Source organism: Taudactylus pleione, unplaced genomic scaffold, assembly GCF_031769625.1.
Source record: "Taudactylus pleione unplaced genomic scaffold, aTauple2 ptg000041l, whole genome shotgun sequence".
Classification (NCBI taxonomy): Eukaryota; Metazoa; Chordata; class Amphibia; order Anura; family Myobatrachidae; genus Taudactylus; species Taudactylus pleione.
The window spans coordinates 52,232,891-52,304,979 of NW_028284443.1; the positions used below are offsets into that span (position 1 = coordinate 52,232,891).

General features: G+C 40.3%; 1 pseudogene; it reads left to right on the top strand.

Annotated features, from left to right (window-relative positions):
- Positions 1–7,627: 7,627 nt before the first annotated feature.
- On the top strand, positions 7,628–29,106 carry LOC148538169 (heterogeneous nuclear ribonucleoprotein A1-like; annotated as a pseudogene).
- The last annotated feature ends 42,983 nt before the right edge of the window (positions 29,107–72,089 follow it).

Sequence of the window (72,089 nt, forward strand, 5' to 3'; positions counted from 1 at the left end):
GAGCTGGTACTAGTGGACTTTGGCTGAGTAACTATGCATGTGAAGCTGGTATATACTGAATGGGCATTTGATGCATAGAGTGACAACAAAGGAATCAAATGCCTTAAAGACCTTCTGATTTATTCAAACCCTGTATTCCGCTCTGTATTATTTCTGAACTTATATCACTTGCTTTATTCGAATTTACTCAATGGTAATAGCTAAACTCATGGTGATTATAGATTAATCTAACCTCAAATAATTTGTACATAGTATTACAAAGAAAAATGTATTTTGAGGCTTCTTCTCCAGGCTTTATATAATAACCTATTATCATTTGCTGCCCTCTATATTGCAACCTGAAAACAGCCTTTTATCTTCACCCATCTGGAGATGGCGTTTACCCTATTGGGGCCAAGCTCCACAATGTGCTGGTAAAAAGCCTGGACCACTTGCTTGTGTTTGCCACCCAGGCTAAAATTTGCCAGCCAGCCCCTGGTCCCTGGGTTAAAGTTCTGCCCAGCGTACACCAACAGGAGGTCCAACCGGGACCTCAACTCTCTAGTATGTCTTTTGGGATCCAATGTTTCCACTCTGTGAGGCCCAGAACAGGCTCTCTGGGTCAAAGTTCTGCCCAGCATACACCAATGGGAGGTTTCATCCCAATTGTTGCAGGAGTGTCTGAACGCATAACAAGCAAAAGACCAATTCATTTTATATATAAGATTTGTTGTACACTATGTTTGGCACCACATGTCTTTTTTTATAACCATTTTAGATTTTACAATGGATGATGCCTTACTGTATGCATATGTATTAATTTATTTATCACATGTTTATATAAAGTATATCTACTCAGCCATAAGTGGAGATGCAACTTATATGGGTACGACTGTCCACAGTTGCATACGTTTTTTTCCGAAGCATACACAGTGAGAAATGATGAAAGATATGCTTTGCAAATGGGAAGATAATAGTGCTTTCAATCAAAAATGTATTTGCAAGATACAACAGATGGGCTTCCCAAGACATTAATTTACAACATTACATAATAATTACAGCATGGTTCTATTGAGACAATAAAATATATCAATAGGAAGCACAAATGAGAGGATACTCGCTATTATCCCGGTATCCAATTAGCAGGATGAAAAAAACGTTTTTTTTTGCAGATTTTTTGTCTTTTTCAATGTTTTTTTTGTGGTATCCATTTAAACCCCATTTTTTATGTCCAAAAATTTTCTGTTTTTCTCATGAAAACACATAGGATCCTTGAAAAGTCACAGACCTATGTATTTTCACTGCCATGGTCAGAGAAAAATGGCTCCTTATCACTGATTTGGTTTCACCTGTCTGAGGCAGGCGAAACAAAAGTTGCCAGCATCAGGGCTAATTGGATAGCCCTGGGCAAGGTAATTAGCCGTAGTAATTTACGGCGGCTAATTGGATACCAGTCTTATGCTGGCAACACACATAGCGATATTTTACCCAATTAGGCCGATTCCGACACATTGGAGCAACAGATCGTGTAAAATATGGCCAATTTGAGAGTAAATCGTGAGTCACCACTCGCGATCACGATGCGATGCGCGTCCCCGCTGGTCGCACATCGCATCGTCAGATCTGCTGTGCAGTGGGGAAGATCTGACAATCTGGGACACAAAGCACTGGGAAAAAAAAAAGTTAAGATGCAAGATAGATCTTAAGTCAGATTTGATGCTTTTTACTACAAATCGTGTGTAGGACTGCCGGGGAGCTGCTGGGGGAGAGTTCAGGGGAAATCGCACACATCGTGGGATCGTGTGAAGATCGCTATGTGTGTGGGCACCTTTAGTCTGCTAGGCCTGTGGTCAGTTTGGCCAGGCATGTGAAAGCTCTAATGTTGGAATTCTGATTATTTCAATGTTGGGCTAAATGACCACATATGCAAAGTTCTCCCATATTAGTCTGCTTAGTCCATGACCACACGCTCCTTATAATTAGGTCAGTAGGTGATCTCACTACCCCCATCCCTCATGAAATCAGGCCAATCAGATAAAAACATACCTCTAGTGAAACATTAATTTGACTTAGCTGAACAGCATATGGGTTTAGGGCATTAGAAAAAAAAATTAGGGTTAATCGACTTTATAATAAAGAGCAACAACTATCAGGAAGAGCAAACATGATTTTCTAAAAAAATAAAATAAAAAATTTTTTTATGAAAGTTTTTTTTTATGTTTTAAAATAAGCTAATATTTTTGTTTTTTACTAATGTACTGTTAAGTGTAAGGATCTTCTGTATCCCTAGGTGATCTTAACATTGTACTTAGGTTTAGTGTGGAAACATATTTTGCTCATTTTATTCTAAGAGCCTGCTGCCGATTATACCACTATTTCTGTTCCACATAGAAATATGCAAATTGTGTAATGAACTCCTATGACTCCTAATCACACACTTCCATTAATTCACTCCCTACAGAGGCAGACAATATTGATAGGAAAAGAGATGGTGGAAAAACCAAGCCATAAAGAATCAAAAACATTAGTGACTGAATGGCTAAATATTTTCATAACACCCCGACTCTTATGCCTGTGAAATAAGATACAGTACTCAGGACTCAAACTAGCAAGGTGTCTCATGGGAGCATTTCACACTGCACATTTCCAAACAAACCCTAAATGTTTGGAACAAAACAATTGAATACAATATTTACATAATACAACACACAGGTGCAGTATAAGCTCTCAAGGGCAAAATCCAGGTACTCATGTACTATAATTTTTGTAAGCTCGTCTTAACTCATATTTTTATTTGTTTTGTTATATTTTTTAATGTATGATCTATGTGACTCTTTTAGCAATTGAAGAATAATACAAATCTAATTACAATAAATTTAAACTATTGGAAATATTTTTGCAACTGACAAATTGCACTGTCAACATTGAGTGAACAATATTTATCGATTTCAGTTACCTGTCAAATGCTCACTGTTGTAGAAGAACAAAATGATGATGGACCCGCAGAAAAAAGATCTTGACATGTATCTTCAGAGACAATTCTCTTTGTATTGGGCAACTGAAGATAATAGCAAACATCCTTATTAACAGATTGCAGCATATTTATTTGTGGATGAGCAATTTGATATATCTCTTTTGCAAGCAACAGCCTATTTATTTGGCTTTGTAAATTAATTCTCCGTGATTCTATGCAAAGTTGTCAGATGAAATCCATTGATTTTTCAGTTGGAGAGATCCCACATTTATGAAGTAATAATGAACTGGGCTGAAAGGATTAGATATGATTATGTCAAGGCTTTAGATTGAATCTATATCCAAATTCAATAGGGGATTAGTCACTTAGACTGTATCAGGGGGAAAAACAGCTTGGAAAGGGCACCAGTGCATGGCCTAATCTAGTGAAGATTTGCATATGGTTGGTACTTTGCAGAACTGTTATTGTTATTGAGTCACAAATAAGATTGAAACTTCTCACATGTCAAAAAACAAAACTATTTGACATGCAGAATGCAGATCTCTATTGTCTGTATCTAAAATATGTCATAGCCGACAGCAGGGAAAAAAATATGTTTTCTCCAAATTATTTTTCGAAAGACAGTCTCTCGAGCCAGTCATTTGAATCATAAGGACTTCTGGGATAAGATTTTCATTCAGCAATCTCCATTCTTACTTGGATTAAGAGGATTAAAAACCATTAAATGACTATTCTCCACCTCCCTCAAGCAGACTTGCCTTTTTTTGGCCATGGCTTACTTTTACTTTAGCCAGACTTGAGAGTAACAAAGTACCACACAAAAGCCTCCCTTAGCATGACAAAAAAGGTATAAAAAACCCCACACTGAGCTGCCAGTGTTGTAGACAATGAAGTCCAGCCAGGCTACTTGTCTCATTTTCATCAAGACAAATATTAAGGAACTTGACTGTGGCTTTTTTGAAAAACTTCAACACGCGGCAGAGTGTTTTTCTTTCTGTCTTTACCCGAAGCGCAAGGTGTCATATTAATTATTTAAATCTTCACACGATTTCAGCTGTATCTTTCGTAGCTGTGCTTAGTGCCAGAAGGTCTCCTGTCTGCATTAGCTTTTGTTAATTAGAGCTGAAACAGGCCTTTGATCTCAATGAATATAACAACCAAACAATGTTAAAGAGCAAAACTTCCTTCATTACTCAACATTCTCCCCCAATCACTTAACTGGTTTTATAAAAATTTTGACTTGTAGTTTAGGGCTTAATTCTCCATGGATAAGCAAACATGGCACAATTGCAAAAAGCAGTAATACTGTAGCTACAACTGGTTTGCAAATCCAACTTACTGTACTTATGGTTTTCCACTAGCCGCAATAACAGACTAATGGCAATATGTATTACCTAATTCCTTGCTGTAGCAGTAAAGTGACACTTCCTGTGTAACCAGATCAGAATTTGAGCTATATTATGCATGCTAATATGCATGTAAGTAACCACAACAAGTGTGTTTTTGCATTGTACTGATCTTTACTAGTAGATTAAAGCACAGCACATATTTAGCAGCAAAATTAGGACAATTTATAAATCATTTCCTCTGTCGTCTTCTGCTACAATAGAATGCAGACAATGTGACAAGATACTGTACAATGTATGTCTTGGCGGTGACTTTGACTAATTTTCATGAATCAAACTGGCAACATCAAACAAAATTCTTGAGTGTCTTTAGCAGTCCAGGATAATAGTCAATAAAAATAATATCACTGAATGTGTAACCAATGATCTATATCTGACCAGCCTCTCTTGAGGCTAACCTTTAAGTATGCATGAACACTAAAGTTCATCATTGCTGTCGTTGTGCATTAGAGGGATATGACATGAAAACATTATTTATTACTGAAACAATCTGAGAGACATACAAGAGTAAATTGACTAAAGTGAGAGTTGTTTTAAGTGGAGATGTTGTCCCTAGCAACCGATCAGATTCTAGCTATTATCTTCTAGAAGGTGCTAGTTAAATGTTAAGTAGAATCTGATTAGTTGCTGTGGGCAACTTCTCCACTTCTAAAAACTCTCACTTTAGTAAATATACCCCACAGTACATAAACCAGTTTAACTTAAAAAAAAAAAAGTTTCTGCAATGCACAACTGCCAAGCAAGTTCTTATCATTTTGTTCAGTTCAGGTATAAAAAATAAACAAAAACTTCTAATTGATATGTTTATATATCATTTTTATTTTAATATTTTAATGACTATAGTAGGTCTTTATTTTTTGTAGAATTCTTAAAGTTGAGTGGAACAGGGGTACTCCCATACCTGAGAGACGCCATTTATAAAAGTTAATGCTTGACATCACACTGCAGTTTATTTTGAGAGCAGCCATGCACATCTTGTTAAGGATAGGATTGGGCAAAATACTTTCTTCTAACACATTCAACCCAACCTTTTAAATAATTGCTACTTTTGTGTTTTAATATATTAGTTACCTATGTTTCTTATGTCTTTCATATGTCATCATTTTACAGTACATATAGTATAATAATATAAATGACACTTAAAGGGTGCATTCCGTTTCATCAAAAATAATGACCAGTGACCAATTATTATCCATTTTGCAGCTATGGAAAAAGCATGCCACCTGGGAAGAGACAATGTTCTACAAACACATGCTAAACCAGGAATAAAGTTTTGTGTATATATATATATATATATATATATATATATATATATGGTAAACCAGGAACTTATTCTGACCATTCACATTCATTGGAAGATCTCATCCTGCAAAAGGAAATCACATTTTGTTGTGCACAGAATCAGGTATCTTACAACAGCAACATTAGAATCACAATGTAAAGCATTGATTTGTCTGCGTACATACAGTTCCTCACCTCGCCAAAATAAGGTAATATTTTCTTCATCTACAGTAGAAACCATACTGACACAGTTGACATGTGTGCAAATAAATCAGTTTGCAGCAGTGCTAGAATGGGTGCTTATCCAGTGATTCCTCTCAATTTTCTGAATTTTATTCAGAGATGCTTAAGTCAAGGACAAAGTGGGCTGTCCTCACTCACTTGGGGCCTGATTCAGAGATGTACACAGACCTGATGAATTACATATACACTACCGTTCAAAAGTTTGGGGTCACTTAGAAATTTCCTTTTCCTTATTTTTGAAAGAAAAGCACTGTTTTTTTCAATGAAGATAACATTAAATTAATCAGAAATACACTCTATATTTTGTTAATGTGGTAAATGACTATACTAGCTGCTGCAAATGTCTGGTTTTTAAAGGAATATCTACATAGGTGTATAGAGGCCCATTTCCAACAACCATCACTCCAGTGTTCTAATGGTACATTGTGTTTGCTAAGCACGTTAGTAGACTAATGGATGATTAGAAAACCCTTGAAAACCCTTGAGCAATTATGTTAGTACAGCTGAAAACAGGTTTGTTCGTTAGAGAAGCTATAAAACTGGCCTTCCTTTGAGCCAGTTGAGTATCTGGAGCATCACATTTGTGGGTTCGAATATATTTTCCAAATGGCCAGAAAAAGAGAACTTTCATGTGAAACTCAACAGTCTAGTCTTGTTCTAAGAAATGAAGGCCATTCCATGCAAGGAATTGCCAAGAAACTAAACATTTCCTACAGCGGTGTGTACTACTCCCTTCAGAGAACAGCGCAAACAGGCTCTAACCAGAGTAGAAAGAGAAGTGGGAGGCCCCATTGCACAATTGTGCAAGAAGACAAATCTGAGACTAGCCAATAAAAGGAAAATATTAACATGGGCAAAAGAACACAGACATTGGACAGAGGAAGATTGGAAAAAAATGTTATGGACAGATGAATCAAAGTTTGAGGTGTTTGGATCACACAGAAGAACATTTGTGAGATGCAGAACAAGTGAAAAGATGCTGGAAGAGTACCTTCACCATGCTTGACAGATGGCGTTCGGCAAAGTGATGGTCTGGGGCTGCTTTGGTGCTGGTAAAGTTGGAGATTTGTACAAGTTAAAAGGGATTTTGAATAAGGAAGGCTATCACTCCATTTTGCAATGCCATGCCATACCCTGTGGACAGCGCTTGATTGGAGCCAATTTCCTCCTCCAACAGGACAATGACCCAAAGCACACATCCAAATTATGCAAGAACTATTTAGGGAAGAAGCAGGCAGCTGGTATTCAGTCTGTAATGGAGTGGCCAGCGCAGTCACCAGATCTCAAACCCATTGAGCTGTTGTGGGAGCAGCTTGACCGTATGGTAAGCAAGAAGTGCCCATCAAGCCAATCCAACTTGTGGGAGGTGCTTCAGGAAGTGTGGGGTGACATTTCTTCAGATTACCTCAACAAATTAACAGCTAGAATGCCAAAGGTCTTCAATGCTGTAATTGCTGCAAAAGGAGCATTCTTTGACAAAAGCAAAGTTTGAAGGAGACAATTATTATTTCAAATAAAAATCATTATTTCTAACCTTGCCAATGTCTTGACTATATGTTCCATTCATTTTGCAACTCATTTGATAAATAAAAGTCAGTTTTCAGTTAAAACACGAAATTGTCTGGGTGACCCCAAACTTTGAACGGTAGTGTATCTCCGATGGTGTGAGATTTGTGCATTCACAGATGCCACACTCCAGTGTCCCCAAGCTCCAGCTTGATTGACATGCTGTGGCCATTTGGGAATGGGGAATGGGCGGCGAAGGCCAGGGACCCAGAAAACAGATGCCAAGGCCAGTGGCTGCATACTTGGATGCAGCTTCACTAGCCCCAGCAGTGTGAAATACATGGCCATGTCCAATGATCACGTAGTTGATAAGATGGCCACATCTCCGGATGCAGCATCGGATCAGAGAAGCCGTCAGTAAGTATCTTATTACTGAAGTCGCCTCCTGCGGCTTTTGCATATTGTGCTACGGCATCCATCTCTGAATCAGGCCCTTAGTCAATAAAAGTCAGTAATTAAAGACATTACAGTTTTAGTTCAAAATGGTGCATGAAAATAAATAGGCTTTACTTATTGATAAGATGTATTTTCCCTTTAGCTATCTGTTTTAAATTGCGTTGAAGGACATTCTTTGTTTCGTAAACTCTATATTGTAAGGATTTCCCCAAAATTTCTGATTTTTCTTAACTCACTCACTAACATAATACTATGTTTACATTTGTGGATGGCATTCTTTTTTAAGCTTCAATAATTATTTTCACAGAGCTTCTTCAAGCCAAATTTTAAGAATATAGCTGTTTTATTTATTTTTGTTTTGTCTACTTGTTAGGTATTTAAAAAAATTAAATGAGCAACTAATTTGGCATTAGTGTATAATAAGACATTTAATATTAAAATAAATAATCACATTTAATTAACTAAACTGCAATTGAAATTTCAAACATATTTAATATAACCAGTTACACATGTATGTTGTGTTGTTTTGCTTTTTATACATAAAAAGAATCAGCATATCATCGACTACAGAGACAATGAAAATCAGAAAATATAAGGTACCAGATAGTTTCTGTTCCTCTTAGATAATAATATTAATTAATGATTAATAAAAAAAAGAACTATAAAGCCTTAATTCAGAGGTAGAATAGGATTTTGTATGTCATCCTAACACATAAATTCATTTACAAAAACACTACATACAATAATACATAAAGGTGGAAAGGCTGGTTTCTCTACTGGTTAGATTATTGGAAAATGTTGTAGAAAAATATTTAAAAATCTGTCAATCAAATTCAAAATAATTTTTTGTACTATCCACAAACAATCTCACATTGTGTACAGTAGTAAATGTTTATCATTATAGTGCAAGTGCATTTCTGATGTAACAATGTAAAATGTAATAACTTGTACAGTACAGTATGTTGGTGTATAAATGATAGAATACAGAAGTCAGTGGGTGAGGATCAAATAGACAGTTTGAGTAGAGTGAAACTTATAAATTGGCAGATACTTTCAAACTAAGATAATTCTTTAACACTTAAAATTATAGACTCTGTGGTATATTTACTAAACTGCAGGTCTTTAGAAGTGGAGATTTTGTACATAGCAACCAATCAGAATCTAGCTATTATCTTCTAGAAGATGCTAAATAAATAAAAAATCTGATTGGTTGCTATGGGCAACATCTTCACTTCTAAATACTTGCACTTTTCAGGTCATTTGAATATTTGAATATATTCACAATAGTTTTTTTTTACACATTAGTAAAACATTAGACCACATTTTAAAGCACTTATTATATTTTTCATGCTTCTATGCTATATTAAGTATCAATTAATTAATCAGAAGTAAATTATAAAGACAGTTTGTATGATATACTTATGTCAGTGAGGAAGCAGGTAACTTGATATATTCTATGAGCTCTAGTTACAGTCATCACAGAGCTCTCTGTTCTTCTAACAGTGAATTAAACATTAATTACACTAAGAGAAAATCATTACATAAATGTCAGATAACCTTTTTGAGCAATCAAAGTGATGTCAGATTCTAACCAGAGACAAACCAAACAGCTGCTCAAAGTATTAGTAACTTTCCACCCACATACAGTATATAATATTTTGTATCACGATAACAAAAAAAACAACAGTCATTGAGACATGCTTATTATACAATTGTCTTTTATCTTGGATATTTCAGTATAAATACATAACATAACACTGTCACTGTTCCTGGGTCACCGGATGTGGCCACATTTTGTCACCAGCATGTTATGCTAGCTCAGGTGGGGTGCAGAGTCATATGTTGACATTTTAGTGTCAACATGTTAAATGTCAACATTCTGAACGTGACAACATTGTAATTATGTCGACCCAAATGCATGTCTGCATTTTGAATGTCAAACTAATGACTGTCGACATTCTGACTGTTAACGTTCTGTACCTGTTGACATTCATGTGTCAAAATTTTGACTGTCGACCTTTTAAATATCGTCAAGTCAACTGAATACCATATCTTTGATGGACTTCAGTATCTGAGATAATATCAAGCCTTGGTTTGCTGGGTTTGGTAAACACATTCCTACCATTATCTCCTGGTGTCCATGCCTGACAACATAGGCAAACGCAGGGGGGGGTTTCCACCTGCCTGGAAACCCCCCTCCCCAGCACATACCATGACCACAGTAGAAATAGTAATTGAATAGAATTTTACTAGGGCAACATGTACTTCTCAGTATCACAAATGAAATAATTAGCGCCACCTGTGGATCTTTTAACATTTATCAGCCAGTAATAAATAACCTGTGCACCAACTAGAAGATCTGCAAAAACATGCACTGCTATGCTGCCCATCCATTTAACAATGCGGGGGGACGATGGCACGATTACGATGCCATCATCTCCCGCGGTGTTAACTGCATACACTGAACGTTCAGACGTTCAGTGTATGCAGATTAGGGATGAGCGGGTTCGGTTCCCTGAGAACCGAACCCACCCGAACTTCGGTATCCGGGGCGATCCGAGCCCAAGCTCGGATCTCCCTGTCTGCCCCGGATCCCTCTCCCGAGGCAAAACCTCGAGATCTGCTGTCGGATCTCGAGGTTTTGCCTTGAGCGGCCATTTTAAAAAAATGCCTTTGCCTTTAATGGGCAAAGTTCTGATTGGCTGACAGAGCCGTCTGTCACGGCTCTCAGCCAATCAGCATTATGGTGCTCATTTGCATGTATCACGGACTCGTGAGATCCGTGCTACATGCATCTGTGTGACTGACAGTGACACAGAGCACAGATGGGTCAGTGAGACCCGTCTGTGCTGCTGTGTATTTCAATGACACAGATGCACGCACGGACCAGGAGATCCGTGCTACTTGCATCTGTGTCATTGACACAGAGCACTGATGGGTCCATGAGACCCGTCTGTGCTGCTGTGGTAAAAAAAAAAAAAAAAACCTGTGTAAAAAAATGGCATGCCCCCCCCAAAAAAAGAGCAACCAGCCCCGGGCATTAGTGACCCAGTGCTGGGTGTGCTTAAATACAGGGGACAAATGACATAGGGGTCCCCTGTACTTAAGCACAACCAGCACCGGGCTAGTCAGAACCAGCGCTGGTTGCCAAAATACGGGGGACAAACGACGTAGGGGTCCCCCGTATTCTGCGCAACCAGCTCTGGGCTCTGATCCGGTCCTGGTTCTGGAAATACAGGGGAAAAAAATTAGTAGGGTTCCCCTGTATGTTCCAGAACCAGCACTGGACTTTTTCTAGCGGGGGGCTTATGCCACAGCCAGGGGAGCCCTTTCACCGGGCCCCCCAGCCGCAGCATCAGCCCTGACCGCTAGTCAGCCCAGGCCGGGGATCCCTGGAGAGCTGGGGACCCCCCAAATAAAGGGGTCACCCTCTCCAGGGCACCCCAGGCCCAGGCTGATAGCCCGGGGCTATCCCCGCCATCCCTGGTGGCGGTGGGTGGCGGGTTGATTGTGTGGTGTGGTGTAAATAAAGAATATCAAACATTGTCTTTACAAGTAGAACTGCAAGTCCCAGCTAGCCTGCCCCGCATGCTGGTACTTGGAGAACCACAAGTACCAGCATGCAGGGCATTAAGGGCCCACTAGTACCTGTAGTTCACCTGTAAAAAAATAAGAAAAAAAAACACAGGACACACACACCGTGACAGTATAAGTTTATTAAACATACATACACACACACATGTACACATACTCACCTATGTAACCTGTAGCATCGGTCCACTTGTCCGGTAAAGTATCCATAGGGGACCTGTGAAAAAAAACATACTCACCATCTCCTATGCGAGGTTCTGTCCTCTTCATTCCAAAGTAGGCATCCCCGGACTTGGCAAAAAAAAAAAACGAAAACGCGATCCACGAACTTAGTACCGTTCTATAGAACGGTACTTCCCGAATGAGAGCTTAGCGGCGGGGTATCACCATGGAAACCCCGCTGCTAAGTGTTCATTGGCTGACAGAGGTCATCTCCCATCTCTCAGCCAATGAACGGCTCCCTCCATTGTAGTCAATGGTGGGAGCAGCAAGGTTATTAAAGTTTACCCTGCGGCTCCCACCATTGACTACAATGGAGGGAGCCGTTCATTGGCTGAGAGACGGGAGATGACCTCTCTCAGCCAATGAACGCTTAGCAGCAGGGTTTCCATGGTGATACCCCGCCGCTAAGCTCTCATTCGGGAAGTACCGTTCTATAGAACGGTACTAAGTTCGTGGATCGCGTTTTCGTTTTTTTTTTTTGCCAAGTCCGGGGATGCCTACTTTGGAACGAAGAGGACAGAACCTCGCATAGGAGATGGTGAGTATGTTTTTTTTCACAGGTCCCCTATGGATACTTTACCGGACAAGTGGACCGATGCTACAGGTTACATAGGTGAGTATGTGTACATGTGTGTGTGTGTGTATGTATGTTTAATAAACTTATACTGTCACGGTGTGTGTCCTGTGTTTTTTTAAGAAAATTTTTTACAGGTGAACTACAGGTACTAGTGGGCCCTTAATGCCCTGCATGCTGGTACTTGTGGTTCTCCAAGTACCAGCATGTGGGGCAGGCTAGCTGGGACTTGCAGTTCTACTTGTAAAGACAATGTTTGATATTCTTTATTTACACCACACCACACAATCAACCCGCCACCCACCGCCACCAGGGGTGGCGGGGATAGCCCCGGGTTATCAGCCTGGGCCTGGGGTGCCCTGGAGAGGGTGACCCCTTTATTGGGGGGGTCCCCAGCTCTCCAGGGATCCCCGGCCTGGGCTGACTAGCGGTCAGGGCTGATGCTGCGGCTGGGGGGCCCGGTGAAAGGGCTCCCCTGGCTGTGGCATCAGCCCCCCGCTAGAAAAAGTCCAGTGCTGGTTCTGGAACATACAGGGGAACCCTACTAATTTTTTTCCCCTGTATTTCCAGAACCAGGACCGGATCAGAGCCCAGAGCTGGTTGCGCAGAATACGGGGGACCCCTATGTCGTTTGTCCCCCATATTTTGGCAACCAGCGCTGGTTCTGACTAGCCCGGTGCTGGTTGTGCTTAAGTACAGGGGACCCCTACGTCGTTTGTCCCCTGTATTTAAGCACACCCAGCACTGGGTTACTAATGCCCGGGGCTGGTTGCTCTTTTTTGGGGGGGTGCACGCCATTTTTTTCTTTTTTACACAGGTTTTTTTTTTTTTTTTTACCACAGCAGCACAGACTGGTCTCACGGACCTGTCATTGCTCTGTGCCAATCACACAGATGCATGTAGCACGGATCTCCCGGGTTCGTGCTACATGCAAATGGGCACCATAATGCTGATTGGCTTCCTGTCTGCCACTGCAGTGCCACTCCTAGATGGGCCACGTGTTTGTGCCGCCCACTTGTGTCGTTTTGCATAGTCATCCAGCTACCTCGGTGCAACCTTTTGGCCTAAAAACAATATTGAGAGGTGTGAGGTGTTCAGAATAGAGTGGAAATGAGTGGAAATTAATGTTATTGGGGTTATTAATAGCATAGGAACAAAAAAAGGCCCATTTTAAGTGATTTTAGAGTTTTTTTTTATTTTTTAAGAAAAAATCCAGATCCAAAACACAAAACCCAGAACCCAAAACATGGAAGGGTGGTTTTGGCAAAACCAATCCAGATCCAAAACACGAAGAAAGATCCAGATCCAAAACCAAAACACAAAACACGAAAAGTGGCCGGTGCACACCCCTAATGCAGATCAATCATCCCTGAACATGGCAACCTGACGGCAGTCGTCAGGTTGACAGTCATGTTCGGGCGATGATTGATGTTAAAAACGACCAGCAGGTGCACGCATCGCTGGTCGTTTTTAACCTTTTACTGCCCAATTTGTGAGCGATTACCAAGCGATGGAGCGATAACGACCGTCGTTATCACTCCATCACTAGGTATAATCGCCTAGTGGATGGGCAGCATTAGAGATGCACTGCTATAGAGCCCAATATCTTCATATATGTCCAGGGCAGTGCTAGGTTCTTCTGCTGCTCCTCCAGGCTACCGGACCTCTTCCAATGCTCTAGAATGGTGCTCATATCTCAAATAAAAACATTCAGCTCGGGCAGGATGGCTTACTGCCGCATCAAATGACTTACTGTGATCCTGTGTATGCTAGAATTATGACACACAATACACATTGTATGACGCATATTAAAGCTGGCTAAGTGCTAATTAGACCCTCTTCATGGACTGGCCACACTCGCTCTAAAATCAACCATTTGGAAACCCCCCTCTAGAAATCCTGCATTTGCCACTGGACAGTGATGCTGCTTTTTACTGCACAATGTAAGTGTCGCCAGTTTATTCAACTACAGTATTTGTGACATGTGAGGCAGCTCATTTTGGCCTTTGCCACTGGTCTGGCTTATTTGCTTGGCAGGACTAGATCAATCAATTAAAGTTGTCCTCAACTCCTCAACTACTGTAACATCAGTATTTTGTAGCTATGACCACTTTGGATTAGTGAGTTAGTAATTAATACCATGCATTTTGTTATTTTTTCCACTTACTAATTATAATTTTAGATGTTGGTAAGTCTTTTTATTACAGTTTTATTTCTTTAAAATGTAAAAACAATTTTGCGTAGCAGGCTGAGATAGTTAAATGAGTTTCAAGTGGCAGAGACTAGTGTTATATAATTCTGCAGAATTTTATTTTGATCGTATTCATGCACAAATTTTTCCATTGGGCAGATCTGCACGAATTTTAACTTTTATAGGTGAAAAGTATTTGCTCTGATAAGCTCCAAACTGGTAACGGCAACTTGCTTTGATCAATTTTCAAAAGGTGTTTTTTTTTTGCAGAGTGAAATTGTATTTCTACTAAAAAGCAATGTACACCCTTAAAAGATGTGCATAGCCCACCCCTTTGTCTAAATGTATAATCTGGCACTGTAAATAAATATTTTGTTGCAATACTAAAAGTAGTCCGCAATTAGCCTGGAACATGTTCACCCTACCCAACTCCATCCACTAATGGTGCAAATCCATGCAATTTGTTTAAAAAAAACATGCACATTAATGTAAATTGAGCTATTTGAGGGTTAGGCATAGATCTAGCAGTTATGCAATGTTGATTTATTTCCACAACTTTGGGGGATAACTGACTAAGCAATTTCATCAGCAGCAGTGAACTAAAGGCCCCCATACACTGGCCAACAGATTGCTAGATCCTGCAATGAGATCAAAAATGCCAATCCACCGGATGGTAATGCCTACTGGCGGCCATCAATGTTCCGCGATCCGTCGAAGGATCAGTGAAATTATACATGTTAAATTTCACCAATTTGCAAATCACAATCATAATTTGGATGACACCAATCCTCCAACCCAGCATCGCAGGAATGCAGAATCGCGGCAATCTGTCGCTGGTGTGTGGGGACCAATACACAACATTGACATGTTTCAATGAAGACTTTTGGCCAAATATAATAGGGTTAGAGTTTAGAAAATGTGAGAGTTTAGCAGTAAAGTCTCACACTGGTCGAGTTTTATATTCAAAATGGGAAAACATCTGGATGAGAGTGTTTTAGTCTAAAAACATGCGAGTTTGCATGTTCTAGGACTCTATTACATTGGCCGAGTTTAAAAGGTGTGGGAGTTTACTGCTAAACATGCTACATTTTCTAAACTCTCACCCTATTACATTTGGCCCCTTGTGTACATCAGATAGAAGTACTATAGGGCAATTCAGGTATGCTTCCACCAATTTCTCTCCATAAGTTACAAAGTTGGGGGCACTGACGTATTCATTTTGAATTGCAAGTATCCTAAGATATGTGAAACCCAATATAAACACATTTATATATGTACATATTTAGATCCAAATGATTTCTCCTATAAATTACCTCCTTAATCTAGAAGTAGTATCCTAAGCGTATGTTTATTGAATTGGGCGATCACCAATTTTTATTATAAACAACAGTAAAATGAAGCATATAAGAAACATATGTGCATATGTGCATATGTGCAGTATCATATAGAAAACTTGATCAGTCTTCTGATTGTTGTAATCATGCTTCACTGTCACAGTGGTTATCACTGCTGCTTCACGTTGCATGGATTATGAGTTCAATCCACAACAAGGGCCCTATTCCTATGTTGAGTTTGTATAGTCTTTCCATGTTTGTATGTGCTTCCTCCAGGGGCTCCAGTATCCTCCCATGATCCAAAAACATACAGTACTGTTAGGTTAATTGGCTTTAAAAAATATTTTTTGGAGGGTTGCTAGCTCCAAAGGATGTGAATGACAAATATACTCTGTACAGAGCTGCCTAATATGGAGATGCTATATAAATAAATCCTAATAATAATGATTGGTTTAAAATAAAGCTAGCCTTACTCTTGGGTTTAGTTTGTTTTGTCAATATTCATCATGTCAACATTCGTAATGACAACATGCAACATGTTTAGCATGGTAACATTCAACATGTCGACATTCATCATGTTGACACTGATGCCATGTCGACATGTATGGAATGTTGGAAAAAAGTGGGTCCTGCTGGTGTGGTGCTGACTTACCTACATTCCATCTCAGTGGTGCAGTGGTGTCCTCTGATCCAGCTTATGGGGAATTCTAGTGTAGTCATCTGATACAGTGGGTCCGGTGGAGAATACTCGAATCCCTATCCCTAACCCTTCTCTTGCAGCTTAACCCACCTCAAACAGCCTAACCCTAAAGGGGCATACACACTAGACGATGTGCTGAAAGATATTGGTGAATACACTGAAGAATATCGTTAACGATCAGACGTTCATCCTGCCACATCCCTGAACAGGCACTTTCTGACCATATTGTCAGATTGGCCTGCATGTTTGCACGACAGCAAACATCGTTAACCACCAGCGGGAACGTGCATTGTTGGCCATTTGGGGCATACACCCTGGACGATATGAACAATATATCATTGAAAGATATCGTTATTGTTCAAATCGTTCACTTTTATCGTATAGTGCGTATACCCAAAAACATCCTCCTGCAGCCTAATTTCACATATCGACATTGTGAACATGTTGACATTCCAATAATGTTGAAATAACTGACAGCATTATGGTGAATGTTGACGTTGTGACTGCCTCCTCTTACTCTCAGTGTTATGAGCCATATTTTAGGAGGCTCCTATTTCTGTACATTTTTTGTATGTTTGTATGTTGTATGTTTTACATACAAAAATGTTGAGAGCTATGCTGTTTGTTTTTTTTGTGTTATCAATTTCTAACTTTTATATCGGTTACCCATTTAAATAGCATATGTTGTGCCCTGCTTATAATTTATATATATAGACACAAGTATAAGTGTCATTCATTTTTGGTTTTTCGTTGAATTGCTATAAATTTGAGGCATTGGATTAAAGTATAAATAATTATATTTACTTATATTTTAAGATACCTACAGTATATGTCACTTTATAACTTGCCTGCAGCGATTTCTGGCACTATTTATAAGCCTATTAATCTATACTGCCAAGTCTCCTTTCCATATTTTGATAACATTTTACATCTTTTTGCTGTTTTATTATTGGTGTACTGTATATGAAAAACCAGCTTGTTATTCCCCAACTATATTCACTTTGATATTCCAGTCTCATTATTGCCAACCAGCAACACACACCTTACTCAGTGATTACACAGTAGTAAGTACATTTACTAAAGGAGCTCCCTGTGGAGCCTAGTTATTAAACAATGTTATTGGGCCCATTAATTATCTTTCCTTATTGGTACATGTCACGGCAAAAAGGAATGATTTTTCAGACCCATTTATCAAAGATCTTTGCTGTGACAATAATTTTGATGAGGCTGTCTCAGCTAAGAATTTTCTGAAAGCATTAGCCAATGGGGAAAACTCAGAAAAAGACACTTTCCAGAGGCTTATCAATTTGGTCATTGAGGGGCAGATTGAGAATATAAAGTGGCCCTGGAAAAAATCCTGAAAGTGGCCCCATGTCCGCGCGCCTGGAAAAGTGGGTGTGGCTGCATGTGAACTGCTATGCCCACAAGCCACTCCCCTTGTTTTCATCATGCTGGGGGCATGCCCACCGCTTCGATAGCTAATGGATATGCCCCCAGCCCCTCTCTCCAGCAAGCATGTGAATAAGTATTTTCTTACTTATATGATTTCTCTGCAACAAGGAACTTCTGAAGGAATTGCTTCTCCCTGTACAGGCAGCGACTTGAGCTGGTATTTACTATTCATGCAGATCACATGATCCGGAAGCCATCTGTTAGCATAGGAATAAAGCCAATGTCATCAACATGCAACAGAGGTTCTCGCCAACACCATCCCCCTGTATCTCGCCAGCACCATCCCCGTGTCACTCTCCAATACTGCCCACCTAATACATTCCACTGACCAGCTCCTCTTTGCCCCCAGGGCCATCTCCTTTTTGCCCCAACACCATCTCCTCTGTGCCCCCAGTGTCAACCCCCTATGTGCATCCAATGCCATCTCTTCTCTGTGCCATCAAGTGCCACCTCCTCCTGATCAGTGTGACAGGGTGTAAGTGGACCATGGTCAGTGTGACAGTATGGAAGAGGCCTCTGGTCAGTGTGACAGTATGTGAGTGGCCCCTGGTTAGTGTGAGTGCCTTTTCAGTGTGAGAGTGGCCCTTGGTCAGTGTGAGTTTCCTGGCCAATGCTGGTAGAGCCAGTGTGATGCTCTGAGCTCTAACAGCCATGACCTCTACTCTAAACCCCTCTCCTGCCCTGGCTGGCCATGCACATTACCTTGTGGACCTGGTGCTGAGGGTAAGGGCCGCTGTCTGTCCTGTGTACTGCTGAATCTGTGAAGCTGGAGGGGATGAAGATGCAGCGGCTGCAGCTGCAAGGGGAGCACCGGATCCATGCTGCAGGCTACGCTGGTGGCAGGGCAAGGGGAGCTTCAGACAAGTGGATCCTGAATACTCCTGGATGCTGCGCTGACCATGGGATGAATGGACAGGCTGTGGGTGCTCCTGAAGGGACTGACAGACAGGCAGGGGATGGTCCGACTGTGACAGACACAGCGCGGCATCTACCAGCAATAGTTGTGGGCACAGGATCACGAAGAGGTGGGCTGGGTTGATCCCAGCCACTATCAACAAATCAATGTCAGTTTCGGCTGGCTCCCAATTAGTTCTGGCCAGGTCACGTATTAAAAAAAAAACGGAAAAAAATTGATAATTCATTTCATCGGCCCTAAAATGGACCGGCCCACTGGGAAAAATCCTGCTGAGGTCTACAGCCAATCCACCCCTGTGACCATATTGCATTGAATTAAGAAAATATAATTTTTTAAATTATCTATATGAGTCTGACAGTACTTTCTTTTCTTCATGATGGGCTGACAAATGAATGAGTAGTCTTTTTACTGTACCCTGAGACAAATCGGGAGGTGGTTTGGTTTCTTCTTCTAAGGTGAACTTCAATATGGGGGGGTCTTCCAGACCCCCACTTTTACAGCAACTGATCCATGATCTCCTCTACTGTCTGTCCCACAGCATTGGGACATCCAAATGGGCACTGCAAAGAGTTGATGAACACAATTGAAGAGCCCACCACCAAATAAGGCAAGTGTTTACCGCTCGCCACGTTTTTTCCATTCGTTTACCTTGAATTTATGTTCTTGTTGGCGGCAAGTGGTAATGAGCATGGCAATGCTGTTTTTTCTTAGTTTTCTTATATCAGCAGCGCTGACGAAAGAAACTGGCTCCATGTGGGGGGGGACACTGGATGCTGCTATTGTGGGAGTGATGGAGCTAGGAGTGGCCACCGGGCACCGGCTGCCTCCCACTATGACCTGGGGGAAGCCACCGGCTGCTGCTGTGGGAGGAAGCGGATGCCGCCATGTGCTGTGCATTGAAAGAAATGCCGGCTTCTGCTGTTGCGGGAGGTAAGTGTAGTTTGCTGTGCACTGGGGAAGAGGAGGAGCCACCGGCTTCTACTGCTGCAGAGGGAGGGAGTAAGGGGTGCCATCGGCAGCCTCCTGTGACCTGGGGTTGAGGTTGCTGCTGCTACTGAGGGAGGAAGGAAGAGGGAGCAGCGAGGCACCAGCTGCCTTCTGCTGTGACCTTGGGGGATGCCGGCTGCTGCTGCTATGATGATGAAGGAGGGAGGTCTTCCAGCTTATGCAGGAGGGTGGAAGGGGGTGGGGGAGGCACCGGCTGCTGCTGTTATGATAAAGAAGGGGAGAGGTCTGCCAGCTGATACAGGAGGGTGGAAGGGGAGGGGGCTGTCTGCTGCCACTGCTATGACAGAGAAGAAAGAGGGAGGTCTGCAGCTGATGGAAGGGGGCTCCATCTGCTGTGCACTGAGGGGGAAGGGAGGGCTCTGGCTGCTGCTGGTGGTAGGAAGGGGCACACATAAAATACACCACTGTAGGGAGGGGGCAGAGACTAGGAGGCGGAGAGTGGGAGGGAAGGGGTGGAAAAGTAGCTGCAGCAGTCAATTGTGGGCAAGGACCTGGATGCTGCAGCTTGCAGCCATGGCCATAGCGCTCATCAGCGCTAGATAACAGCATCTCCAGGATGGCAAAATCAAACTAAGGCAATGAGCAGTAAGTTCAAGATACCGCTTATTATTACATACAGGTCCGCACTGATTTTGAATGGGTGTATGAAAAAGAAAAAAGGAATCTGAAAACCAGCTCTATTTACATTAATAAATACCAGATTCCTCTGTAACAGTTGTACACAACCATTTACTCTCAAAGTAAGGAAATTAGACTGGAGATGTAGGGAGGAGTGGTGAGGTTGACAACTATTAGGTCTGAATGTATGGGAGGAGAGACTCCATAGGATAGGGCAGCTACAGCGGAGTGTAAGCAGGAGATAACCAGGTTTACGTGATAGCAAAAAGGTTGAGGGAGTTAGAGGTGAAGATGTCTCATAGATGAAGTTAGAATGGTGACATGAGTGTTGGGTTTAATATGAGGGACTTCAACAGGGAAAGGGAAGGAGTGATAGGGCTAGTTATAATGAAGCAGTAGCATGTAGTGCAGCATTAACTCTGAGTGATGCTATATAAAATCTGTATACACATATAGCAAACTGCATATAAAGCAGACAATACTAGCTAAGCAGCCACACCAGCTGTGCAGCCATTACACACTGAATAAGTATTATAACAGACACATAATCAATTACATGAATCAGACCCTGCAAACCTCCCACAACACTGGTTAGTAAAAAATCTCCCCCCCAAAAAAATATATAAATAAATATTATATACACATATATAATTGCACTTTCTTATTGCAGTTCAGATTCTATATCTGGTACATGCAAAGTATTAGGTAATTGCCATGTATTATTTAAAAAAAAAAAAAAAATATATATATATATATATATATATAAATAAATATATATATATATATATATATATATATATATATACAGTCAGGTCCATAAATATTGGGACATTGAGAGAATTTTTATATTTTGGCCTCTATTCACCACCACAATGGCTTTGAAATGAAACAAACAAGATGTGCTTTACCTGCAGACTTTCAGATTTAATTTGAGGGTAATTACATCCAAATCAGGTGAACAGTGTAGGAATTACAACGGTTTCTATATGTGCCTCCCACTTTTTAAGGGGCCAAAAGTAATGGGACAAACTAAACAATCCTAAATCTAACTATCACTTTTTAATACTTTGTTGCAGATCCTTTGCAGGCAATTACAGCCTGAAGTCTGGAACGCATAGACATCACCAGACGCTGGGTTTCATCACTGGTGATGCTCTGCCAGGCCTCTACTGCAAATGTCTTCAGTTCCTACTTGTTCTTGGGGAATTTTCCCTTCAGTTTTGTCTTCATCGAGTGAAATGCATGCTCAATCAAATTCAGGTCAGGGGATTGACTTGGCCATTGTATAACATTCCACTTTTTAGCCTTAAAAAACTCTTTGGTTGCTTTTGCAGTATGTTTCGGGTCATTGTCCATCTGCACTGTGAAGCGCCGTCCAATGAGTTCTGAAGCATTTGACTGAATATGAGCATATAATATTGCCCGAAACACTTCAGAATTCATTCTGCTGCTTTTGTCAGCAGTCACATCATCAATAAATACAAGGGAACCAGTTCCATTGGCAGCCATACATGCCCACGCCGTGACACTACCACCACCATGCACCATGGATCATGAGCAGTTCCTTTCCTTCTCTTCCCATCACTCTGGTACAAGTTGATCTTTGTCTCATCTGTCCATAGGATGTTGTTCCAGAACTGTAATGGCTTTTTTAGATGTTGTTTGGCAAACTCTAATCTGGTCTTCAATGGTTTGCATCTTGTGGTGAACCCTCTATATTCACTCTTGTGAAGTCTTCTCTTGATTGTTGACACATATACATCTACCTGCTGGAGAGTGTTCTTGATTTGGCCAACAGTTGTGAAGGGGTTTTTCTTCACCAGGGAAATAATTCTTCTGTCATCCACCACTGTTGTTTTCCATGGTTTTCCGGGTCTTTTTGGTGTTGCTGAGCTCTCCGGTGCGTTCTTTCTTTTTAAGAATGTTTCAAACAGTTGATTTGGCCACACCTAATGTTTTTGCTATCTCTCTGATGGGTTTGTTTTGATTTTTCAGCCTAATGATGGCTTGCTTCACTGATAGTGACAGCTCTTTGGATCTCATATTGAGAGTTGACAGCAACTGATTCCAAATGCAAATGTCACACCTAGAATCAACTCCAGACCTTTTACCTGCTTAATTGATAATGAAATAATGAGGGAATAGCCCACACCTGTCCATGAAATAGCTTTTGAGTTGATAGTCCCATTACTTTTGGCCCCTTGAAAAGTGGGAGGCACATATAGAAACCGTTGTAATTCCCACACCGTTCACCTGATTTGGATGTAATTACCCTCAAATTAAATCTGAAAGTCTGCAGTTAAAGCACAGCTTGTTTGTTTCATTTCAAAGCCATTGTGGTGGTGAATAGAGGCCAAAATCTGAAAATTCTGTCAATGTCCCATTATTTATGGACCTGACTGTATATACACACATATATAATTGCACTTTCTTATTGCAGTTCAGATTCTATATCTGGTGCATGCAAAGTATTAGGTAATTGCCATGTATTATTTAAAATAGTACTTTCTTATTTCAGTTAAAGCTCTGAGGGGAGATGTATCAAACCTACTAAAGAGGACAGATAGAGAAGTTACCCATAGCAACCAATTAGCTTCTAACTTCATTTATTGCGGTTTATAAAATTATAGCTAGAAGCACATTTGTTGCTATGGGTAACTTCTGCATCTGTGCTTTTTAAAAGGTTTTATATATCCCCCCTATATTTGGTGCAGATATGGTGTTAGATAATTACCTTTGGATGAAAGAAAAGATGAAAAGATCGGTTACTTCTCATTTCAGCCATTTTGCATATCCTTCTGCAAAATTGTGAGTTAGGCTGTATTAAATCTTACATGCAAGTACCCCTTTTCTGCGTACCCGCAGTGCAATTTTACACCAGATACCAACTAGTGTAGTCAGAGCCTTAACTAGGGGTCTGCAAGTAGTGCCGCCACTCAAAGCACAGGGCCCTGTTGGCTGCACAGGTGCCCAGAATGGCACCCTGCAACAAGAATCCAGATATGGACACCACAGCCTATTCAGTCCCAGGAGCATCCAGAGGATACTCCAGGCACTACTCCTCTTCTAGTCCCTGGCAGTCCTGCCCCCCTTGGCATAACATTATGACATCTTGTGCTCGGGAACATGGCCATTACAGGGTGCCGTTACAACCAGTTATGGCGCTGAGCGTAGTACACACTCTAGATCAGGCCCGTGCTTTTTACATGTACTTAGAGGTGGCAGAGCTTTTTGTACGACTTATAATGAGATGGATATCAGGCATAGTTTATGCATGAAAGTACATTTATAGGGTTTAAAAGCTCAAAATATATTAAAATGTAATATAGATGTTCACATATATGATAGTGACAACTAATAAAACAATCCTGATGTACCTTACTCAGACAATTATTTAAGACATGACTGAGACTCAAACAAGTCCATCCCTGTATCCCTGTACAAGAAGCATATGTGGACTATAGTTTTGGTGTCAATTTAACATTTTGGAGATACAAATAATGCAAATGGACTGCCAGGAGGTACATAGGTAAAAAATAGATTGAGAACCACTGTTCTAGTGCAAGTTAGACAATTACATCACATTTCTCCAATTAGTTGCTAAATAACTGAATTTTTAGCCAAGTGCAGATAATTCTTCCTCCACTTATTTAGCTAACACAAAATATATTTTGTTTTATTTCCAAAATTTTATATTATTTCCTACTATCCATCAGTAACTCAAGTAGTGTATTGTGCCAGTAGAATACATATACTGTAGGGTTATTACACATATTAGGTCATAAGGCAAATAGTGGATTGTAAAGAATTTCAGTATTACTAGTTGATTTGCAATTTGCAGCTGATATTCTTCCTTTTAGTGTACATACTGTATCAAGATTAAAGAAAAGATACAAATTTAATGGTGGCAGAATCATGTGAGGGCAAGGCATCTAGCTTAACTTTTCACAGGAAAATAATGAGATTTTAGCAGTAATGAATCAAGTTCAAATCATGGTAAATCCTAGTTTCAATGGAAAAAAAATCCATCATTTCTTAAAGCTTTGTTCAAGACCCTGAATAAGGCCAGATTTGTGACACATCCAACTATTATCTTATCTGTATGTATATTAGGAGCATTTGACTACACACATATATATACGTTGGTCATTTCTAAATCCTACAGCGGTTCATGGTCCCTGAGGCCAGATTCTCTAAATAACTAGAGATTAGTATTAAATAAAACTTTCTTGACAAATGATGTCTCATTGCTGACAGTATTCACTGATTTTCTGTTTGTCAGTAGATTTACACAATTTGCTCTGCTGAAGCCTAAAAATAGGGAAACCGTAGTTTAGTAAGACAAGCACTATACTATATTGTGAAACATACTAAAGCTAGGAAAAGGGCACAAATATAAAAAAAAGTTACATATATTTACGGAAAAACACTATTACTGTATATAGAATATTGGAAAAAAGAATATAGGAATAACCAGCAATGTTATTAGGTTGCTGGTGCATGCACATAATAGGTGATGAGGGAGCTAGGGGTGCCATGCACTCTGGGAGAAAGCAGGAAGAGAACGCTCTGTTCCCAGCTTTTCTCCAGCATGAGTAAACATTACGCCATCTTAATTTGTGCGCCCTTAGGTTGCGGAGGTGCCTTGAGCCTTTTATAAGTTATGGGGCTGAGACTTCTACTATGAACAAAGCAAAACATTGGAGAGCTGACTATTTCTCAGTTTTTATATTTAGTAAGAATGTATTTCTCCTGTATCTATAAATAGAGTCCAAGGTGTTTAATGTTGGAAAATAGTAATAAATGCAAATAAGTAAAAAGGAATAAAAAATCAAGGGAAGAATATGAATGAGAAGGAATAGAAAAAGGAATTCTGTAAATAGGAAAGGGAAGGAAAAGACCATGTCACCAGGGGCATAACTATGGGTGTTGGTGCCCAGGGCAAATTGAAAAAACAGCACCCCCACCCAATTTATGTGACCTGGGCCTATTGCCCAGGGTCACTAACAGGAGCATGGGCCTAATGCCCACCTATCAGTGCCTGATTACTTTCATGGGCCTAGTGCCCAACAACCTGGTGGTCTAAGGATGGGTTAATGAGTGCCTAACTGTCTGGTGGGAGAAACCGAAGTGGGGAGCTTCACTAGCTCTTTTACTTTCCCACCACTGCAGCTCTCTCTGGCCCTCAGCCACATTCTTCTGCTTCTGGCCCATCCTGGCCTACAATGAAAGCACCAGTGCTGTTTTCTCTTGAGCCCGGAATCTTCTTGCCTCTTCTCGCGGAAGCTGGGGCTTTTTAGGTGGCATAATTCTCCTTCACCCACTGCCGCCAAACTTGCTATTCCATCCAGCAGCATTTGAGTGGGGCCAGGCATGATGTGGAGAGCCACGATTGGCTGGTCATGGGCGCTTTCTATTGGCTGCCGGTCCACCACTTCTATTCAATGATCATTAGTCCACGAGCTGCACCCAGCTCGCGGCCAGTGCCAAATGTCACCCACTGCTGCAACTTGACCAGCACTGGGAACAGACACACTGTCCCTGCGCTGCCCACTGATGTGTCCTGCTGGGGACATATCTCAACATGCTGCAGGACTTCCGGTGCTTGGATCACACACTTGATCCCAGTGCTGGCTGCTACAGTATGGAGCACATCTCCAAACAGTACATTGCCCTGGCCTGTGGCGCACCCCTCTGCTCAGCCTGCCATGGCACCCAGGGCATGTGCCCTGCTTGCCCCACCCTTGTTATGCCACTGCATGTCAATGCTAATTTGTCCCACAGTTGTTACAAATTGAATGCTAGTGGATTAGGGCTCTTATTAGTCTGTTTTCTAAGAGCTCTAGATGTGCACACATCCCTGTGTTTTGGTTTTGGTTCCAAATCATTCTTTTGGTTTTGACAAAACCACCCTCAAGTATTTTGTTCCGGTTTTGGATTTCTTTAAAATTGATAAAAAACAGCTAAAATCATGTAACTTGGACCTGTTTTTGTATATATAGTATTACTAACATTAATAACATTAATTTTCAGTAATTTCCAGTCAATTTTGATCTATCTATTTTATCCAGCAGATAGTTCTGGTGACAGGGACAATAATGCAGTGAACTAAATTTCCTGCCATGTCACTGAGACTTGTATGGGAATTTCCAAGGCTAATATCATGCAGAAATGTATTGATGAAAATCCTCATATATAGTTCAGTATGACGCCTCCAAGAAAGGAAGTCGTATATTCATAAATAATGTGACAGTCAAACATTAATCTTTTTATATTAATTGGTCAATGTGTACTACAAAAATCTGCCATTACAATTCTATCAACAGCAGCCTAGATTAGTAATACCCAGCAGCATTGATCCACGGAATCATGTGTTTAAAAAAAACAACACTGATGCAATGCCAGGACCGGTACTCAGATAAAAAAGGTGCTGGTACTGAACTAATGTGAAAAGTTGATACAAGATTTAAGGGGCTTCCATCCTCTGAATAAGTGTTTAGTTGCTTATTTTATTTATATCTGAATAGATTTCACTGGCTTCTTTCTATTTCGGAAAATGCGGCATTTACAAGAATTAAATATTCAGAAAAAAAAGCTACTGCTAAGTACCACTACAAAAAGCACTCCCTATTACTTTGTAATATTTTTACATTTAACATACAGTAATAAAAATCCAGTTTAGATACACAGATCAGATATCATCCTAAATTCTAAAAGATTTATTCTAAAAATATTTCATGTAAATTACTGGCAATACCTGAGTGGCAAAATTTGAGATTTAAGTAATAATTTATAAAAATATCAGAAATTTATTGTGTAATTTCATCTAAGCAAGAAATGGTAGCTGACAAAAGAGAATGCAGTTTCATTATTTGACTACTACACAGTATAGCATGTATGAAATCCGTATTTTATTACTTGTGCTGTTACAGCATCACATTGACATGTTCCAGAGCAATTAATTACCTGTAAAGAAAAGTGTGAATCCATTTGATACATTTTCAGTATCCATTTTATTCCCACACATCCTGTAAATGCATGGTAACATTTTTGGCGAAGGGTCTCACAGAATATTTTTGTCATCTTCTCTGTGCAAATTATACTTTTCTGGCATAGATCATATTTCACTTAAACTTGATATGATGTTTGAACTAATCCTGACCTCTGATGAGAAACATATTACTTACAGTAACATATAATGAACTTAATTAAGTTCAAATGATATCTAGGGTATAGGTTTCAAATTTTTTTTAGTGTTCCAACAAATAAACATAAGTAATAATTACAATATGAAAACACCTTTATGTAATTACAATTGATAAATCCAAAACTAATATTTTTTTTATTTTTTTTTATAGCTTAGTACTGGCTTAAACAGAGAGGAGGCATTTCAGAGTTGGAAGCAACGCAAAACAATGAAGCAATTTTTACCTTGGCAAAAGATGTTACACTCTAGTTACAGCACAAACACACAAAGGCAGTCTTAACTTTGTTTGGCTAATTGTGGATAAAGTACTACAATATCACTATAATGGACAATTTTGAGTCAACATAAGAGCCCGAACAGCTCTGCCAGCTCATAATCGGGATTTTTAGCTTTGAGACCATGGATGAGAGCCATCAGTACCACTTCAGGCAATGTGAAAGACTGTGTGGTAATGAGAGATGCAAACTCAAAATGTGTCATGGCACTAGTTGTTGGGTGATTAGGGTTGGGAACCCTTGAGCTAGCTGTATGTGTTGGAGTTTGAGTGAATCTGGGTGGTCTAATAATGATACTCTTTGTGCATGCCACTGGTAGTGACAGCTGCAGAGGAAGTCAGAAGGACAGATACTTAGACCAGATGCAGACTAGCAGGATACAATTATTTGCTAATAACTGGAGGATAGGCAAGTGTAGATTTACACCCCTGGTCAAAATGTTCTAGTGCCATTGGCTTTGTTTTATATACTTTAACAGAGAAAGTGGATGCTGCTACAGATGCAAGGCCTCATATTGTATGGTGAATGGACCTGTGGTAGAACATTAAAGGGCTGTTTGCAGAGAATATTTTTTCAAAGATCGGGAGCTCATGTCACTGTTAATATGTATATGTTGGTAGAATTAAAGAGGACACAGAAGAACATTAACTATAAAACTATAATGAACAGTATGGAAACATGGAAATGGTAGGCATAATGACTGATGGGCTTATGACAAAAAAAAGGCTTTGCTTTCATTACCTTTGAAGTCTCTGATTCTGTTGACAAGACTGTAATTAAAAAATATCTCACAGTTAATTACCAGCATTCTCCAAACAAGAGATGGCAACAGCATTTATCAACCAAAGAGGGCAAGGCATCTCTGGAAGCTTCAGTGGCCATGGTCATGGTGGATCCAGTGGAAATTACAGTTATGGTGAGCATGGAAGGAACTTTGGCAAAAACAGGGGTGGTCGATTTTGTGGAAAAGGATATAACAATAATGGTTTTAGCAATGATGGAGGTTATAGCAACATAACATCATAAACTGGTGGCAAATGGAGATATGGTAGTGGACACAATTATGAAGAAGGTCAAGGTGGCAGTTATGAGGGAGCTGGAGGTCTCTATGATAGTGAGTGCAGTGACACTCATTTTTGGAAATGGCAGGAGATTTTCAGTTTCAGGCAGTGATGCTAAGCAGAAATAGAGAGACTAGCAAGTGACAGCTTACTACTCATTTAGAATCAGCCAATTGCAGTAGTGACAGGGCATGGCTGCTACATAAAGAAATATTAAACAATCATTATACATTTGACAAAAAACACATTAATCTGTGTGTCATATTACATTTTTGTAAAGGGGTGTAAAGGTTTTAGGGGTCTATTTACTAAGCAGTGTTAGGAGACAGAGTGAAAAGTGATAAGAAAGTGATAAGGTTCCAGCCAATCAGCTCCCAACTGTCATTTTTCAAACACAGCCTGTGAGATGACAGTTGGGAGCTGATTGGCTGGCACCTTATCACTTTCTTATAACTTTTCACTCTGTCTTTTAACACTGCTTAGTAAATAGACCCCTTAATCTATTAAAAAATGGTTCCAGTGGTTTTTTTCCCCTCCTCAAAAAAAAAAAAAATGCTTAGCGAGATCCAGAGTTAGGGTGGGTGTATCCTAGCTTGCAAAAACAGCTAGTATTTCCCTGCATGCAAAAAGTAATAATATATTTACACCCCTTGCATTTTAACATTGTTTGTCCAGCTGCATACAGTAGTTGCTACGATATTTTCCTTTGTTCCTGACTCTGAATCAGTCTCGTAGGGCTGGATTCAATTAACCATGGAACCAAGGACCTCATTCAGAGTTGCTTGCAAAATGCGAGCACTCGCTCTGAATGAGGGCGGTCGCTTCTATGTTCAGAGCCGGCCTCCCAGCCAGCTCTGAACATAGAGCCGGCCATCGCGACCATCAGGGCTTGCGACGAGACCCTTGTGGTAGGGTCTCATCTACCGCAAGCCCCAGTGAGCTTTCGACTCTATTAGAGCCGGAAGCTCACCACTGACATCACTCGTGATGTCAGTGGGGCCGCCCCCAAATAGCAGGCATTCCATTGGGAACACCTCCGTTTGGCCAGCCACCACCCCACCTACAAAACAGTGCAAGCTGTCGATCACCATCAACAGCCGCCCCTTTTGTAGTGAGCCCCAAAGCGAGAGAATCTCTCTCTCGCTCCGGGGCTTGCGCACGAGCAGTGTGGCCACTGCGCATGAGCAGGGCCTCAACATCAACCTGCTTGCGAGCGCATAGGCGCTTGCGAGCGGGTCTGAATGAGACCCCAAGTTCACACGTTACTTTTCAAAAGACTGTTTTTGCTTGCAGACTTTGAAGGTGTGAGCAGAATTAGCCTTCCGTAACTGGCCTGAAAATGCCCAATGCTAGCTGCCAACAGTTCACTTGTAATTGAATCTGAACTTTAGTATCCTAAATTGTCCAGAATATATGCAATAGAGAATGAATAAATAAGTTGTGCTGTGATGGTCCTAAAAATATATTGTGACCCCTTTGTGGTATTGTCAACACCAGTAGTTCTCTTACAAACATCACATTTTCCTAACATCATGTTTTGAGGATTGTCTGTGAAAGCAATTGGTATAATTACAGACCCAGCAAAATAGATTAACTCACCTGTGCATGAATGAAATCCACAAAACATTACCTGTTGATGGTATCTGAGGACTGGAGTTGAAAATCACTGGTTTGCACTGTTAACATAAGCAAGAACCTTTTTTTTTCATCTAGAAGAGAGGACATGGCTACTTTTGACAGTTGGGAGCTTCCTGAACTCAAGTCTTTGAATTTAAAAAGACAAGTGGCTATTGATTATTTATTATTATTAATGTGGTTCGTTACTTCAAAATTTGTCAACTATACTTACTTGAAAGAATTAGGGGTAAATCTACTAGGTTGATTTGAGGAGTGATTTACCTCTTCTCAAATTGACTCAAATCGAATGCAGTGAAAACCGTTTTTTTACTGCATTTACTATTATTCAATTTGTTTTGCGATTTGCAAAACAAATTCGATTTGAGTCAGTTTTGAACAGTGATTTGCTGTTCGATTTGGCATGTTCATGTCCAAATCGAACGGCAAATCACCCTTCAAAATGAACTGCAAATCCCCAACATGTTAGAACTCATGCTTTCACTTTCAGCATGAGCAGTTTCTTTGTCACACAGATACATGCAGACATCAGTGAGATGCCTGCATGTATCTGCCTTGAAAAAGTGTTGTAAAGAGTTAAAATGGAAAAAAAAAAGTGAGGTCACCCCCCAAAACAGAACCAGCCCCGGACTGCTGAAACCCAGGTCTGGTTGACTAAGTACAGGGAAAAAATGACGTAGGTTCTCCCTGTACTCAGTACAACCAGCACTGGGCTATGGAAAGCAGGGCTGGTTCTGGATTTACAGGGAAAAATTTGCATAGGGTCTCCCTGTAAATCACAGAACCAGCCCTGGACTGATGCCACAGCCAGGGGAGCCCTATCACCAGGCCCCCCAGCCGCAGCATCAGCCCTGACCGTTAGTCAGCCCAAGCCAAGGATCCCTGGGCAGTTGGAGATCCATTCAAAAAAAGGGGTCTCCCTCTCCAGGGCACCCCTAGCCTAGGCTGATAGCCCAGGGCTATCCCCGCCAGCCCTGGGTGGTGGGTGGCGGGTTGATTGTGTGAGTGTTGTGTAAACATAGAAGTGATAAAACATTGTATTTCCAGTAGAACTGCAGGTCCCAGCAAGCCTCCCCCGCATGCTGGTACTTAGAGAACCACAAGTACCAGCATGCAGGGCATTAAGGGCCCACTGGGACCTGTAGTTCACCTGTAAAGAAATGTTGAAAGAAACACACACACACACCTTACACAGTATAACTTTAATTTGTACATACATACACACTCACACATACTCACCTATAATACCTCCAGTGGCCCCCTTGTCCAGTAGGCATCCATGGGTTAAAATAAGAAAACTAAATACCCGACCATCGCATTAAGGAATAATCATTCTAACCAGAATGATTACTCCTTCCCGAATGAAGCGCACAGACGCGGCTTCCTCCTTTGAAGCTCCATGTCTGTGCGTTCATTGGCTGAGAGAGGTCAGGCCCCGCCTCTCAGCCAATGAATGGCTCCTCCATTGTACTCAATGGTGGGAGCCGCAGGGTAACTAAAGTTTATCCAGCTGCATACAGTAGTTGCTATGATATTTTCCTTTGTTCCTGACTCTGAATCCCGCGCTGTCCCAACCTCACCTTGGAGCTTAGCACAGAGGATTACCCCGCAGTCTCCTTACCTTTTTCAGACTGGAGTCTGGTAGTGGACATTAGCGGAGTGAGTATTCAGAGCATACTGCTCACTTACCATCATTCAATACTACACCCCACTTGCGGATCTCTATGCATTAGTGTGGAGCCTTACCCTTATTCCAACAAACATTGGACACTCTATTGCCATTGTGACTTCTCTTCCACCTTTAGCTATATGGATCAGAATTTTTCTGACTTTTCATTCGGGTTTGGTTTAATCATTTATGCCCACTTTGAACAGCGCTGTATTTATGTATTATATGCAATATATGTGCTCCCAGGAGCAATTGTTATTTATCTATGATACCTATTCATGTATAATAAACATTGTATTATCACTTTATAATTTGGTCTGATATTCTGCTCTAGTTGGTATAGCGCTACTGCAGTATTTCTTTGTTTTAGAAATTTTTGTATTGGACACAGGCAATCTCCAATTCTGCACTTTGGCAGCCACACCTTCTGAGCTACTCAATACAGGTTCACTAGGGCGCCCAGGCCTTTTGTGTGTTCATTTTGTAAATTTACCCCTTAGTCAACGAGAAGTCTAGTTATATGAAGCTGAATTTACTTTTGTAAGCTTATATTTTGCTATTATCTAAAGACTAATTTACTTCAAACATGTTTATATTTACTCCATAATTATTTATAGCACTTGATGTGTTAGAATTCCATTTCCCATAACTTGTGCCATCTTTGCTGACTGTCCTAAACCTTGTCCTCCTTCCAAGCTATACAAAGCTAATGACACATTGCTTCTAATAATAAAATATGTAAAAGTTGAAATGATAATGATGCAGAAAATGCATTTTTTGAGAAATCTTTTTATTGGATATTTAAAAAAAAAAAGAATACATTTGAACATAAACAGTAGTGAGAAGAAGACAAAAAGTCTTCCTGTTAAAGATATACAAACACAATTATAATATTATCCGAATGAAAAGTCAAAAGGTATACAAAACTGGTTATACAATCAAGTGGGAAAAAAAATATCCCTTTTTCGACATAGACATATAAACATTAATATTATGTATGTTGAGTAAAATTTCAAACAGAAATGGATGATACATAGTAAGTAGGAAGAATAAAATATAGTCGCTAAATAAAGGTGACGATAATTGTTTAGAATAGTATCGATGAGCTGTGAATCAACAGAGACAAAGGGGTCTATTCATGTAGCAGTGAAAATAGTTGAGAAGTGTGCCAGTGGAGAAGTTGCCCATGGCAACCAATCAGCTTTGAGGTTGCATTTATCAAGTACATTCTAGAAAATATTAGGTTAGGAGTTGATTGGTTGCCTCTCCACTGGCACACTTCTCCACTCTTTTCGCTGCTTCATGAATAGACCCCAAAGATTGAAACCACATTATAGGATACAAAGTTGTACTGTATTCGGCAAGCAGACAAACTACAGGTTGAGTCTCCCCTATCCAAATAATATGGAATATTGCAAAATACTGAATTTATTTGCATGACTGAGATAGTGACACCTTTTGCTTTTTGATGGTTCAAAGTACACAAACTTTATTTAAGGCTCAAAATTGTTAAAAATATTATATAAAATTACCTTCAGGCTGTGTGTAGAAGGTGTACATGAAACATAAATGAATTTCATGTATGTACACAAACTTTGTTTGAGCCACAAAATTATTACAAATATTGCATAAAATTACCGTGCAAGCTGTGTATATAAGGTGTATATAATACATAAATGCATTCTGTGCTTAGATTTGGGTACCTTACCCAAGATATTTAATTATGGTATGTAAATATTCCAAAATACGGAATATTCCGATATCCAAAATACCCTACCAATGGTCCAGAGCATTTTGGATATGGGAGACTCAACAAAAAGAATAGATAATGGGAAGGGGGAGGAGGCAAGACAATAAGATAATGGGAAGGGGGAGGAGGCAAGACAAAGGTGCAAAGGTGCTTCTCCTTACTTTACTTTCATCTACTTCTTACTCTGTGGCCATAATCATTTCAGGAAATATACAATGAGTTCAAGGATTATTCCATATATCCACTTTATCTCAATACCTAAAAACAGTGTGTACCCCCCAATTTATGTACTCATATGAGAGTAGGGGATATTACACAAAAAGCAAAAGAGAGAAACCAGTAGTGCAGACATCTCAGGATAAAATATATGTTTTACAAATTTAATATATTGTACTCACATGTTATACAGAATACAAAAAGTATATCGGCAGAATATCTGCTATTGTGGTCCACGTTCTCCACCACACGCTGAGGCTGTAAAACAGCATGGGTGTAGCTTAGTCTCCAGATACTTAGCTTATCCACATGCAGGGAACCAGTAGATGCAATAACCACAGGATAGAAGTCCACAGCAAACGCTTAATGTGTTTCGGATCCAAGTCCTTTGTCAAAAGCGGGAGAACATGGAAATGATTATGGACTACATGGTAATCCCTGAAAGCGCCTGAGTGGAGACAAAAACCTTTTATTTGGGACAAAGTGCAATATATGGAAGCAAGGTGAAAACTTCCTTATTGTGTTCTACTGGCTGATTTTTGGGACTAGCAAAGTTTTTTTTATAGAAATCTACTTCTTACTCCCCACTAGGGCACCTAACACTTGGTTGCTTATGCTTTGTTGCTTATGTGGGTGTTATGGTAGCTAATGTAGCAATGTATATTATCCATGTCCTCGTCCTGTATTGTATTGTACTGTAGGTCACTGGGCAACCTATTTGTTTATGTACATTGTAAGGCGCTGCAGAACACTTGTGGTGTCATATACATAAATTATAATAATAATAATAATAATAATAATAATAATAAAAGGGGAGGTAGGGAGGAAATGCATGTTTACCAAATTCAAATTCCAAAAAAATCCAAAACATTTTTATCCTTTGATAACAAGGTTTCTGTTTATTTTTTAGAATCCACATGTCTTTATACTTTTTATCTGCCTATATAGCAAAAATTTGGAGAATTTTGAGAATGAAGCTTGATTGTAGGTAATATCTTCAATAGAGATTCACATAGATTAACAATTGGCAAGCATTCAATTTCTCTCTGTAATTTCAAGACCACTTTTTAGCCTCTGATGGTGCTTTCTCTAATAGATGCCTGGATCTATGTGGAGCTGTTATCTTTCTATTCAGAACTGCCCATTTTTACATAAATACAATTTAACTTATGCACTAAGATGCCTATCTCCCATTTTCCCTGCACTTGGTCAGATCATGGTGCATAAAAAACCCTGATGGACCTAGATGTCTACCCATTCCTTTGTAGTCTCAGAGCTATATAATGTTTCATATTTGCCATTACAGTCCAGATTTTAAGAATATCCACACTTGAGCACAGGCAACTTAATTAGTAATTCAGTCAATTTGATTTAACCATCTGGACTCCCCTCCCCTTCCCACAAGAAATACTGCATTTGTTTCAAATGTTCCATCAAAATATTTATAAATCCCCCACTGCACCTTTACAAAGACATTTTCACAATCTCCCTTTACCTCTCTACACTTCCAGAGGACACTTGTAAGTTACTATGTCCACATAACAAATTGCTTTGTGCACGTGACCAACAGCCAAATGAATCTGACATACTATAATGAGATGTTATAAGGAATGCCAAAATCCCATGAAATGTAGCTACCCCACTTCTCTATGCCTTACAGGGATACTTCTCTTTGCTAAAAATATTGCCCATGTTTGATATTAAATATTGATGGCAAAGTGTATACAAAAAGCTATATTGTGGTAATCCTCAATTTGGTAGCTCCAGAACAGGTGGGATTCATCCCTCTCACACAAGCCACAGATAACATCATAAATTCCTCTAATTTATTGCATGAGCCTGGAAAATCAAATCCATCCCTGTTGTTTTTGTGTCTAGAGTCTGCTGTTGCATATGGAGGCGCTAGCAGTAGAATCGACTAGGTAAAACCATGAGCGTTCTTGGGCAGTGTCAGAGAGGTGGCCTGAAGTGTGCACAAAAAATGGTTGTTCCATGGGCGTATTATTCGAGTGTCACAGACGTGTCAATGAACATGGTTGCATTCCCAAATGCAGAACCGTAGAGGCCATATTTAGCTGGAGTTGACAAGGAGACACTGCGCCATAGGCTGGGCAAGTCTTGATGGTGGACTCGATGGGGCATCGGTGGTGGAGTGTTTGGAACCACAGGTGGAATTTCACTGTCCATGGGCTTTGAAATTAAGCATCTCAGGACTGCACTAGTGTGTCTGGCACACACTAGTGCAGAAGGAAAAAGTTTAAACTAATATTTACAGCTGCTACTACTCTGTAAAAAATCACAATCGAGGTCCACCTCTGAATCAGGCCCTAACAGGATGCTTCACCATTACAAGGCTTGGTAAAGCACTTTCTTTCCTATTCAATTTGAAAGCTCTAAACAATAGACAAGGCTTGACATTGTCTTTCTCCTCTGAGCAGTTGGACCTATTGTTCAAGCAATTGAAGCCACCCCAGACAGAAAACAGTGCATCTTGGCAGCTTCTTATAATGCAAGTGGTTAGGTTTCACATCCCTTTTGAGACCAGTGGGTTTCTTCTTTACCTCAGGGAAGAACTGGTCTCCATCTCAGGGAGGGGCCAGTGCTATTCCAATTGGGGGGGAGTGGAAAGCCCAATCCTGTTTGTGCCGGGATTGGTGTCATCCCAATCAATATCTAAACTGGTTGTGGCCCACATTGCACTGCTTTTTCTGCCACCCTTCATACTGTCATTTTTATTCAGTCAATAAATGAAGGATGTGACCTCTTTTGCCATAGTTCTGAATATGAGTTATTATTTACTATTTAGAATTTGGGTTTAGTTTAATAAAAGATTAATACAGTAAGGACACCACTGGGTGAATTAACAAATAAATTATTGACTTTCATTTTCTCTAAAAGTAATTTTAAAGATATACCATTTAAATTGTTCTTCTAATTATCTATTTATACCTGTCTTATTGTAATACCTTATAATCACCACTTTGGGTGTACAGCATCTGTAATATTTAATACAATATTTAACAGCATTTGTTTATTACTATTCTGTTTTTGGATCATCTTTTGTTTATCTACTTATGAAAAGTCAGAGTGACTTTGATTACAGAGTGGATAGATTACAGTGAATGATCCTGTGAAGGCTGAAAGCATACCAGTGGGAGATTATGTTGAAATCTTGTTTGATTTAGTATACATTTATGTATAGAGTACAATTATTCTTCATTGACTATAACCTGCATATTACAAAATCACACTATTTTGATTTTTTTTCTTTATATTGTAAAATCAAAATTGACAGGACATTGTCAAGTTATGGAGCTGTAGAATTTCTGTAGAATGTGAGTATGACCATGTTCTCTTTGAAATTACTCCTTGATCTACACTTTTGAAAGGCCCAATCAGAGGCATTAATAAATGCAAGATAAAGATCATTACTATCATCTTAATTTCACATAGCTGTCCTGGTTGATCAAAACAGAATCAAAATTAACAACATTAGGGACAATAAAAAACTAGTTTGTAGTAGATAAGATAATAGATTTTTGGGCAATGAGCGGAATTATGGCAGATTTTATCAAATTAATTGACTGTTATCCCCTAAATTGGATGCATATTTGACTGTCTGATAAAGAACAGTAGTAGCAGTGGCCTGTTATGGTGGAAAATGGAGGAATACTTTCTTGCAAGCTCTACAGAAGCAGAAGTTTGTTTGCTTGTTTGTTTGTAAATAGAAGAATTCTCAAGAATATTGGCTATATCTCCACTATTTCCATCATAGTTACTTTCGCTTAGGGCTTAATTTAAAAACAGCATAAATTAGATGAAAGATGTTAAGCAGCTGGCTGACGTATTATTAATTGACCATAGGACCTGATTCAGACCTGATCGATAGAATGCGTTTGCTCGTAGCCAGTTGATTTTCACATTGTGCGCATGCATACACATCGCAGAGCATGTGCGCGAACCTGTGCGAGAGATCGGTAAGCGTTCGCTCACTGCACATATACTGCCCAGCAGAGTGAGTGACAGCAGAAGCCATTTGTGGGTGGTAAGAGGGGCGACCCATTAAAAATGGGGGAGTGGAGGTGCGAACGCAGGTGTGCCTGAGCATCTAAATGCCATTTCAGAGGCGTACATACAATAAGAGGCAGTGTCATAGTACACGTCACCTGGCTTATTTTTACACTGAAGTGCTCGCAGTGCTTGCGGTAGGGTATGGTCAACCACAAACTCTGCGATCGCATCCAATGGTTCCCAATGTACCGATGGCTGCATACACTTCCTGGAGATGACGTGCGCAAGTGGGCATCTTAAGACTTGCTGGTGGTCATCTGCATACACAATGCGATCGCATGCCAGGACATAGTGGGCATGCTAATGCCTTGCCATGCGATCACCTGCCTTCACAAATTTGCTTATGCATCGAGCAAGCGAACGCATCTAGCGAGCGGGGCTGAATGAGCTCCATAGTACCTTGTTATCAAACTATATAGATATATGTACTGCTTGTTTCATGTACGTAATTACTCTTGTGATTAGCCACAGCCAAGAGATTTTTTTCAAAACTTAATTTTTTTTAATTACTTATGTAGCTCTATGGGTCAGGAACAATTGAAAGTTTTGGTGCATTTGTGTATAGTAAATTACAAAGTTCAAGACATAGCCTTCATCAAAACATAAAAACCATTGAAGAATTTGCTTCGAAGAAGTTGTTAAAGAAATGTTAATATTCTTTTGTCTGTGTGTTGCTTGTTGTCAATATATTTGTTGTCCCTGTACATAGGCTAGTTTGTAAGTTTTATATTAATGTTTTTATGTGTTTTCAAAATAAGAATTTGTATTCATTGTTGCCTAGTATCTTTACATGGGCCCTATACCAAAAAGCTGCTTTAGGTTACCAACATCTAAGGTACCACACTGCATCCTACCACAGTGTGACATTTTGCCACATTACCGATCAACAATAATTTGAAACTAATGGTAGATTACAGTAATTTATTTTAGACAGATAGGATGCAGTGAGAGCTATTAAAATGTGTTTATTTACAATTATTTAAATACCATCAGCATATTCAATTTATAATTGGTTTTGGGCATAATAGCTCTACAGAGGAAAAATAGGTTATCATGAAATCTAGTGGAAAACAGTAAAATCTGTGCATGATCTGTGCACAGAGATTCAATATACATACATGATACCTCATCGTATATTTTTGATCTGTAAATTTCACTTTTCATAGCATCTTGAATAGTTTAACACATCAGATATGATGTCATTACTACAGCTAGCTCATTTATGCAAATCCATAGACCCATAAATAAAAATCTCAGTGATCATTATTTTACGAATTCCCAGTCTGATGCAAGTATTGTTCCTTAACATACTTTTCTTTACAACTGGTCTTGTCAAGAGCATTGTCCATGTCTAGTGTTAGATATGAAATTCTGTTGAGCTCTTTCCACCAACATTGAATTGAACACTGCATTTTAATCATTTTGTGACAGCCTTCGGCACAAGTTGTTTTCTTGGACATTTGCACCTCAATAGGAAGCTTTCAAATTGTATATCATTTTAATCTTTCATGTGTAAGCAAGCCAGATGGTTTATTATCACCAGTCCTGCTAGTAGAAATCTAGGAGCCATCGGACAGAGAATTTGTCATGTAATGAAAAAAAAGAAAGAAAAAACAATGTCTTACACAAAATAGATTGAATTCTAAGTGTCTGTTTATTTGTTAGTATGCTTCATTAATTCCCATTCAAGTGAAATGACTAAACAAATTCTATTGATAACTACAATAGTTATTAAACATAAAAATCTATTTTATACTGTTACATAGTTAGTGATATGGATAAAAATCCAGCAAGTTCAGCCTCTTTTAAAATTCTATCTCTATTGATGAAGAGGATGGCAAAACAATGCCTAAAGTATTTATTTTTACAGAGAGAAAAACATTCTTCATCCAATCCACTTTTAAATTTAGTTAATTTATTGGCAAAAACCATCAGCATTACAGATAATACTATATAATTTAACTTTACAGTAAATAACCCATTTTTATGCTAATAACAAAATGATTTTCTCCTGAATCAGAGATTCTCCTTTTCATTTGTGCAGTTTTGGAAATGAAAACTTTACAAATTAATTGTTGCATTAGACTTGGATATATGTATATATATATATGTGTGTATGTGTGTATGTATGTATGTGTGTGTATATATATATATATATACTAATTAGGTCAGTAGTTCCCAAACTGTGCGCCGTGGCTCCCTGGGGTGCCTCAGGTTGGTGGTCAGGCACCAAATCAAATTCTTTATGTTCAGTGTAATGTAAATATGTGCACAAACAGAGGCACAAACCTGTCCACCGCTATATATACAATTTATATCACTGTACTACCGTACTTCACTACATTTTTTTCTGAATTACTCTATAACAAACTTATGGCTTAGGGGTGCCATGAAAACAATGCTGATGCACTAGGGTGCCGTGATTCAAAAAAGTTTGGGAACCACTGAATTAGGTCATCTTCAATGTTCCTGTTTTATGAAAAGAAGCCTATCCATGTCATGTCTAGGAACCATTCAATTCTTATAAATATAAAGTTTTTCATCTTTGAATACTCTATCCTATATCCTTATAGATGGATGCCCAACATGGTGTCCATATGTAAAATGTGATCTGACTAGTATTTCATATAGTGATAAACTATATTTGCAGCAGCTGCCTGACACTGTGTTAGATGACATTTAGTTTACTGTCTCATAGTATTCTGGATCATTTTCCATGTTAGTTTCCCTAGAAATGTATCCCATTTAATGTGTAAGTCACATAGTTGTCATTGTAACTAGGTGCATAACATTATTATTTTTTTAAACTTCTTCTGCAATTTTTCTGTCAATTATTGCAATGTTTGTTTTAATTCTTCTATATCCTAAAAGGTCATCTTTGAATATTGACACCTTCCTTTTTGGCCATTTACAAGGTCACTAATAACAATCTATATACCTAATACTAGCGATGAACAAATTTAAAGTGGAATTTCACAGAAATGTGATTCATTAAGCAGCACTGGCCATATCAAAGAGATTCAATGTTCCTGGCGACACTACCTTTGAGTTCCACTTTGCTTCGCCATTCTACAGCACTGTATTTTGTAAATGTGTATTTGTAAACACTTTCATTTTGTAGAAAAATGCTATAAATAACATTATTACTTATTCTGTGGAATTTATACTGTATGGGCTCAGTTAATTAGGTGTGACTATGTTGCATCCACACTTACAGTTCCACCGAGCTTGTGGATTTTCATTCGTAGCCCTATGAGATGATATTGTGCCGTGAGGGTGGCAAGTTCTACTGCCATTACCGGCTTTTCTATACTGTTGCAAAGGCAGCTCATCCTAACTGAATTGATCCCTATAAATGAAGCTGGTATGAAGACAAACACAACATAGCATTGCAAGAGCATTACATTTGGATGTTCAATTCTTTCAATTGATTTGATGTACCAGAAGACAGTAATACTGATTATTTATTTTTGGGCAGTGACTAACTTGCATATTGATCAGTTACAATTGCTGGTCATCACCACTTAAACTATTTTCAACATGCTGCAAAGTTCTGGCAATTCAGAACTGCTCAGCAATACAAATTGAAATTCATACAATGGATATTGTTTTGGTGTACCATAAGAATTCTTGTTGGATAAGTGTAAAGTTAAAATAATAAGGTTTGTGTTTATATCTACCTGTTTTAGTTACACCATTTTGTATATTTTTTTGGATCTTTACAAATATGTTTGGGGTGCTTCTAAAACTGTAGCTACATTTTGTTTATGTCAAGGAAGTTAACATATATTAAAAGTGGCTACCAGTTAATTGGGCAGTTGCGTGCGCTTCAATAAGCAAGAAATGGAAGTAAAGGAGGGTTGTGGCATTGCTTAAATAAAACAGGGAGAGGTCTTTTCCAGGCTTTGCACCTGTTACCTAACCTCCTGTTTAGCGCTGAGTTAGCTTTTGTTCTGCATGTATTTAATTCAAAATCTTAGTGGCATATTCAAGGTTTAGTGAGGAAAAAACCTTGTGCCCAATTTTGGATTAACGTGGGTATGCGCGCTCCAGATACCTGTGGTCTCCAATTAAAAAAAAGTGGTTGCGGGGTTTTCAGCTCTGAAAACCCTGTGCTGCGTAAAAAAAAATTAACACACTGAACTTGGGGGGGTGCACATACACCAGGGGTCTCACACACACACTCATGCACACACACACTCACTCATACTCACTCATACACATTACATACTCACCGCTGCTGCAGGAGACCGGGTTCCAACACTGGATGCAGAAGACAGCACTTCGGAAGGTGAGTATTACTGACTAATTAAGCAAATTGGAAACTTCCAATTGCTTAATTTGTCATTAGAAGGGGTGCCCCCGGGGTCCCAGAGGATTTTCCAACCTTTCGGCGTGCAAAAAGTCAAAAACCCAGCTCCTGATTGAATAGCAAAAATCCTGCACCTGCAGGCAAAACTCCGCAGGTGCGGGATTTTTGCTATTCTCACACTCAATTGAATATGTCCCTTAATATCTGTTTGATGGAAATCTAACCCATATCAAGAAATCCCATATCATTTGAAATCAAGAAACTGTATCTGGACTGACCTGCTTAGAATAAAAGTCTTGCTCTATTAGGCTCAAAGGTATCATTTCCACCACCTCACATATTCTGTTTTAGACTCGCCTACCAGAGGGACATTTTCCAATGGACCCCAATGCCCTAGAGCTCCTCACCCTACTCCACGTCACAACTCACCCTGACTTACAGGTTGGAGAGTGAACTAGTTAAGCATAAATAACTGCCTTCACATGCAGACCACTCAGCAGCTGTGAGCTGAATGCAATCTCTTAAGTAAAGCACTGTTTTGTGGAGCCCTTCATTCCCCAATGTTTACTGCATACCAAAGCCTGGCACTGCATGCACTTATATAGATATGTAGGGGGTTACCCTTTTGTCATTGTGGGGACATATTACTGATATAGTCTGCCTTCAGGTTGGATAGAAACCAGGAATGTTGGGGTTTTTAGGTCCCACTCAGTCTCCTGGCAATGTCTCAAAATTAGGGCATCTCTAAACTAAAAGTATCAGGGTCTGTCCAATTAAACAAACCAGTTCCACATCTAATATACTGGCGTATACATTCGTTTATTATGGTACAGGTAAATGTGTCATACATAAGACCACAATTTTAGGTGGTGGTATATTTTATGCTTGCAGAATACAAGCTATACAAAATGCTTAATTAGATCTTTTCCAACTTATAGACTATTAGTTTTGGTAATTCATAATTGATTATAACAATTATAAAAAAATAATGCATTGTTTGTTGACATGGATAAGCAACTGTATTACATTTCTACTTGCTTAATGTTATTTTTTAATAAACAAATGTAGATTATGAGCATTTCTCTTCTGTATTTTGTACTCATATTCTCACATTTTCCTTGTGCTACACAATTCTTATGTCAAGCTGTCAATCAAATAATTTTCTATCTATTGTACTTATTCAAAACTACAGGATCTCATACTTGTTTTCGATATGTCAAGCCAATCATTCCATCTTCATTTTATAACAATATATCTTTTGTTAAGAGACAGGCAACTCACAGGGGGCTTTAAGTGCATTAGGACACACGCAGGCATATTTTATTATTTAAAGAATTTTAAAATACGTCTACCTGGATGTCAAAATAATAATAGCAAAAGCACTCTGCAAACATTCATAACACATTATCACTGCTCAATAGCACTTCCACACAAGATATACAATACCAAGTTATTTATCCCCAAGGCCTAATTATATGCAAACATGGATCCAATCGAGCCTGGTAATACAGTCTTAAAAGAGCATTATTACAAAGTAAAATTTATTGTGCAATAATCTACTGAAGTTACTCCCAGGTAGACACTTTCACAGTAGAGAGAAAATAAAAATAGACAAAGATTAATCTGTTTTATTTTGTGAATGGTAGTAATTTTTTTTTCATTATTATAATGACTAATCGGAATTGTTCACTGTTTTCTACACTGCTTTGCAACAAGTTGTACATACAGTACAGGGAACATAGTAACATTGTTTATCGTCACACATGAAGTCAATACTATGCTTATCCTGAAGAAGGATTTGTCTTTTTGTTGTTTTTTTGTGTGATTGGATAGTACAGTATATTATTTATAGCTTTACTGTAGCACATTTATTTTAATGATGTTGATTACAGTTATAATTGCTGACTTACCTAAAAGTAGTATACAGCGACTTGATAAATACTGTAAATGTAAGTTTTCTATCTGAATTGCTTCTAAAAATTTACATTTCACTATCTTTGTATTTGTATTGTCTTATTTCATATTTATTTCACTTCATCTGGGCAACTGTTTTACATTTGAAAACATTTCTACTCACCTTGAGTTCTCAGTTCAAAAAGAAACAATAAAGTTTAATATTTTCTTGACAGTGACATATGGGTTTGTTGAAATGTTTTTTTATTATTATTTGCTGTCATTTACCTTTTTGTTCATGTTCAGACCATTGCATATCTGTGCATTTACAATTTTATGCAATTACAATAATTATCCCAGGCACTGTGTGATATTAACATTGATTTAACATTTTTTAAACAATCATTCACTTATATTGAAATCAATCTATTTGTACAAAGCAGTGCATTTTCACTTAAATATGCACATGTATCCCACAAGGGCTCAGGTTATCAGCATGAGGTCACAAGGGATCTTAGTAGAACCAACCTGTTTTTGAAATCATCACGTTTCATCTGAAAACCTATCTAAAGTAAAATGTACAAATCACATTAACATATATATCTTTTCGTTCCTCATGTCAACACTAAATGAAAAAATGAGATGAGATGTTAATACATTTCATCGTTAGTGCTTCCTGATTCACCTTGGTAAAGAGGCAAAACAGGAAGCGATATAGCGGCACAATAAGTGCCGCTATAATACATCTGCCCCAATGTCATTTGTTTCTTACTACTTCTCTTGACACTACACATCAGGGTTTGAACTCTTCAATGATCCAAAGATCACAGCCCCCTGTTTGACCACTGCTCTGTAGTGAAGTTGAAAGAAAGTCAAGGCTGCCAAGACATTTTGCTGGACCCAATACTAGAGAGGGGGTGTGGGAAAACAAGTGTGTCCACCCCCACTCTGAATGTTGTGTATTTATCAACTGGAGAAGAGCAAATTCTCTGTAAAAAAATGTTTTCCCCCAGACAAAGGTTCTCTCCAATTTATTGAGTGGTTCTCACTGTAGATGTCCGTAATTGAAAACCAAGCCTTGTTACATAAAAATAAATTCAGTTTCAGTTGTTTTGATATGAAACTTATGACTTTTGCTAAAAAATGTATTAATTGTGTGGCAATTTTACAGGCCCTGGTGGATTTTTTTACATTCAATATATAACGGAGTACTAAACACAATACTTCAAGTGACCTCTGCAAGGGAAATATGGTCTTAGCTGCTGTGCAGGTCACACCCCTCAGGTAAGCACCAGACATTGTGAGGATTGGTTGAGAAGGATACCAAGTTTTGGGGTCAGAGTTGGAAATAACAGAGCAAATGGGAGACAAGTCAGGGTCAGGGTTATAATTAAAAACAGCAGCGGGAGGAGTGCACAAGGAAGAGGCCGCTCTGAGCGGTTCTTAATATACTGTAGCTGGCGTGTGGGCTAGTGGTTAGGTGATCGCTTTACAAGAATGATGGAACCGGGTTCGATCCCTGGAAAAGAATATTTTTTTGTAGGCACTGTCGGCTCTGGACACTATAGTGAAACTACTGTAGTAGTGTTGTACTGTAATACTGTAGTGTTGTTGTTTAAAAGGCTGCTTAAAAAGTAAGACATTACAAACTGATGTGCATTTAAAAAGTGCAAACTTTCATCAATGTCTGTGCTGTGGTGGCTGTCAGCTCCGAGGGGTTGCAATGGGATTTCTTGTGCATGCCCAGTGTAGGGATTACAATGGGATCTGTGGCGCCAAGCCATATGCCATCTAGCGCTATGCTACATGACGTATGGAATATCATCACTGTGCATGTGCAGTTGTCTGTATTACTACAGTATTGTACGGTATTCTGTTGAATTTTCACCATTGCACCACTCTGCGCTGTCCAAGACTTGTACACAATAGTCATTTCATGACTTCAGAAACTGCTACAGTAGTGGGCTCTGTTTGAGAGGGAAGCCTCTAAATTACAAACTGACTGTGCATTTAAAACGCAAAATAGCATCAGTTTCGATGCTGTCCTAGACTTGGAGACTATAGTGATTTCATGAGTTCAGTAACTGGTAGTGGTCTCTGAATGATAGAGAGGTCACTGTATTTCAAGCTGACTGTGCGTTTAAATTGCAAACTTGTGTCAATGCCAGCATGGCACTGCGGTGGCTGTCAATCAGCTCCAAAGAGTTACAAATGGGATTTCTGGTGCATGCCCAGTGGAGGGGTTACAATGACAATGGAATCTTTGGCGCATGCCCAGTGGAGCCAAGCCATACAGTACAGTACTGTACACCAGGTATCGCTATGCCATGGCGTACTGTATGGAAGATCATCACTGCGCATGCCCAGTTGTCTGTATTACTACAGTATTGTATGCTGTTGAATTTTCACCCTTGCACCACTCTGCGCTCTCCAAGACTTGTACACAATACTCATTTCATGACTTCTGAAACTGCTACAGTAGTGGGCTCTATTTGAGAGGGAAGCCTCTGGATTATAAACTGACTGTGCATCTAAAGCGCAAAATAGCATCAGTTTCGATGCTGTATTAGGTGCGGAAACTATAGTGATTACATAAGTTCAGTAACTGGTAGTGGTCTCTGAATGATAGAAAGGTCTCTGTATTGCAAACTGACTGGGCGTCTAAAGCGCAAAATAGCTTCAGTTTCGATGCTGCTGTATTGATAACTGACTGTGCGTTTAAATCGCAAACTTGCGTCAATGCCAGCACGGCGCTGTGGTGGCTGTCAGCCATTTCCGAGGGGTTAAAAATGGCATCTCTGGCGGGCGCATGCCTAGTAGGAGGGTTGCGATGGGATTTCTGGTGCATGCCCAGTTGGAGTCATACACAGTGCATCAGGCCCCCTCCCCCAAAGCAAGTAAGAGCCTCTCATTACCATAATAAAACACACTTTGTTAATCCATTTACTGTAAGCAGTCAGCTCTGCCCTTGTGTTCTGAAAAAGGCTACGAATAGTGACCATTGTCAAGGACACCATCCCCCATCCCCACAATGCCGATGCTGTTCCAGTCTTGGACATTATACGGTAGTTGTGTGTAATGAATTTGCGTCATGCATCGTGCGTCACTGGCTGTTGAAAATGGCTATGATTAGGGCGAGGCGGTTTTCTGCTGGCGAGCTCTTTCTCTTGGTGAAGTGGCGGTCCAAAATTTTGCTATTAACCAAGAGAAAGACCTTGTGCTAAACCCCCTTTTATATTCGGACACTTGATATTGCATATGCATGCAATGAAGAGAGATGGTGTACCATAATATCTAACATCTGTTAGTGTATCCTGCGTATATTTATGCATGTTTCTTTGATCACCTTTGTAGGGTTACGGGAGAATAAGAAAATGAACAACATTTCTTGGATTCCCATCTCTAGCAGTGGCACTTCTTAAATGAAAGTACCAGCTGCCCTAAAAAATTACTGGTTTAAAGAAACCTCTCACTTTCATTTTTTGCATATAGCTCAACAATGAATTGGCATTAAAGTTGCAGACATTTTTAAAAAGTGATTTTCTTTATCTCACACCATAATTCATTGTGCATAAATGCCTTTGGTGGACACATTTCTGATTATGTTTTCACTTATTGAGAGGCTAACCTTTTTAATACTAATAGTGCATCCTTCATCACCTTTGTGGATATTAAAACTTGTGTATAGTGTAACTTATTACAGGATCTGTGCGTGTCTCTTATACTATGCAAAGACTGATCTCTTTGATGCTGTATGACGTCTCACAATTCACATTCCTCTCCGGATTTTACTGTCCCTTCTCAGGCACCAGAGGAGCAAATTGCATCTCATGTCCCCAGGGAGGAAAGTTTACTGCTCAGATGAATATATAATAAGTGGGCATATATTCCAAAACTTTTTTTGAAAATGTTAATATAGTAATTGTGTTGATGTAGCATTTGCTGTAGGTACAGCATGGTATCCTTTTTTTAATCAAATTTGGAATTACAGCCTTTAGTGGCCTCATCTACAGTATCTGGTCCCCCATTAAACTTATTTAATATACTTGGGCTCTTCAGTGGCCATTGGCACCAGTGAACCAATGGTATGGTAAATATGCACTTGATTAAATCCTGATTTGTCAGACAAGAAAAAAGTGATGTTGGAACTTATATTATATGTTAAATTGTTTTTCAAAAATGCTTTATAGATGGACATGTCACCTTGCATTAATTTATGTAAAGTCCAGATCTCCCTGGTACTGACAATCTCTGGCACTGATGAGATGGTTCAGACCAACTGTCAGTAACTGTAATGTCGCTGTTATTTAGTAAAGCTGTTTTTTAGTTACTCCTTAAGATTTGCATCTAACCCTTTAAACATCAATCTAATGGTGCATACACACGGTCAGATTTTTCTTCAGATTTGAACGATAACGATTTAAAAAATCGTTCAATCATTCATATCTGAAGGAAAATCTGACAAATCTGTCAGATCTGTCAGATTAACGATTTGAAGGATGCGCGTTCCCGATGGTCAGATAACGATATCTGACATCTGATGTGTTTGCAGTCAGACTTGGACAATTCCATTCAATTTAATGCAGCCAAAAATCATTCAAATCGTTCAAATTGTTCAAATCTTTGGTAAAATCGTTCAAATCATTAATCTGACAGATCTACCAGATCTGACAAATCTGACAAATCTGACCGGGTGTATGCTCCATAAAGAGACCAGATAAAGGCCCTGATTCAGACCCACTCGCAAGCGGCTGTCCGCTCGCAAGTGGGTCGATGGTCTGCACTGAGCATGCGCACGACGGAGGGAGCTCCGTCGTGTGCATGCGCCAGACGCGACGAGCGAAGGAAAGTCCTTTGCTTGTTGTGTCTAATCAAAGGGGGCGTGCTGTCGATGTTGATTGACAGCACGCCCCCTTTGGTGGGCGTGCCGGGGGCGTGCCTCCCTGACGGGGGCGTTCCCAAGGGAATGCCTCCCGTCAGAAGCCGGCCCACTGACATCACTAGTGATGTCAGTGGGAGTGATTTTGGCTCTGACAGAGCCAAAATCACTCCGGGCCTTGCGGTTGAAAACCTCAACCGCAGGCTCCGGCTCGCAGTTTCGATGGTCGCGATGGTCAAGACCATCGCGGCCATCAAACTGCACGCTCGTATAGGCTGCGGGTGGTGACCCACAGCTATACGAGCGTCCAGGAGGACGCTCCATTTCTATGGAGGGCGGCCCTCATTCAGAGCGTGCGCTCTGCTCAGAGCGTACGGCTCTGAATGAGGGCCAAAGATCATTCAGGAGGCAATTTCAGAAATATTGTGTGAAACAGTTTAGCCACCTAAGTGCATAACCAATAACTGACCTCGAAGTGATAATGAAGTGACCTGAAAGTGGTAATTTCCATCACCCATTAGGGGGATAGATGTACCAAGCCTTGGAGAGAGAAAAAGTAGAGAAGTTGTGCAAAGCAACCAATCAGCTTCTGTCATTTATCTAGCACAGTATTAAGCTAACCGTTGTGTGTACCCAGCATTATTGTCAGCAGGGGGCTGCCGGTATCAGTAAGTGCATACACACTTGCCGATGCAGGCAACAACGAACGATGGCACGTGGGGGAGCGGGGCAATGCTGCGATCGGCAGCATGGCATCGCTAACAATATCCCCAGATTGTACTGCAAGTACAGACAACTGGGGATATCGGTAATGACCCATGGGTGCATGCATCGTTAACGATCTAGTGGGTACAAGCACCTTTAGAAATGATAGCAGTGGCGTAACTAGGGCAGGGCGAGCGTTGTGCGAGCCCTGGGTGCCGTGGGACCGGCCCGCCCGCCCTAGTTAGCCAGTGTAGCGCTGACCGCAATGAGTGCGGTCAGCGCTACACATTTACACAGGACTGGCACTAGGCTTCCAGCGCCGGTCCTGTGCTGCACAGCTGAGCCCGTTCCCTCCCCCTGAGCGCTTGCCCAATAGCGCTAGGAGGCGGGCTCAGGCTGTGCATAACACACGCATCGCCGCCAGCGCTGGCTGCGATGCGTGTGTTAAACAGCAGCCAATGAGAGTCAGATGGACTCTCATTGACTGCTGCAGCACCCACTGCAAGAGCCGGGCTTCCGTCCGGCTCCTGCAGTGGGTAATGGGACAGACGTCATGACATCATGACGTCTGTCCCATAATGCTGATCGCGCCAGCCCGGGAGGGAGCGGTGTCGCGGACCGGAGCAGCAGCAGCGTGGATTCAGGTAAGTATATTTTTATATATATCTATTTTAAACCTATCTGCACTACTGGGGGCACAATGGGGGAGAGGGGTGGCTAGTACTGGGGGGACCTCTACTGGGGGTGGGGGCACAATGGGGGAGGGGTGGCTACTACTGGGGGCACCATAATTGGGAGGACCTCTACTGGGGGCGCTACTACTGGGGGCACTTAATCGGGAAGGGGAACCTCTACTGGGGGGGAACTACCACTGGGGGCATTATAAAAGGGGCCTACTACTAGATGCACTGCACTGGGGGGACCACTACTGGGGACAATAATAGGAAGGGCCACTACAGGGGGCACTGGCTAGGGGGGATCACCACTGGGTGCCTGCATAAGGGGACCACTACTGGGAAAACTGCATTGGGGGGACTACTGCTGGGGGCACTATATAAAGGGCACTGCATAGGGGGGACTACTGATGGGGGCACTATATAAAGGACACTGCATAAGGGGATACTGCTACTGGGTGCACTGCATTGTGGGGACTGCTACTGGGGGCACTGCATAAGGGGGAACACTACATGGGGCACCGCATTTGGGGGGCCACTACTGGGGGTACTGAGTAAGGGGAACTAATTGGAGGCTGTATGAGGGGGACCACTACTGGGGATACTGTATAAGGGGCAGTACTATGGGCCTGAATAAGAGGGACCACAACTGCATACTTGGGAGTACTGTATAAGGGGTACTACTGGGGTTAAGGTGCATATGGATAGGAATGTTCAGTGTGAAAATAAAGGGGTGTGTCATGTTGAGACGCCCCATTTTTAAGTGACCACTCCCATTTTTTTGCCGCGCGCATCGGGGAGTGGTGGGGGGCTCCTTTTTCAAATTTGGCCTGGGCTCCAAATACCCTAGTTACGCCACTGAATGATAGTTAGACATTGATTGGTTGCTTTGGACAACTTCTCCATTATATCTCTCTTCAAGACTTGATACATCTCCCCTTAAATCTCATACAAATGAAATACACAGTAGATTAGCAATTCCAGCTTTAGTTACTTATCAGTGGTATCAAAATATCGGTGCCAGAATCCCGATGCCAGTCAGAATCCTGACCGCCGGCACCTTAACGGTAAGTAGTGGGGTTAAGGGGAGATTTAGGGTTAGGTTTAGGGGTTAGGGTTAGGCACTAGGGGGAACGTTGGGTTTAGTGTGGTGGGTGGAGGAGGTTAGGTTTAGACACTAGGGGGATGTTAGGTTTAGGCAGCAATGTAGGGGGGTTAGGGTTAGGGAGAGGGGGAGGGTTTGGATACCTACCTACAGGTGTCGGTAACCTAACCCTGTCGGGCTGCCAGTGCCAGGGTCATCGCATAGCCTGTAAGGCATAATCAGGTATACTCATCTCAGCCTTGTTCCATTGATTTTCTTTCATTATTTAAATTATGCTGTACATGAATTGTAACTGTTTGCCCCTCTCATTTCAGCAAGAAAATATTAAATACATGGCAGAGGCTTTTGGCTTCTAATTTAGATAATGCTTGCTGGGTTTCTATGGAATCCTTTCATCATCCTTTAATGGCCTGTTACACATGCAGAAACACTAGTTTTTGCATATTTAAGGTAACAGGCCATTTATAATCAGGAGTCCGATATGACCCCTGATATTCAGCAAACTCTGAAAACATAAAGTTTTAGGAGTTTGCCTGTGAGAACAAACACCATCTTTAGACAGTGCTTGTTCTCGGAGTCCCGCTGCTTCCTATCAGAAGGAGTTCCAGTGATGCGAAGAGACATCCGGGCGGATCCTTCACTGCCGCCTCACGACATCCCCAGTGGCTTTGCGCATGTGTGACCTCAGGTGGTGATGGGGACAGGTAAGTAATGTTGCTACAGAAGTAGCAGTATTCCCGATCATGGTGGATAGCTTCTTTTTGGAGCAGATGTTCCTGCACTGGAGCAATGCTGATATGCTCCATTGATAAATATCCCCCATAGAGAGGTGGATACTTAATCATTGGGGGCCATATGGCCCCCGATGATAAATAGACCCCTATATACTGTATAAAGTAAGAGCCAGCAGTTGTAGTGGAAGTAGGGGTCTGGATAACTAAATAACCAAACAAATAGATCTAAATTCAACATATCATGAATCTAATACTGTGAGAGCATATATCTTAGAGCCAGGCCCGGCGACAGGGAAGTGCAAAGGGTACTCCCATCCCAGGCCCTGAGGTTCAGAGAGGTCCTGAGGATCATGGACACAATATTGGGCCGTGGTCCCTAATAGTTAATCATAACTGAGCAGTCCAGGCCAGCAGCACAGCTGGCAAAACTAAAAAAAATTATTAAGCCACCCAAACCCCTTGGTTATTCACCTGACTTAGTACTGTCCATCAGTGTGCATAGTAATGACGTTGTGATGTACAATGTCAGAAGCATGAAGCAGCGATGGGCGCTGGCCCCTCCCTGCAGCTGCGGCCCTGGAAACTTAAGTTAAGAGGAGCACACTGACTGCACTGCAGCCAGCCGAGCAGGAAGTGATGGCGGCCTTCCGCCCAATGATAGCACAGCACCGTCAACTTCAAGCTGCAGGCTTGCCACACCACCTCCCCCTCTATAGTCACCTCCCTCCCTGGCTGGCAGTCCCACCCATGAGCCAGTCCAGAGTGACTGACACTGACTGGACAGCGTAGTAGCCTGAACTTGTAGTAAGTCAAGTGACAGCTTGCTTTTACTTTATTTAATTTTGTTAATGGGTATATATATATATATATATATATTCATAAATGCGAGGGGAAGGGCCAATTAATATCACTGTACCAGGCCCCAAGATTTCTGTTGCCGGCCCTGCTTGGAGCTCAGCTAAAATGTACAATATAGAGATGACGTAGTAATTTACCAGTTGTCTAAAATGATCAGCAACAAATGTAACTAAGTTTTGAGACAGTGTCTGTTCATTAATAACATCTATGTGCAGATATTAAAACATAATTGCTGTTAGGAATATACAAGGATTTAGCATATTAAGCATCCATAAAAGAGCCAGCTACAGAATCAAACACTAAAAATACAGGTAGGTAAATTATGGTATCTTGTTAATAATGATATTATTGAAGGAGATGAATACAGAGGATAACAACTTTCGATTCTCAATGTAGGAAAGAGAGTTTCGCTATGAGCACTGATAAGGGTGATTAAGCTGTGGAATTCACAATCAGAATGTATAAAAGGTTTGAATGCTTTTTTTAAATGACAAAACATGTTATCAGTAGTTTTAGTTAGTAGAAGATATTATGAGTAATGGCCGTGAAGGAAATGAGGCTACAGTATATTGGCAACTGTCAAAATCAGATTTTGTTTTAACCTGCTCTTGATCAATATAACTATAATTTCTGAAATATTGATCTTGATGGGTCTTTTGGCCTGATTCAGAGCCGGACGCTATTTGCGGTCGTTCGTTCTGAAAAAAGGGGTGGCTATTCAAATGAACCGTTCGCTCTTTGCGGTCTGTTCACGCCTCTATGTCTGAACGAGCTAACAAAACTTGCGGTCGTTTTTTTGGAAACTACGCCCCCTGGCCGCTTGCATCCTACGTCATGTCCGCTATTTATTAGATTAATCGAGTACATTGACCAGCGTATGAACTGCTCGCTATTCTTGTGGTTGGTTTTTCCTACCGCAATCTTGCGAGCAGTTCTGACTATAAAATAACCCAGTGACGTGGTCAATGATGCTGCTGTATTAATTATGCACACCCATAAAACGCCCATTTTGACCTTTAAGCAAGCCTGCGTTCGGATCTCCACTCCCCGTTTTCAAGCACCTTCCCCTGTTACCACCCAAATACGCCTCCTCCTGTCACTCAAAATAGCAGGCATTCGCTATTTAGCAAACAAAAGATTTTCGGCCGCACTAACTTTTTCGCGCATGCGTATTACGATCCGTACGCATGCGCAGTTGGGCAAACATCGCTCGGAACGAACGAGCGGCCATTTACGAGCGGCTCTGAATCAGGCCCTTTGTCTTTTTTCAACCTTATTAGGCAGAAAAAGCTTTCGGAATGCCTGTATGTGTGGCATAGTGACTTACCTGCGTATACCACCTCACCCTTAGATGTCATTGTCTACATTCCCAAGAGGAATCTCAGGCTCTAGGTATCTTCCTTCCTTCAGGGGAAAGCTGGTGCTGCGCATACAGCATATAGATATTGGTCCATGCAATCACAACCTAATGGCTACAGGTATATTTTACTCTGTATTGGGAAATACTCCTATACCCCTTTTCCACCCTGGATTTTGAACATGGGCCGGACCTGGCTTCACACTCCATTTTTACTGCACTTGACCTGGGTTATTCCTGGGTCGGCCTCAATAACACTGCACCCGTGTGTAGTGGAAAACTTCTGCCGGCGTTTGGAGACCACATCATTTCCAAGCACTGGGAGATCTGTATCTCCCCATGGTGTAAACAGGACCCAAGTTACCCATTTACACTGCCCCTTAACCCGGATTCTACCCATGTCCAACCCAGCTTGCTTCCTGGGTTGGATTGCCAGGTCACTGGGCCTGGGTTATTTTTTTGGGAGCCACTTCCACTGAAGCCCGATCTGGTTTGACTCTGCATTCAGTGTTAAAGGGGTATTAGTTTCCCAATTTGCTCTCCTCATTCCAGACTGCCCTTCCCACCTTCGAATATAGACTAGAGAACTGACCTCAAACAAGCAAATCTCCAACATTCTGGACTGCATAATGAAATGACTACAAACATTGGCAAAAATAAGAAAGTATTGATAGGAGTGATAAGCGTATTTAAAGAAATAAAGTTTCATATTCAAGGCTGTTAAAATTAAGGTATATCTACTTAGAGTCCTGTAATGAAGGGAATTTGTTCACCAGGTACTTCAGAAGATGTGCTAGGTATTTATTGAAAAAAAATAATGTTACATTTTTTTTCTGCACGTACTGATGTGTGTCAAAATAAATCCCTTGAATAGTGCTACAATTGTATAAGGCAACACCTTACCAAAGAACGGGTTATCAGCCACTACTTTCAGAAATCTTGGCCACCCCGATCACTAGACCTCACCCCATGTGACCTTTGATTGTGGGGTTTTTCGAAGAACCAGGTGTGTCAGGAAGGTTGCCATACTCTGTCAGATCTGACAGCATTACTCACCATGCGCTACCTGACATTCTGCTAAACAGATAGACAAATTGTTGCTAGCGCTTTTACCAATAGCTGCAATTCTGTATGTATTAAACAAATCTTGCTCATGTTGTGATCAAAACACTTAAATACCCAAAACACCCCCAAAAGCCCACCACCCTGCCAACAAGGGATCTCCAAACTCTACAGGTCCCTACACTAGCAGAAACGATTCACACATCAAAATACACTCACCTCCAAGACATAGAGGGTAACATGTAGACAGGATCTGGTTTGTGAGCCAAACCCAAATATGTCTTATATAGCCTTGATTGACAGCATCCATGATAACACTAGACAAATTATTTTAAAACAAAAACATGCCTGCACCGAACTTTACCATTATCATATGTGGTACAAGCTGCTTGGCAATATTAATGCCATAAATTAATACAAAACACAAAGATAAACTGTTATCGGCACTTTTACCAATAGCTTCAATTCTGTGATTATCTAACAAACAAAAGTATGAGGATTTTGTTCATATTTCTATCAAAATAAACTCTGCAGGTTTCTACACTATCATAAATTCTTCATACATCATCATGCTATGTTCTGCTATACAGAATGCTTTCCCTCAAATTTAAACTATTTTTGACCACAATGGGGGACACATTGCGTGTGTGTGCATATATACTTATATTCGTATAAACAGTGTATATATATATTTAGGGATGTGCAAGCTCGGTTCTACTCGGTTCCGTTCGGTTCTTTTTACCGGATCTTATTGGGTTTCAGCTGTCACGAGTTTTGGATAGCCAATAAGATTCGGTAAAAAGAACCGAACGGAACCGAGTAGAACCGAGCCTGCACATCCCTAATATATATACATATATATATATATATAAAGGAACGTTGATATCCGCACTCAATGTAAATATAAGTCAGCAGTGTGGTGCTCCTCAAAGATCCAATAGGAATCCAAAACACAGAGTTCAACAGAGAAGGAGGGCACTCACCAGGTAAGGTAGTAGAATAAAATCACATCTTTATTACTTAACTTGATTAAAACATTGGAGTCGACATTTCAATCCGCCTAGGGACCGTCATCAGGACACAAACACACAGGTCTCTCCACAGCCACTGATCAATGCTGTGCGAGAGCCACCTTAAATAGCAAACAGAATACATTTAGACCCTCCCCCTAAGATGACTCACTAGACTCCACCCAGAAATAAACAATAAATAGAAAAACAATTCTAAAGGATAACTGTGAGACAGTTCATGCAGCCAGTGGCTGTGCCTAGCGACAAAATATAACATCCTTGAAGTAGAATATCAAGGCATGCATGTATGAAGAGAAAGCACACAAAACAAACAAATGCATGCCACAACAAAGATGGCGCCCGCTAGTCTGTTTTCCACAGCATAATAAACCCATATGCCACCTCCAAGATGGCATCCGACAGTAAATAGACATTAAAGAGACTCGTTTGAGTCGAATATCATCAAGGCGCTCATAATTACATTTATGCCCACACATTGAAACGGGAGCGCACCACACCAGAGCTGGCGTTCATAAAACAGAAACCACCTCCTAGTGTGTGCTAGTGGAGTAAACAGGACTATGCCACAACAAAGATGGCGCCCGCAGGTCCGAGCCAAACAGCATAGCAGAGACGTCTGCCACCTTCAAGATGGCGCCCAGCATAAGCTGCGCTACCCAAGAACCACTGCAGCCTGCATCATCAAAAGTTTCAATATACATTAAAAGATAGAAATGCTCCACACAACAAATGGCGCTCATGAAGCCAAAACCACCTCCCAATGTGCGCATACACGCAAACAAAAACACGCCACAACAAAGATGGCACCCATCCATCCAACCACATAAATTGACATAGCACGATCAAAGGTTAAACAGGTTTCATGAACTGTCTCATGCACATTGAAAAGTCAAACGATAAGTGTAAAGTATTAAATAAAAATGAAAAAATATACCCCTATTTGCTCACACCTGACGACATCAATATTTATAGTTTACTAAAGGATAAACTCCATTACTACAAGAGTATATCTCATTAAAGACACACCAACTGTCAGTCATGGTGACAAGGATATCTACTGAAGCCAAACCGACTGTATCAGTCTGACAGGGGAGGGTTACAGCAGTTCCTAAATCAAAACAATTAGATGTTTTAACATTGCACTATCACTAATATACATCTGCTAGTAACATAACTCATATTCATAAGAAATTGTATACTGTAACCAAAAAAAGGTGGAATATACACATACAAAAAACGAAAAATAGCAAAAAAATACCAAAATAACCATTCATATTAAGCGAAAAATACAAATGACAAAAAAGAAAATACAAGATCTTTTATAGGTGTGTCCGTCACCTAAAATCCAAACGTTACCTAACGAAAAAAAAAATATATGGATTGGATTCATTTAAACCCCTTGGGGCTACTGTGTCCAGTTCGAATATCCACCTGGCCTCACGTTGACGTAATAACTTAGCTCGATCACCAAAACGAGGAAGGCTAGGTATGTGATCAATTAACATACACTTGAGACTTGACAGCGGGTGTCTCTCTTTAGCGAAATGACGGGCCACTGGCTTATCTGAATCATTACTAGATAAAGCAGCCCGAATAGAAGAGCGATGGTTGGCCATGCGTTCCCTAAAGTTGCGTGTGGTCATCCCCACATAGTACTGGCCGCATGGGCAAATAATCAAATAGATCACAAAATCAGAAGTACAGTGTAATTTATTTATGTTGGATCTTGATTTTTCTACCACTATGCGGATGTGCAAAATGAGAGCCAACCAGCATGGACCGAGATGTTGTGCAATCTGTACATCTAAAACAACCAACTTTACGGGACTGTAACCATGAAGACTGTGTCAGCTGTGGTTGTTTAGTAGGTCTCATGAGGAGCTGCTTAAGGTTAGCACCACGGCGATACGAACACATTGGAGGACTGGAACTTATTCCCTTGAAAGTAGTATCTGATGTAATAATAGGCCAAAACTTAGCATATGCTCGTTTGGCATGATGTGAAGCTACGTCAAAAGTAGAGGTAGTAATCATCCTTTTTGGATCCAATGTATGTTTAGGTCTTCCTACCATCTGGGAATGCCTTTGTCTCGCCTTTAAAAGGCATCTCTGTATAGTAGAGTTATTATAACCTCTGGCTTGGAAACGTTGACTCATTTCAGCAATCTGGGTCTCCGCTGTCACTGCTGAGCTGTTATTGCGCAATACTCGCATAAATTGCGATATAGGTAAACTCTCCTTCAGAGTGTCAGGATGATGACTTCTTGAATGGAGCAACGTATTCCGATCTCTTCCTTTTCGATATAATGTGGACACAAGCTTCCCTTCTTCCCGATAAATAGTGACATCCAAAAAATTCATCACTGATTTGTCAATATGATATGTAAAACGTATTGGGTTGTCAAGCGTGTTAAGATATATAATCATATCACTGAATTCCAAATCTGTGCCACTCCAAATCAGAAAAAGGTCAATCAATATAGCGACCAAAAAAAAATAGATCTTATCACCAAATTTTGGGAGCAAAATGGTATTCTCATAGTGTTGCATGTACAGATTTGCATAAGCTGTACCAATTGTTAAGTACTGGGCTGTTTTCTGACTTTGGAGATCTGCTGGTATGTACTATATCACCACCAACAGTTCACACATTTACTGCTGTCTATTTCCAACACTGAACTGGTATTTTCATTTGGACTTCTGCAGGAATCTAGATTACCATTTGTGTTTTAAATGGGAAAAAGCAGATGTTTCAATTTAATTAAGTCTAATGTGTTTGTATTTGTATTTAACTACATTCTATATATTAAATGTGACTTTCGCATTATGGTATTAATAACTGTCAAAACATTATTCTCTGTTATATATAACACACTTCATTGCATTACAATACATGGTAATGCAAAAATTACATATTAGTACTAACACTGCCAAACCATATATTTACACTTCTCCACACTTTTACACTTTGTACTCCTTAGGTACAGTACACCCAGCACAAATACTAGTTACAGTATGTGCATGATTTACGTCCAACTGAACAGATACACGTAAATTACATTTTTTCTGCAAATATCTTTTCCTGAATACAGTTGAGGCACAAATGCATCCAACTCCATATTAGCCACATTACATATTTTATTAACAGTGGTAAAAATATATAATAAAAATAAAAAACAACACTAAATTGTCTATAGGAAAATATAAATATAACAGAAAACAACAATTTTCTTGGAAATTATAGATAACTTCTTTCCAGATTAATAAAAAAAACAACAAAACATATTTTAGACTATACTTCTCACAGTGCATCTTCTTCAGGATACGCCTGCTCTGAGGCCTTTCCTGGTCTGTGATTATTCCTTTTCTCCATGGTAAGCCTCGCTCAACTGGGGACTGTTCAAAAGGAGAGCTGTGATGAGAAAAATAATTGACAAAGGATTTAAAAAATTGAAGAAAAACAGACTGGGGCTGTAAGAAGAGATGGTTCCACAATCCTTATGAATCACTCATTATTGCTAGTTAATGAATTATTACTGTGATATTGTACAAGGCAGCCTCCTAATCACCACTGTCCATTGAGAATATCAAGGCAGTGTATGTTGTAGTAAGTGTTCAAATCTTATCCCACTGGCTTCTTATTAGCATACATCCAGCAGAAAATCAAGAAAACACTACAGTATCTACAGCATAATTTAGTGTTATTTTTTTCTGCAGGCTTATGTTTTTAGACATTAGCGAGCAGAAAACATGCAAATTAAGCAGCATCCAGTTTATATTATATCAATTATACCAATGAAATTATGTCTGTTAATTTGTTTTCATTCCAACAAGATGTTTTACAGTTTAATGTTCCCTCTTCTTCTTTGTCTTTATGTGTCTTTAATCAAATCATTGGCGGTGCTTGCAACATTTGGCAAATCTTTAGCTGAGCACAACTAATTGGAATAAAGCAGCATTAAGCTAACTAATAGCATTTGAATTTCAGATTTATTTTCTTTAAAAGCTTTAATACAGCAGCAATAGTTGCCATCACTGATGTTTGAGCAATTAAACTACACACAAAGACAAAAAAATAATATATTTAATAATACTTGACGTCATAAAGATAGACATTGATACATAACTTTTATTAATTACTGCAATCTATTAGTATTATGTAGAGTTATTGCCATGCCCATATAGCTTACAATAGGGAATAAAGTTTTGCCTCCATCCAAACCTGTGGCCTCAGGTGAATTTTAAGCCTTAATTATTCAGCACAGAGATTTTTCTCCTTTCCCTTTTAAAATGATAGTCATGCTGTTAGGCATAACAATTGTTCTTGAGTGAGAGCTGCTTATTGTCTCTCTTGATTCTGCCTCTAAGGCAAGCTTCTTACTCAGCTGAGGTCAAGGGTCACCTGCTAAATCATGCATAGCCAGAATCCCATGTGAATTATGCAGTTGACAAACTGCCGCTAATGATTAGTAAAAACTGCATTAAAACCCTGGCACCAAATTGATATTACTTGAGTGATGGATTACACCTCTAATGAGCGGATTATTGCCACAAGTGACCTTGCTGACTGAAAAGAGTGTTTCAATAAAACTAACATCTTTCAGTATCTCATGTCACTGTAGAAGTTCAATATACTAGTTATTTGTAACCATGTAACATTGACGCATTTCAGGAGCAAAATGATTATATACAAGGGGTGTGGGGGAGAGTTTATATAATAAAAAATTAATTCTATGGTGTATGTGTCCTGTCTTTGGTTTAAAATGATTTACTGGTTGAGTACATGTGCCAGTCATGGCAACTGCACCCATTCACAGGTTGAGAGCAAGCCATTCATGCCATGGCATGCTGCCACTTGTTGCAGCCAGTAGTCCATCCGTAAAAAATATATTATTAATTCTATGATTAAACATTACCTCTTTACCCAAAACACTGAGTGTCCAGATAAGAGCTTGAGTGTTATTGGAACTTGGGCTGTTTGGATCCAGGAGGGAAGGGGGTCCGCTCATGTTTGGGGGCCTCACTCCCCTGCGGAAACTAGTCCTGTTGCCAACTGGCCTAGGGCTGGTGGAACCATGGTGGGGGGCACCCACACTGCAGGTGTGGTTCAACTAGCCCTGACTGGACAAACCTAGCACTGGTAATGGAAAAATTGGGGGGAACCCAGATTTTTTCAAATATTACCCTTGACACAACCACTAGTGATGATTGTTTAGAGGAGGGGACCCTATGCTTTTTTAATTTAAACAAATAGTGTGCTTCCAGCAAATACACTAGAAACATGCTGGAAGGCCGGCGAGTATGGCTTCTTAACCTGTCACATAGCACCATCCTCTAACAAACTTAGATTAGTTGACACTCAAACTCATAGAAAACTCACATTGCGTTCCAACAGCAGAAACTGATATATCAGTAAATAAGTATGATTCTAAAATGGCCGTGCTGGCATGTACTTAATGAATAGATTAATTAATCAGCTTAGTATTTTTGTTAATGACACACATATATGCATAAAATAAAACCTCATAAAATATAGCTGAAACACGATTTAGTACATGAATTGAAACATTCAGTATGTAGTTTATTTAAACTTACTAAAGTAACAATGTACCAAGACTGGCTTCCTTCAAAAGCCACATTATGTGGGAGACACGGCGGTAAGATTAGCAGCAGATACTGTAGATGCTGTAGTTTGTTCAGTGACAGGATAGCAGCGACTTTTTTCAGCCACCATTGTGGTCTTTTCAAACTCACTACAGCCCGCTGACTCCCCACATGAATAGGAGTCTAAACATAGAGCCCGAGTGACCAGCGAGCACTCTGACATATTCTTATACTGGTTCTGGATCTAGTGACATTGGGGGAAAGTGCAATTGTCAGCAGGTCTCCTGTGCAACATTCAGGACTGCAATACAGCACTTGCCAGTAGCTCCCATCACCATACAAAAAACCTTTCATCTTAAGGTATACTGAGGCAGATTGAAGCCTAAGATCTCTGCTAATCGGCACTTGCTTTGATTACAGGCACTGATCTGGAGCTGAATATTAACTGAACAGGAATGGTAGTGTGGGCCTGATTCAGTGTTGAACTTAATGCCAATGTTTTCGCAAATTGAGCGATGCAAATTGAGTGCATGCATCTGAATCGCACTGCGCATGTGTCGAGGTACATTACCTTAGTCACACGCTATGATTCTTTATTCGCAGTGTGATTGACAAGCAGGGAGTGTTTGAGGGAGGCAATGGGGAGTGTCAGCTTTCTGTCTTGTAGGTGCTGGATTCTATATTTATATCAGTAAATAAGGTCTGGAAAGACTTATACCTCTCAGAAAATTATGGTATGCAGTAATTTATTGTCACTTATGTTGGGGTCAAGTAATGCAAGTGTTCACCTGTAAAATCTAATTGTAGATTAAGCTAAATCTGCCTCAAATATATGTAAGCCAGGAAGTCTAATACTAAATGTGAAAGGGAGAAAGCATTTTTAGCATTCCCATAGGGTAACCAAAGGGAAAATTCTGTTTTACAATAATGCATAGTCTCATGGAAGCATCAATTAATGCCTTTGTAGGTGATGACAAATTGACATCACTTAGGGGATGATTCAATTCAATATGATGTTGAATAGCCATGGGAAGGAGTTCCTGGACCTATTCAATTGACCGCACTGTTAAGTCCGACTCGAACAACTTATGTCAGGGAATAACTTGTTACTGTGCCTTAAGTCCCAGTAACCAGCATTCCCTGACTAAAGTGCCAGTCATGAGGCTGTTAGCCCCGCACTAAGCTGGAAGACAGCATCGCGACCAGCACTTAAGTCGGATTTCTGCTCGCGCCTCAGGAGGGTGCGAGCAGAAATCCTCTAGTTGGACTTTACAGCGTACTCAACTGAATAGCTCGGGGAACTCCTTCCCAGGGCTATTTAATATTGTGCTCAAGCTGTCCCTGGGTCAGAGGCTATCTACACAGAATTGGCACATGTTGAAATCCGTGGGGTGGCAATCATCTTCCCTATTACCCTTGCCAAGCTGCATAATGCTATCCTGCATCTCTGTACAGTCCTTTGAACAAACTGATGGCATAGCCAGAGAAAATACATTGGTATCTAGGTTTAAACCCAGAGATTTATGATTTGAAACAATATCAAAATGGACTTTGGTTGAAGGTGAAACCCAGGCTTGCAAGAAGAGGTACAGTAGTGTTAATCTAGGTAGATGATGTTGTTTTAGGTAAGGTATTACTGGTTTCATAATCTGTGTAAAGGCCAAACACAATGACTGTCCATTGTAAGAGGCAGACTCTCCAGAAGAACCTCCAGAGATGAGTATTATTTGGATGAATAGTGTCCTGGCACTTGGGGTTTGTTGATTCAGGTCAGTCCCCTTGGGCTAGCTGTATGTGCTGAAATGTGACTGAAGGTGGATGACTTAATTATGTTATTGCTCATGCAGGCCACTAGGAATACTGTAGAAAAGGACTGATGCAGCAGAATGATTAGCAGAACAGGTATTGAGAACAAGTGCAGGGTAGCAGGATAGCCTGTGGCTGTAGTAGGAAGTGGGATATTTTGAAACCGATTGAAATTATACTGGAACTGGGTGCCTAGAGGACAAAAAAAGCAGCCTGCTGGAAATGCTGTGAAGCAATTCTGGAGCAGATGTGCTAGAACACACTGAGGCAGAATACTTGTGAAGAATATATCAGAGCAGGTGTGCTGGAACACACTGAATCAGCATACTTGTGAGGAAAATACTCTAGCAGGATTTCTAGATACCACTGGAGCAGAATGATGTGAAGCAATTCTAGAGCAGGTACTGAACCAGGAGCCAGGGTACTGATCCTCAGAGAGAGAGAGATGTTGTATTGGCCATGTGATAACAGCAGTTCCTGGTTAAAATAGGACACTCTCAGTGCTGATAGGCTTGGTGAGAAATGTGACTAGAGTGCTGGGAGCTGGTTAGACAGAACAAAAAATATGACATAGTCCAAGATGGCAATTCACATGATGCAGAACAGCAAAAACTGCCAGGGGTGGAACACCAGCCACATTTACAGATAAGAGACCACAAGTCTCAGGAATGCCACAGGTGGCCAGTGGGGATACAGATGGCACTAAGGTGACACTGCCAGACCCAGAAACCTGATGTGTGACAAATAGATGCAGAATGGAAAACCTTCTTCAAATCTACCTTTAAACAGTACCAGTCTTTTGTTAGTATGTAGGGTATACATTGTAGACTCTCCATATGGAAACTCTTTTGGTATCGTCTGAGCTGCCTTTGTTTTCTTGTCGTAGAACAACCACTGTGTTATTAATGTTGTATCAGGTTACTGTTTTTCTTGTCACTTCCTTATTATCTCTATTTTTTTGCTACCTTTTCTGAACATTTAGCACTAACATTTTACCTTTCCTCTCCTCAATCACTCTCCAACTGTAAATTTACCATTATCCTATTTGCCTTGGCCATTTTCTCTTTGGAGCCTAAACTAACCCTGCTGTATCTCATACCATATACAGACTTTACTCCTATTCCCTTCCCCCTTTAATCATACCAGAACCCCTATACCTACTGTCTAACCTGTAGGAACAATGTATTTGCCATTCTGATCTATGTTTCCTCCTCTATAACTCCCACCAACTCTACTCTCCCTCATTTATTATTTTCCCCAACATTTATTTCCAGCTCATCCTTAGTCTTTGCTAGCCTTCACCCTGCAGACATCACATTTGGATTTTGTACTTCTTTCAGCCCCATCCCCAGCCTCCCCCTATCATGTTCCCTTCCTTATTCTCATCTCTTCATCTTCATCCCCACTCCATCTTTCTCCCTTCACTCCCCTCCTCATGGGAACCCCAATACTAATCTATTCTCCTCTGACTTCAATCCTAATCAATGCTCCTTCACCATCCCCACACTCTACCCATCCCACTTACCACTTTGCACAGCAATCTGGCTTCCTCGTCCACATCTCTCCTATTAACTGCCTCCTACTCACTTTATACTTCTGGAACACAAGATATGTCTAAAATAAACTAACCTCCATCAACAACCTCATCTGAAACCACATCTCCAACCATGCTATGCTCTGGAGGTCTTCCTTTATCCAGCAGCCTTAGACCTGGAGGCCAAAAATGCAGTGGTTTGGGTGTCCTTTTCTCTCCCTGCTGCACGTTCCAGGTCTTGCCTCCTTGAACCCCTCTCCTTCATGGTACACTCAATTCACTTATTCCACTTATTTTGCTTTTGCATCTTAGTCATCTTCCACCCTTCTGAACAAGAAGCTTCCAATATATTATTCCAAGCGACATGCAGCATGTGATCTTCTAGCATGTGACTTACTGTAGCCGCACCTACTGTAGGTGATGTTTCTGAACATGCTTAGCCTTAAGTCATGCATATGTACTACAAGAAACGGGGAGAGCGGAGGGATCTGAGATTTCGCTTCACACTTTGATAGCTCTTTCCATTAGAAAGCGCATGCTATTACCTTCTAAAGATGCTATAAGCTGGGCCGCCATCAGGGGGGACTGCCGTGCCTGTAGTCCCGGGTCCGAGAGAGCTGGGTGGCAACGGTGCAGAGCAAGGTATGTACCGATACCCAGGGAAACAGCGCCACCAGCGCAAGTGCACTAGCCATGAGCGCATCACAGCTCGCAGACCAGCAGCCAATCAGGAGTGGCTGCTCCTGATTGGCTGCCGGTCTGCGAGTTGTGATTGGCTCGCAGACGGTGCCTCTGGTGCTTTCTAGCTGGCTGCCGTGCAGGTGCATATTTGAACTGCTGCGGCGCTGCCACCCGGGACTCCGCTCTCTCAGGACCAGCTGAAGTCTGGTAAGTACATAGGCTAGCTGCATTAGGAGGACCTTTCACTGCATGTCTGCCCCCCTAGTCCAGACAATCTTCCCTGCCCTGTGCCTCTCCCCTACTCCAACCTCCTCCCCCCAATAAGGTTCAGCCTTCCCTGCCCTATGCTCCCCCCCGCAGGCCCCAGGGGGGCCTGCCTACTTTAATAGTACCGGCCCCACAAGTTCTGGTGGCAGCCCTGGCTATAAGCTATTGGGCACAACCTTGAAAATGTTTGTTTTTTGGAGCTTGAAAAATAAGACAATCACAATGTATCCGTATATTGCACTAGGATGGCAGAGTGTTCTGGTACTGATGTTATCGCAGGAGATATCTATGTTATTGCCTGCATTAGGAAATTGGTCAATAGGATCAACTGTTAATTCAGAGAAACATGTAGGAAACATTGTTTCCACTTAATCTCTGGAGCCAAAGGCTGGATAAACAGGCTTAAATGCATGTTATTAGCTCCTTTTTTTTCTCCGAAAAAGGTTGTTATATATGTTAAAAAACTTATATAGAAGCAGATATTAAAGGAACAATAGACTTTAGGGTTTATATTTACTATAGTGAGAGTTTTTAGAAGTGGAGATGTTTCCCATAGCAACCAATCAGATTCTACATAACATTTAACTAGCACCTTCTATAAGATAATAGCTAGAATCTGAGTGGTTGCTATGGGCAACATCTCAACTTCTAAAAACTCTCACTTTAGTAAATTTACCCCTAGGTGCCTGTAAAATCAGTGAACATGAATATCAAACAAGCAGCTCATTATGGTGCTTAAATCTGGGTTGTCTAAATGTCTCACTATTCTGCTGCCAATAAGGATCATTCTACGGCTTATTTTATGTGGGAATTTGAGAAGCATTGACTTTGACATGTCAGGTAAAAAGTAAATCATGTGTATCCATTAAGCAAAGTAGTTTTCTCATTGCCAACTTAGATTTCATTTATTATTTATGAATTTAATTCTGCTAATATGAAGGATGCATTAAGGAAGCATTTATTTATTATTGATGTAAAATAACACAACTGATAAGATACGCACACTTCTTCATTTGATTTTTATAAACCTGGGTCATGTAATAGACAGCCAAACCTGTTTATAAATTGATGTCTTTGTTTTACATATATAAAGACACATTATAAATTACACCATATATATTTTGGAGCATATAATATACAAATATGTACATACTGTATAATGTTTATCTGAAGCTAACCCCCCCTGAGTTCAGGTGGGATTATTCTCCCCACACAGTAAAAGACTCACACCACCTATCTCAGGTGACTTAGGGCCTGATTCAGAGATGGACGCTAATGTGATCACAGCTGCACATTCATACGTAATGCAGCAGCGAAAATATGTCAATGTCTGCAAAGATCACCCGAGCATAAAGATGCCCATTGCTGCCTTCATACCTGCGCGCGATGACGCATACCAGCGTAACATAAAGGTCTTCCTCATAGGATTAGTAGTTTATTTTGATGTAGAACAGTTTTCCACATTTTTGGAAGTAGCTTTCTATGCCGATCGCTCATTCCGAGTACACACTGGAGGTAGCTTAAGTACACCACAGTTACTTAGTACAAGGGGCTTCAAATTGCCTTTTTGTTCCTCCCAGTATTCAAAGGGACTGTGTGAGATGAAAATCTGTACATTATCATTAAAGTAATCCTCCATCATTCTATTGAGGATTACTGTATCAGATTGTGTCATGGTAGAGGTGGCAAAATAAGTGAGCAATTATTTTAAGTCTGACCAGATGTCATAGTGTTTCACTCTGGTGTGCTGAGTTGACTCATTCTTATCATCATCATCATCATCATCATCATCATCAATGGTTCTCTTGGAAAAGGACAGTTTTTTCCTGGCAGTAGCATGTGCAGGAGAATCTGAAGCAAGTGATATGTTGTTGGCCACTTGAAGTGACAACTTGCTCTCAACAAGCTCTTTGCATCTCTTAAGATTTGTGTCAGTTGGAAAGAAAAACATTACATAGGACTTAAACCTAGGATCAAGCATGGTTGTCAAAATGTTGTGATCCAATTGCAAGATGTTTCAAACCCTTTAGCGCTGGTGAAATTAATAAAGAACTTGATCTAGAAGTCCAACATACTTAGCGGAATTGCTTCATTTAATCTCTTCAATCAGCTTCTCTAGCTGCCTTTCCAGTAGTTTTATTAAGGGTATAACATGACCCAGGCTAGCAGTGTCTGAAATCACTTAATAAGTTATACTTTCAAAAGGTTTCAGTAGCTGGCATATAGCTGAGAGTATTATCCAGTGTGTTGCAGTAAGGTAACATGTCTCTCCTCTCCCTACAGTATCTCATAGCTTAATATGTGCATCTTGATGGCTTGTTGCTGTTCCACCAGTCACTGAAGCATTTAGAGGGGGAAATTCCACCTGTTTACTACCTTTTGCTCAGTTGGTGGTATGGCAAATTAAACTTTTCTTGCAGTTGCTACAATGTCCTTCTTGTGGTTGCTGAATGCCTGAAAATGCACTGAAATTTAAAGGCCACAACCAACATATCCTGCATGCACTTGTTATTTTTTAAGAAATACTGAGCCACCAAGTTTATTGTGTGTGAAAAAATTGTACCTGTTGAACATCATCCAGTTGTAATGCCCATACAATGCAAGTTCAATTATCAGAAATTACAAATCCTGAGGAGAGTCTTAAAGGGGTAAGCCATTTTGCAACCACATCCCTGAATTTTTCCAAAAGATTGACAGCAGTATGCTTGTTATTGAAGCCAGTGATATAGTGAGTAGCCTGCCAGTGAATGAGTTGGCATTGTGTATTAGATACTGCTGCTGAGGGTGATACACCTACCCATTGGGCTGTCAGTCATGTTATCTTTAGTTTGACCAGTACTGCTTGTCCACAGGTAAGTGGATAGTTGGTATATTGGCATTTGCTAGGCAAAGATCTAACACTAACATAGCCATCATAGCTTCAGTGATCCACCGTGCAACAGAATGGCAGCTGTCATACTTGGTTCTTCTTGAAAATGACTGTTTCACAAACAATTGTTATTTGAAACTACTAGTCTTCTTTGTCCCCTTCTGTGATGAATATTCACCCCCAGCAGCAGCAAGGCTTTTTCTTGGGAATCATGGTTTACATTAGGAGAGTAGGTTTGCCTGTGCAAGTTGTATGCAGGAGGACTACCTCTGATTGCTAATGAGAAGGTAGACAATGAAGGTGTGGTAAAGAATACATGTGCTTGTATCTCCACTGCCAACACCTGCATCATCAACTTCCTCATTAGCAATCAGAGGTAGTCTTCCTGCATGCTGGACTGCTTGTATATGATTTTCCAAATTTTGATAAACAACTTGAATGAACTTGCTGCAAATGACACAACAGGAAGGAGATGCCTAAATGGTTAACATTCCCACCTCTAATTACTTTGGCAATGCAAATGCCAAAGATGCCTTAAAAAATGTTTTCAGGATTTGGGTCAAAATATTTCCACATAGAAGAGGTGGCTTTTTTGGTCTTTTGTCCAGGCATGGCAATGAGCATTTTATTACTGGCATGAAGAGTTGCCACCAATGGCTCATTACATTGAGACAAACAGAATCCTCCTCTTGAATTTTATCAACTTGTTCTTATCCAACACCGTCATCATCATCATCCTCATTAGTGTCAGATACACAATGATCCCCATAATTCTGTTACACAGTTGCAACTTCTAAAGTAGCATTCATAATATCTATAACTACACCACCATGATTACTTTTACTACTACTCAGAGTAGGCGGAAGGAGGCTTCTCTAGGATTACAGTGTCAGAATCAGAACTGTCAGACTTACACATAGCACTCATGGACACCATTAGGGATAAATTTACTAAAGTGAGAGTTTTTAGAAGTGGAGATGTTGCCTATAGCAACCAATTAGATTCTAGCTATTATCTTCTAGAAGGTCGTAGTTAAATGTTAAATAGAAAATGTTTTAGAAAATGTATCCCTAGGACTCTACTCTGGAATCTGTGAAGTTTGTGAATGCACAATTTGTTCTTCAGCCTTAGTGATATTTATGTGTGCTGATTTGCCTGTTTTAGAGGTGACACATTTAGACAGTGCGAGAAAATGGTGCATGCAAGGTTACAGAAGATGCCTGGCTGTGTTTGGCCTGTGCATGAAAGAGCAGTAGCAGGACCACAACTCACATAAAAAGCCATGGTCTGAGTATTTCCTTGCCACTGTGTGTGATGTATGGCATGTTTGCAATTTTACTTTATTCGGCAGTAACTTTTCCCTTCATAGTTAGAGGTGATGGTTTCTTAAAGATTGTCAAACATTTGGAGCACCCTTTCTTACACCTACTTCTAACACCTTGACCTTTTTAAAAAGTAAATATTGAAGAAGTACTATGACTGTAAGCACTAGTGCTGGGTTGTTCCTGTTCTTCTATAGACTAAATCATGTTTGACACACCAGGATAAGAGTAAAGCTACTGTACAGCATTTGAACTTGTAACTTCCACCACACCAAGTGACTGTACAGTGAGATAAGGAAGTAAGGAACTGTTACCTTTACCATTAAGAAAAAAATATCTTCTTTTGGCCTTTATTATTTTGTGATGCAGCTGACAAGATCAAAACACCCAGTATGGCAATATACTGTGAATCTCAAACAAACCCAATCTTCCCTTGAAATATACATTTCTGTGTCTTTACCCTCATACAAAATATATAATACAGTCTAGATAGATACCCTTGTGAAAAACAATTGTAAGTGCAGCTCACTTCGAACAAATATACATACATACACATGCACACAGGAGGCGCCTGTATTGCAGATTGCTTGCTAGTTGCTAATGTCTGACAAACATACACAGGAAGAGCCTGTATTGCAGATTGCTTGCTAGTTGCTAATGTCTGACAAACATACACAGGAAGAGCCTGTATTGCAGATTGCTTGCTAGTTGCTAATGTCTGACAAACATACACAGGAAGAGCCTGTATTGCAGATTGCTTGCTAGTTGCTAGTGTCTGACAAACATACACAGGAGGATTCTGTATTGCAGATTGCTTGCTAGTTGCTAATGTCTGACAAACATACACAGGAAGAGCCTGTATTGCAGATTGCTTGCTAGTTGCTAATGTCTGACAAACATACACAGGAAGAGCCTGTATTGCAGATTGCTTGCTAGTTGCTAATGTCTGACAAACATACACAGGAAGAGCCTGTATTGCAGATTGCTTGCTAGTTGCTAATGTCTGACAAACATACTCAGGAAGAGCCTGTATTGCAGATTGCTTGCTAGTTGCTAATGTC